This window comes from Xenia sp. Carnegie-2017, unplaced genomic scaffold, assembly GCF_021976095.1.
Source record: "Xenia sp. Carnegie-2017 unplaced genomic scaffold, XeniaSp_v1 HiC_scaffold_6, whole genome shotgun sequence".
In the NCBI taxonomy this organism is placed as follows: Eukaryota; Metazoa; Cnidaria; class Anthozoa; order Malacalcyonacea; family Xeniidae; genus Xenia; species Xenia sp. Carnegie-2017.
Window position 1 is genome coordinate 21364477 of NW_025813526.1, and position 70814 is coordinate 21435290.

The 70814-nt window shown below is 34.1% G+C and overlaps 5 protein-coding genes, 8 long non-coding RNA genes and 1 pseudogene across 15 annotated transcripts in view; 5 read left to right on the plus strand and 9 right to left on the minus strand.

Annotated features, from left to right (window-relative positions):
• Positions 1-9545: 9545 nt before the first annotated feature.
• On the minus strand, positions 9546-11922 carry LOC124457443 (beta-1,4-N-acetylgalactosaminyltransferase 3-like). Of its 2 annotated transcripts, none has more exons than XM_047007704.1 (2): positions 11800-11922; positions 9546-9943 (listed from the first exon to the last, which is right to left on the minus strand). In XM_047007704.1, the coding sequence occupies exons 1-2, from the start codon at positions 11904-11906 to the stop codon at positions 9766-9768; spliced, it is 285 nt and encodes a 94-aa protein (XP_046863660.1). In that variant the 5' UTR covers positions 11907-11922; the 3' UTR covers positions 9546-9765. The 2 variants fall into 2 exon arrangements, 1 of the variants encoding a protein (XP_046863660.1); XR_006952587.1 differs by lacking the exon at positions 9546-9943 and adding an exon at positions 10755-11079 and having other exon boundaries at positions 11800-11825.
• Positions 11923-12330: 408 nt separating this feature from the next.
• On the minus strand, positions 12331-14174 carry LOC124457446. 2 transcript variants are annotated; one of them, XR_006952591.1, is made up of 5 exons: positions 13797-14174; positions 13556-13686; positions 12740-12999; positions 12511-12652; positions 12331-12430 (listed from the first exon to the last, which is right to left on the minus strand). It is a non-coding gene; the product is annotated as an uncharacterized LOC124457446 (long non-coding RNA). The 2 variants fall into 2 exon arrangements; XR_006952590.1 differs by lacking the exon at positions 13797-14174 and having other exon boundaries at positions 13556-13763.
• A 31-nt stretch (positions 14175-14205) lies between these two features.
• Positions 14206-15528, minus strand: LOC124457325. Its single transcript, XM_047007597.1, has 6 exons — positions 15314-15528; positions 15121-15223; positions 14733-14994; positions 14501-14604; positions 14350-14435; positions 14206-14266 (listed from the first exon to the last, which is right to left on the minus strand). Exons 3-6 carry the CDS (start codon positions 14809-14811, stop codon positions 14206-14208), a joined length of 330 nt encoding a protein of 109 aa, XP_046863553.1. The 5' UTR covers positions 14812-14994; positions 15121-15223; positions 15314-15528.
• A 1180-nt stretch (positions 15529-16708) lies between these two features.
• LOC124457444 lies at positions 16709-17201 on the plus strand. Its single transcript, XR_006952588.1, has 2 exons — positions 16709-16871; positions 17052-17201. It is a non-coding gene; the product is annotated as an uncharacterized LOC124457444 (long non-coding RNA).
• Positions 16828-17330, minus strand: LOC124457445. Its single transcript, XR_006952589.1, has 3 exons — positions 17299-17330; positions 17074-17193; positions 16828-16978 (listed from the first exon to the last, which is right to left on the minus strand). It is a non-coding gene; the product is annotated as an uncharacterized LOC124457445 (long non-coding RNA).
• A 282-nt stretch (positions 17331-17612) lies between these two features.
• Positions 17613-20457, minus strand: LOC124457326. Its single transcript, XM_047007598.1, has 9 exons — positions 20429-20457; positions 20155-20214; positions 20014-20079; positions 19757-19834; positions 19409-19531; positions 19155-19296; positions 18539-18603; positions 17804-18113; positions 17613-17683 (listed from the first exon to the last, which is right to left on the minus strand). The coding sequence occupies exons 5-9, from the start codon at positions 19409-19411 to the stop codon at positions 17613-17615; spliced, it is 591 nt and encodes a 196-aa protein (XP_046863554.1). The 5' UTR covers positions 19412-19531; positions 19757-19834; positions 20014-20079; positions 20155-20214; positions 20429-20457.
• A 576-nt stretch (positions 20458-21033) lies between these two features.
• LOC124457447 lies at positions 21034-24796 on the plus strand. Its single transcript, XR_006952592.1, has 2 exons — positions 21034-21345; positions 24593-24796. It is a non-coding gene; the product is annotated as an uncharacterized LOC124457447 (long non-coding RNA).
• Positions 24797-28260: 3464 nt separating this feature from the next.
• LOC124457327 lies at positions 28261-28986 on the minus strand (annotated as a pseudogene).
• Positions 28987-33693: 4707 nt separating this feature from the next.
• Positions 33694-36627, minus strand: LOC124457328. Its single transcript, XM_047007599.1, has 6 exons — positions 36219-36627; positions 35256-35270; positions 34361-34558; positions 34207-34269; positions 33854-33940; positions 33694-33734 (listed from the first exon to the last, which is right to left on the minus strand). Exons 1-6 carry the CDS (start codon positions 36559-36561, stop codon positions 33694-33696), a joined length of 747 nt encoding a protein of 248 aa, XP_046863555.1. The 5' UTR covers positions 36562-36627.
• A 22570-nt stretch (positions 36628-59197) lies between these two features.
• On the plus strand, positions 59198-59689 carry LOC124458510. The gene is made up of 3 exons (XR_006953238.1): positions 59198-59229; positions 59452-59543; positions 59635-59689. It is a non-coding gene; the product is annotated as an uncharacterized LOC124458510 (long non-coding RNA).
• Positions 59690-60690: 1001 nt separating this feature from the next.
• On the plus strand, positions 60691-61323 carry LOC124458030. Its single transcript, XM_047008143.1, has 2 exons — positions 60691-61103; positions 61217-61323. Exons 1-2 carry the CDS (start codon positions 60853-60855, stop codon positions 61281-61283), a joined length of 318 nt encoding a protein of 105 aa, XP_046864099.1. The 5' UTR covers positions 60691-60852; the 3' UTR covers positions 61284-61323.
• A 444-nt stretch (positions 61324-61767) lies between these two features.
• Positions 61768-62428, minus strand: LOC124458032. The gene is made up of 3 exons (XR_006952954.1): positions 62176-62428; positions 61921-62111; positions 61768-61841 (listed from the first exon to the last, which is right to left on the minus strand). It is a non-coding gene; the product is annotated as an uncharacterized LOC124458032 (long non-coding RNA).
• Positions 62144-62551, plus strand: LOC124458033. The gene is made up of 2 exons (XR_006952955.1): positions 62144-62233; positions 62371-62551. It is a non-coding gene; the product is annotated as an uncharacterized LOC124458033 (long non-coding RNA).
• Positions 62552-69844: 7293 nt separating this feature from the next.
• The window catches only part of LOC124458198, a 9780-nt gene continuing 8810 nt past the window's right edge, over positions 69845-70814 (minus strand). Inside the window, exon 3 of the long non-coding RNA XR_006953069.1 lies at positions 69845-69987. This is a non-coding gene — a long non-coding RNA (uncharacterized LOC124458198). The remainder of the gene's footprint in view (positions 69988-70814) is intronic.

Sequence of the window (70814 nt, forward strand, 5' to 3'; positions counted from 1 at the left end):
CTCTTTAATACCAAAAATAATTGAGAGTTATATGTTTACTATAGTTATACGTTTAGAATAGTTAGTATAGTTGTACGTAACGTTGTAAAGGAAGCTCATTTAAACTTATATAAATTTTTAATGAGCCTGCTCGGACGCAATGATAAAATTCCAAATTTTTTTGGCCATTCCGATTTAAAAGAATTCTTAGCTGGTCACGTACTAATGCATAGCATATTAGGTGAGACTTACCCCGATTCTTAGATTCAAGTTATGTTCATGAATACAAAATACGATTGAATAATTATCATAGTTATGATATATAATTACTTATTTCACTTGTTAATGGTAACTGAACACAGTGTTTGATTAACCAAACAAACAGAATTGTATGGTAAGAATAAAGATTCTAAACATAACGACAAGTACGTTTCACTACTCATGAACTTTGAAAATTAAAATAATGTTCAAACGCATTTTTGAAAAAATTGTCAAATCGGGAATAAGATTCACAGAAATCAGTGGTGTAGCTAGCGGCCCGCTACTCCCGCCCGGCGGGAGTAGAAATTTCCCCCAAAAATAATAAATATTCCATTTGACATAAGATATACATTATTTCACGAACAATTTGTAATATTATGTTTTATTCGTTCATATTTACGCTTTTATTAGGTGGTTCGTAATCGTAATACAGCAAAATCTCAAGATTTGTTATGTAACCTAGCAACCGCCTTTTCTCGCACATTGCATACTCGCGCGATTCTCCACGTATTCCGCCTATCTTCAGAGGGCGGAACATACAATATAATTCTATATAAGAAGTTTTGAATTCTGTTTGGCTAAGGGACTTGACGCATGCTCAAATCTGCTGTTTTTATAATCGAACTCCCGCTATTTTAAATTGGCGGAGGTTGTAATTATTCGACCTTTTAATACGAGTACAATGATTAGTGATTATCAAATTACGTGTCATTGTCGGTATTAATTTTCCATTGTGTTTACTCTCAAATTGCTATTTTGTATTTGTGTATTACACAAAGGCTTCAAGTGCGACTGCGATTTGCTCAACTGATGTTGATTTAGTAAATAGCTTATTAGCTAAACCGTTCTCTGCTCGATCGTCGGTCGAACAGAATGTTATCGTTCATGAACGGCCTACTCCTGATTTAACTATCCAAAATAAGGGAAGAGCATTTCAGAGAGATTGGTATGAGGCGAAGGACTGGCTGTGTGGCAGTACAACCTTGCAGAAAGTGTTTTGTTGGCCATGTCTAATGTTTTCCCAAAACATCGCCATCGTGGACTAAGAATGGCTACAACGATATGCGGAGTATTATGTCTGATGCTAAGAAGCATGAAAAATCTAAATCGCATTTGACTGCATTTAAGACATGGAAAACGTATGGAGCTAGTGAACGAATTGATTGTCTTATGTCCCTCGCTAGAAGAAATGAGATTCAGCGTCACAATGAGGAGGTAAGACAAAATCGAGAAATTTTAAAACTGTTACTGAGGCCGTGCTGTATTTGTCAAAGCAAGAGTTGCCATTTAGAGGTCACAATGAGTCCGAAGGTAGCTTGAACAAAGGTAATTATAGAGAGTTGCTCGAATGTTTTGCTAAGTTTGATTCTGTATTTGAGCGTCGACTGCACAGTAGACTAGCAGAATCTGATATAGTTGGTGACAGAAGATTTACTGGAGTCTCCCAGAAATTCAAAATGGTCTTATCAGCTGTCTTGATTCAATTATTGAAGATGAAATCAGAAAGGAAATAAATGATTGCACATTTATGAGTATTCAGGTTGATGAAGCATCTGATGTCTCCACCAAAGAGCAGCTAAGTGTTATTGCTCGGTTTGACAAAGCAAGTGAAATTATGGAGAGGCAATTAGGATTTGTGGATGTAAGTATGAACAGAAATGCCACAGCAATATCACAAGTTGTCAAAGATAAACTTGGTGAGTATTCTAATATAAAAGAAAAACTGGTTTTACAAACATATGATGGTGCTTCTGTCATGTCTGGCCATATCAATGGTGTTCAAGCATTGGTTCGACAAGAGTATCCTTTTGCTCATTTTGTTCATTGTGCAGCTCATAGATTGAACCTGGTCCTATGCCAGTCAGCCTCATCAATTTCTCCTGTTAAAATCTTTTTATTAATATAGCTACATTCAGCACATTTACAAGCAATGCCCCAAAAGAAAAGCTTTTCTCACATCTAACAACCTTGAGTTTCCTGCCCTGGTGAAACAAGATGGTATTATCGCTCTAGATTAATCAATGTATTGCACAAAACTATGAAAAACTTTTAGATATTTTTGAGGGGTACTTGAACAACCAGCTGGGTGGGATGATGAGTCATTAAGTAAAATAAGTGGCTTACTGCATTATCTTGATAGCTTTCTCTTTTGTTTTCTAGTGTGTGTTTTTTACAGGATTTTAGAACAGTCCACAATTTTGTATTCCATTCTTCAAAATAGGAAACCCATTTTAACTATGGCATAAGCAAGATTGACAATTTCAAGCAGTTTATTGTGTCACTTCGCACAGATCAAGCTTTCACCGAGTTTTACCAAACTGCACTAGAAAAGTAGGCCCACCAGCAACCAGAGCAGATAGTAGATACAATTACAAACAGCTTTATTTTGAGATTATTGATTCCATTAAAGGCATGTTAAGTGAACGATTTCAAGATATTAATCAGTTCGAGTTTTAGACCTTGTAAATCCTAAACTATTTACTACATGGAAGGGCATAGTTCCACAGGAGAAGATCAATCTTCTCAAAGATAAGTATAGTCCTCTTTTGACATCCAAACTTTGGAGAGTCAACTTTCCTTCATTTACAACGACAAGGACTTTCACAAAGAGTGCAGTAATGAGGTTCTTAAATACATCTTCAAATTTAATCTCCAGTCGAGTTTAGGTCAAGTGGTAAATTTGTTAAAATTGAATGGTGTGTTGGCAGTGGCAAGTGCTTCAGTAGAGAGTCGTTTTCTTGCTTAAAAGGGTAAAAGCTATTTAAGAAATAGAATGGGTCAAGGTCGGCTTAGCTCTTTGTGTAGAATATCTATTCACAAAGATATCATTGAAAAGAAAGAGGAATCAGAGGTGTTGCATAACGAGGTGGTTGAAAATTTGTAGAAAAACCAGGAGGCTGGCCTTTCTTTATAAATGATGAGTATAGTATGTGTTTTGATATTTGTTCGTATAATACATGGTACTTCATTGAGAAAATTAAGCATAACTTTAAAGAATAAAGCCATCCCTGTCTACTTGCCCCAATCTAAACAAGTTTAAACTAACAAGTAGAATGCTAAGAAAATCTCTCTCTATGCACTTTAGAAGTTTCGTATACTATATTATTTTTGTGCTAATACAAATTTCTTCTGTTTATGCAGGGGCAGTGATGAGTAAATTATGTTTTAGGGGACAATTATCTCCTGCGTAACGTTTCTCTGAGCCACCTTTAGTACCTTTTTAACTAGTTGCAGTTTCAACGATTGCCACATTAAGAATGCAGCTAACAAAAACGGGTTTTTATAAATTATTGTACAACAAATAATTCGCCCTCGAAATCGCAGGAAATGCTGTTTCCAAGGCTCTGGATTTCAAAATTTTCCGGGGGAGCATGCCCCCAGACCCCCCTAGTGGGGTCACGCCTCGGCGCGAGATGGATTGGCGGGAGTGACTATTTTTCCTAGCTACGCCACTGGCTGTATACGTACAGATTTTCTGAAATTAATAAAGAATGACATTCATATTATCAAACATTATGGGATTTATATTGTCTGCTAATATTTGATGTATTTTTCACATTGCTCGTGTTAAAACAAGAAAATTTGCAGTTCACGATGGAATACTTTGTACGAACACTAACGCTAACACGACACTAAAGAAACGCGACAAAACTCAATGAAAAAAAGAAATTAATAAAGGGTGAAGGACGTGCATTTTCAGGAGATATTCCTTATGGAAGCACTTACATTAAAGTATACATTGATGTACGTAAGTTTTCAAAGTCAATACTTACATCACGTGAAGTCATTACTTACGTCACGCGAAGTCAATATTACGTCACGTGAAGTACATTACGACTTTGGTAGATGAAGCTCTAAGCCTGGATTGTATATGTCCAAAGAAGGACTGTAAATGGGTATTATGAACATAATCAAAAATTGAAGGCAAGCATCAATAGTCATATCTATAGATTCTTTGAAAAACAAAAAATTTAATGAAGCTTTTTTTGATATTTTTATCTCATGTTTACAAAAAATATATAGGTTTTAATTCTTTTCGTACACTAAAGCCACTTTCATCAGATTTGTAAAGAAAGAAATTCATGAGACATTTGCCAAGAATACAAATTTTCTCTCTGTTAAAGACTTCTTCTGAGTAAATGAATTTTGAAGATATTAGTTTTCTAATCAGACCACGTGTATTTGTCAAGAAAATTATATCTTTGAAATGAAATTATTTTATATATATTGCCCTGAATACGCTTTCCTCTATTATACTAATGTAGATATTGAACGTTCAATTCTTTAACATAAAAAAGAATAAAGATGTTACTTATTTTTATACAAAAAACAGTGCATTGGGAATCGAACCCAAAGACTAAATTGTACCACTCTTTGAAAATACCGGATCTAGGCTGTTTTCCACGTATAGTTCAGAAAATTTTGGCTATGAACATATTATGGATGTTTTATAGTTCCAAAATGATCTTTGTGGAGTTATGAGGCTCAAAGTTGCTAAGTTATTTCTTAGTAGTAAAAAAACAGGTGAAGAGTTTCTTAATGTCGTTAAAAACATTGATGCTTTCTTCGCACTACACTTCACTATATAACGTCACAAACAAAAATAACCAGCCTTTCTATACTGCCGGTTCAACGTTACAATGCTTAAATCTCCAACTTTGAGCCCCCGACTACACGCAAATAAAACTTTCATATTTACATTATGTGTTAAAAACAAATATGCCAAATACTGTAACTTAAATTACGCAAACTGTTCAAAAAGCGGAATAGCTTAAACATGACGCTAGTTTTTTAACGAAAGTGAAGATGGCTGTAAATTTTAGCTGATAGATTTTAGGCTCGCTTAGCTAAGTGTTTATAAGCTTCAAATTGTATTTCTTTAGGCTGCGTTTACACTATAGCGGATTCGCTCCTCACAACATCTTCATTTGCTTTAAAGGGTTAACTGTTCGGAGTAAAAGCTTACTAAGCTGATAGATTTAGTCTATTTGATTGTGTTTCTGACGTTGAACAATTTCATTGCTTTTTCATACAAAGAATATTCAACCTGCTACGATAGCAATCCGGTATGGTTTAAACAGGGCCTTAGGTCCATTGTTGGATATGATAACGTAGTACAAGCTTAGTCCCACACCAAGAACACTGTTTTTTTTGAAGACCTAACCGAAATATAAAATCCCTAATGGAAAAACCTGAACGGTATAAACCAAGACCGAACACGAAGTAGTAAGAACTTGGAGAATACTGAACAGGAAAAAAACCGCTAGGGATTTTAGCCGAAGTCCGCATCCCAGGGGCCCTTACAAACAATAAACTTTACTTACTTTGCAACGATTCAAAAAGCCAAGAAGAAAAAAACCGCAAAATTTTCACATACCATTTCAAGCCTAACAATTTGTTAGTTTTTTAAAGGTATTTTTGTTTTTTTTTGAAGATTTTCGCCATTATATTTTAACGTACAAATAACGAATCAAAGCTGCCATATTTCAGTTTAACTACACGTAAATCGATCACCGAACCGGACAATTTTCTACTTTGAACGAGAAAATTGTGTAAATGAGGGGAATTTCATTAAACGTGTGTTTTTCTTATCCAATCCACATCCAGCCAGTCGCACCTAAGCGCCACTCAAGCGCCCTATTTTGCACCTTTAAATTCAGTGCTTTGCGCGCCCGGTGCCACTAACGCCTAAAATTGGAGCGCTGGCTGTATGACATGGATTAGATTATGTAATACTTCAAGTTAGTTTTACGATCAGACGAAATTCATTGTTTTGAAACCACTTGAAGAAGCACACGTTAAAAGTTTGGTTATCAAATAAGTGGTGATAGTTTAACAAACAACAGGCAGCGCTTTATTTAAATTATGTTTTACTTTGACAATTATCACATACATGACTTTCATAGAAACGCGACTGGTGAACATGGAAACCTTCGTGTAACTTTTAAGTTAAATATGACAACGTCTGCGGTTTGTCTTCATAGTAACCATTATATAAAAAGCAAAACAATGTACTTTAATTAAAACCGTGTTTTCTTTTAGGTTATTATGAAGGCATACCGCATACTTAGACCTGGTGTACTAATTTATTTTATGCTCACTTTCGCTGTGGCTTGCAGCATCGAAATTCCAAGGAAGTTTTCTTAAGAAACAACATATTCTTTTACATTTACAGCTTCACGCCGCCCCTAAACTGTAAATGTCTTAACAAATTAAATACTTTTTAAGTATATATTTGTCAATTTAGGAATGAGAGAAAAGATTGAAAGTTTTTTTCCAAACATTTAAAATTCACTCATTTATCTTGATAGTGAGGTTCATTCTTGAAAGGTACAAACCTCACGTTCGTTACCTGAGCGTAGCAACTACCCGCCGCAACTACAGCGCATGCCTAAGCTATCTAAACTTCCTGCCTGCGCATGACACCGGAATTCCGCCCTGAAAAGGAATGCCCCTTGAAGGAGGTAACCCATCATGCCCTTAACTTAACCTAACCTAGTGCATTTTGCACCTACGGGTGACCTCCAACCGGGGTGGGTTGAACTACTCATGCATTATAGGGGATCCAGGAGTGCCTTAATAGTCACTGTAGAAAGCCGTTCATGAAATTGGCCAACTACAACGACTGCATGCTTTTACCGTACTAGGGGAGAGATATATTGTCTTTTCAGCTAAACCATCATCTTTCCTTTGTCTTCAATAGGTCTTGCTCGCTTGATCCAGTCTTCAAAGGTCTTCTTACAGATGCTATTTGCATCCTCTACGCTAAGGTACCATTTGTACCCACTAACCCCAAGTTGAAGTTGCCTTCCTTTGGCCAAACTTCACTTGCATTTCCGATTCTAAGCTAAATGGTACTGTCTATTCTTCTGCGAGGCAACAACCGCTGCGATCATGCGTAGCTCCCTAAATCAGTATATTCACACAGAGGTTTTTCGAAGGTAAAATATATAGAACAAACACAATTGCACGTCAGTCACAGACTTAACACATTTGATACAACTACATGATTACTAATATACAAATTTTTAATATAATTAATGCAGCACCAAAAAACACAATTAGATTATTTCAACTGAAAGAACATTTTTAGCACCTCTTAATCAAGACTATTTTGAAAATGCAGATGTTAATTTCTTTAGATGTTTCTTGAAATTGCATTCCTGCATTAAAAAATAGCCTCATGTGGAATATACTGAACACCAGGATTTGTTGTGGCTACTGTACAAAATATATTAGAGATTTGACCTGTTAACAGGCCTAACTAAGTAAAAGGTTTATTATTATTACACTCACGGTTTTCGACGAATCCTCGGCAGTTTGACGAAAGACTACGACTAACGACGAATCATTTGCCAACTATGAAGATGAAGTGATCGGATGCTGAGCAAGGACAGCCACAAAAAAGGCCCAAAACAATTTTTTGAAAAATTCAGAACGTTGATGGTGAAACCATCGTATCCAATTTTCAGGCTAACTGACAAACATCCCCGCTTTTATGTCGACGACGGCAAGCACAGAAGCAAGATTGGCCATGTCTTGCAATTGTGCATGTCGTCTACGGCATTAAATCGGAAATATCGACAGCCAGTCGGAAAATTAGGATTTTTAGGTTTTGTATTTTCACGTCAAAGAAATTCCATGTTTTTTTACGAAGAATTTTGAATTAAATAATGTTGAAATTTGGGCGTTCGATAGTGGCGTGGTTTTATTCATCATTGCGATTGTTTGACCAGTCATGATCTTAGCAGGAAAATGTCCACGAATAATGTTTTTGAAAAGGTTATAATATTGACTCTTCCATGGAAACAGGCGTTAGGTTGATGGATGCACCACTCATCAATAGTGTTTAGTGTTTGCATTCTTGGTAGAGATAGCCTTTAGGAGAATAGAAGACACGTGTTTTTCAATCTCATCAAAGTTTGTTGTTCATTCTTGATCATTGTTCAGAGGACTTCATTGAAGTGTATTGTCCAATCTTGATCATTGCTCAGAAGTTCATCAAGGTATATTGTTCATTCTTGATCATTGTTCGGAAGACTTCATTAAAGTATACTGCCTATTCTTGATCACTGTTCAGAAGACCTCATTAAAATATATTGTTCATTCTTGATCATTGTTCGGAAGACTTCATTAAAGTATACTGCCTATTCTTGATCACTGTTCAGAAGACCTCATTAAAGTATATTGTTCATTCTTGATCGTTGTTCAGAGGACTTCATTAAAGTATATTGTTCATTCTTGATCGTTGTTCAGAGGACTTCATTAAAGTATATTGTTCATTCTTTATCGTTGTTCAGAGGACTTCATTAAAGTATATTGTTCATTCTTCATCGTTGTTCAGAGGGCTTCATTAAAGTATCTTGTTCATTCTTGATCATTGTTCAAAGGTCACCATCAATGTATATTGTTCATTCTCGAGAAAATGTTCTACAACAGCCACAATTCTCTTCCATCGCTGTGAACAACAACCATTTTCTTTAATTGCCGAGTGAATACATCAACATTAGTTTGTTGTTTCTTAATCTCAACTGATGGACATTTGTCCTTTAACAGAAGAATGTTCATATCTAAAATCAAAGACAGAAGAAAAGTTACAAGGACGAACACTTTAAGGAAAAGCCATACCGCACTTTGCTTAAACGAACATCACATGCGCGTCTCAATTCAATCCGTACTCAGTGTAGTACACTTATACTCAGAACAAGAAACAACACATTTACCTTAAAATGTTTTCAAAGAACTCCAAGAGATATTTCACAAACGACTAATTTCGACTTTGTCCATTATTCTTGGTGCGACTACCGACTTTTGCGTTCACGTTCACTTTCACGTTCAAATGGCATGCTCTTTCGTAGTCTTAGAGTACATAGCTGAAGTTTCACAAACTATTGTGTTCTGATTGGTCATTGACTAGGTGTGTCGTAAACGTGGTGTGTTCTGATTGGTCAGATACTAGGTGTGTCGTAAACGTGGTGTGTTCTGAGTGGTTAGTTACTAGGTGGTGTGTCGTCAATGGTACATTGTGGCCCTACAAAGTGTCTTAAAAACTGCTCATCTTTGAAATCAGCCAAGTTTTAGAATTTGCATGATTCATCAATTAGAAGTAATTAATCCCCATAGAGCAGTAAATAAAATTCTATACTTGCACATAAAAAGCTTTTGTGCTTGCATCAACGATATTTACAAAAATTTAATCATCTGTGGGATTAACATAGTAACAGCATTGAAATTATAGTGTTGACAAATTTATAGGAGAGGCTTTGCGTCATTTGCGCCAATGAAGAAGAAAAAAGGATCGCATATCACTTTAAAATCTCGGTCAAATTCATTTTCTTTAGTAATACCACAGAATAGATACATACAGAAGCGATACTCAGCGAAAAATGTGTCCCCTACTTGTACCCAGTTCTTAAGTGCGCATCTTTTGCGTCAGTATTTTTTTTAATTTTATTATTCAAATTACAGCCGGCATTATATGTTGTCCCTTTAAAAAATTTTCAATCTCCATGCGACAATAAATTTTCATGGCAACTTTTGTTCCGAATCTTTCCACATTCCTTTTTTTGTGTGATAAAAATGAAAAAATGTAAGCACCTTCAAGCGTTCGATTTTCAGGCCGTCTGCCAAAATTTTAACTACTGGGTCCCAGTCTTCGCCACCGTAGGAAGGCCTAAATCGTTCCACGTCCATGCCACCAATTCTAAAAGGAGATAATACTCTAGAGTAATGATATAAGTCTCTTTTTAACCCAGAAGATTAATAGATTTTTAATGGAAAAATTATTTTCCATGTTTGATATTTTAAATTCATTGTTTTGAGTATCAATGTAGTCTTTTGGCAAAGTAACAAAATTACACATCATACAATAAAAGTTTCCCTGTAAAAAAGGGCGAGGTTTTCCTTCTGGTGGCTTAAATGCCAAGATTTGATTTTATTTTGATTATTGATACCTTACTGAAGATTTGATTATTGACAAATGTAAATCACAACCAAATACAATATCATTTGGATTTGTCACCATAGTCATAGCATAGTGTAACCAATTGATTTATGAAATTTAGACGTCATGTGGAGCAATACAAATCGCTTATTCGAGTCCTTTCCAAAGCATGTTTGATATCGATATCTTTAGTGTGAAAATGCATAATGATAACCTTTAGGAATTCATCTTTGGTTTCTTGATATATCTCTTCAAGATTATTAATAAAATGTTGCACCCATTGTCCCTGCCAACCGCCGACTGTCAGCACAATATTTACAGTAGCATTATAGCCCACTTATCTAAGTTTTTGTCTACTTGTCTACTTTTTTGTCGACATTTTTGTGTCTAACATAGTGAAGCATCACTAAGTAAACAAATTAACTAGAACACGAAGAATGCTATTTGAAAAATTACAAGCAAATATGTGTTATTATTATTTAGAGCAGTTTAATGTATGTTTTTCTTGACGTCAACACGTTAACTAAAATTACTATAAAATGACATTTATAAAACAAATTTCGTGAAAAACTAAATATTATTAATACTACTATGTAGAAATTGATATTTATATTATTATTACAGAATGCATCGAGTCTCACAGTCTCAATCAAAGACATCACGCAAAAGATTCTCTAAGATTTGGGCTTCTTTAAATATCTCTCCTTTATTCACTCATCCGTCTTTAATTAATCAACGTTACTGTTACGGCAAAACAACAGCAACAGCACCTTTCCTTGGATCATATTTTGCGAATAGGTATCCCGATTTAGTTCTATAAATTCCTTGAACAACAGAGAATCATCGTGATCCTTTCATTTTGTGTCCCAGATCCTTCAAGCCAATGAAAACAGGCTCTAGAATATTGTCATGAATATAATTTTTCTCAATGTAAACTGTATTAGGAAACAGTTGATGATGCAAGCGACCTCTTTCGATGGACTCCTCAAGACTCAAACCAAACCAAAGCTTATTTAACAAAAGTTAAAAAAGTATCGTTTCCATGAACTTTCGAATGATTTGATTCACAAATAACAAACTCAGAAATAAAAAATGTAATAATATCCATAATGATATGTACTGCTTATCGCTTGTAAAATTAACTATTACTGTCATATGGAGTTGAGTGGGATGGGGTGCTCTGGGGGTAGAAATATCGTGTATTTGCAAGAACGGATACTTTTTCATATTGCTCGACCAAGGAGTTTCCAGTTACAGCGGGCTAACCACGTGACACGTTCAGTGAAGGATAAAATAGAGCACAAGATACAATCATTTAAAACAGAATATGTTTTAAATGCAAACATATACATATATCACTGTATATGTTTGTGTTTCGCTGTCTACATATATTTTGAAATCTTTTATCTTAGACAAACTTCCTTTGAGGTAAAATGCACAAACATTTCGAGCCGATGTCGACACATCGTGGTCGTTATCTACTAGAAAGTCGTCATGTTCTGCAAGAACGTCGTCAATAACATAAAATTATAAAATTGTCTTCAATTTGGTAATGCTATATAGCTTAGTTTTGATAAATGTAAACAAATATTGCTAACTATAACTATAATATTCACCTCTTGCCTTCGTCTCTTCTCAAATGCAGTTCTAACATTTGTTGGCTGCTTCCTTTAGATGCTACACTTGTGGGTTCCAAAGAGTATTCAAAATCGTGGTACAGCATCCTTCTTAAGGCGAAGCCGTCCTGCTGTCCATTTTATGTTATAGGAAAGATGCTCAAAATGAGAGAAAATACATAGTGTTTGATAGTTGCCAGAGACAGTTAGTGAGTCAATGCCCATGTTGTGGTGAAAGCTGTTCCACTGTGACCAAAACGACTGGTAGTATGGTTAACGTACTAGCAAAATGTCATTGTGGCTATGTTCGAGAATGGAATAGCCAACCTCTGCATGGGCAAATGCCTTTGGGTAATTTGGTCTTTGCTGCCAGCATTTTGTTTAGTGGTAGTAGCCCAGCAAAGTTCTTCAATTCCTTCGTCACTCAGGCATACAATTTCTGTCATAGCGTACATATAGCTATATTCAAACAGCGTATTTGATACCCAGTGTTTCAAATGTTTGGCATATGAACTAAAATCCTTTCTAGAATCAATCAGAGAAAGGAACATTAACCTTGGAAGAGATGGAAGATGTGATTCGCCTGGATATTGTGCCAAGTATGGGTCATATAGCTGCATGGATTTGGAATCTAACAATATTTTAGACACACAACTTGTTCAGGTAACAATTCTTCAACAACTGTACATAAAACATGGTTAGAATACTTACATAATTATGTTAAACAGTCCAATGAAGTGTCCAACTCTGGAGCAATGGAACTTGAGGGATTAAAAAGATGTCTGGCAAAGTTTGATGAAAGTGGGATGAAGGTGAAGTCAATGACCACAGACAGACATGCTCAAATCAAATCCTGCATGTCAAAACAACGACCAAAAATCGAGCACTACTTTGATGTATGGCATGTAGCAAAAGGTATAGATTGTAATAACAAACCAACCCTTTACACATTTCATCAATAATCAAAATCCAACAGGAATCAAAAAGAAAATTTTGGCAGCATCAAGAAAAAGTGGTTGCAAATTATTGTCAGATTGGGCCCAATCAATTTCCAACCATGTATACTGGTGTGCTGCTTCCAGCAATGGTGATGAAGAGCTTGTCAAGACAAAGTGGTTGTCAGTTCTCAACCATATATGTGACATCCACGAGGGACACAGTGATGTATTCCCAAAATGTGAACATGATATGTTAGAGAGCCTAGAATGTGGATAAAAAAAGGTATTGTAAGCGAATAAATTTCAAAGTAACATCAACATTTTTGTATTTTTTTTTTGTTAACTAACTTCTGATCTTAGGTTCAAAAGCTTATGTTGAGCTGTCTTTGATTGTTGAGTCCAAGTATCTCATGAGAGATATTGGAAAACTCAGTTATCAGAAGCAGACTTCATTCATCGAAGGTTTCCACCGAGTGGTGATTCTTTTTGCACCAAAACATACTCATTTTTTCTACAGATCAATGGAAGCAAGGTAATATAATTATGACTTGTGTATGATTACTTAAAAAAGTCATCCTTGCAAAAGCAATAAGTTGCAATAGTTGTAAACATAAACTTGACATTCATTTGTTGATTGTTTATTGCCGTTCTTCATTTCAATGAGAATGGAAATAAAGCTCAGAAAACGAAAAATGGTGGGGAAACAGAAGAGGCATTGATTTGGTGAGTGGCTTACTCAATGTCAAAGGAAGGACAAGGGGTCATCAAACCAGTGAAAGTTTACAGCACTTATGGTTAGCACAGAAAAATAAAATTACCTTTTCTCAAAGTGAAATGCAAAGCCAACATAAATAAATGATTTGCTTTTCAGGATATGTTAAGGACTTGATGAAAGAAGTTTTGTACTGCAGACGAATTAATCCAACACTGTCCAAAACTCTTGATGTCGCTGGAGTGAAAGAAATACCTGTCCCATTGACTCGCCACAAATCAAAAATCAGCAAAGCTGAAGCCATTAAGCAACATAAATCTCGTTTTGATAAATAAAATGCAACTAACCATTTAACATTTCCATTTCCATAACCATTTAGTGCGGAATTATTTACACTAAAGCAATATTTCCGCACTAAACTTGGATGATGTACGACTCAGTTGTGACAATTCGTTAAAATAACAATACACATAACAATAAAGCAAAAGAAGTTAGTGAAGTCAAAATTACGAATGTGCTGAAGTTGCTGTTATCAAACGAAATATATCAAATCAAAAAAGACAAAAATATGTACCGAGGAATTGAAATGTCATGAATTGAAATGATGTTGAAAAGTCATGGTGAAAATATACCTGAGTTTCAGAATGCACATCCTGTATCTTATCATTAAAATTCACTAAGAATTCACTAAAATTCAGCCCAAACTGCCAAGAGATCATTATCTGAATATGAAGAGTCCTCCAGAATTTACTTAAATTAAGCTATAGATAGCTGAATTTTAGTGAATTCTGGAGGACTTCTTTCATCACTTGCATATCTTAAAACGATTAGTGAATGCACATAACATTAAAAATAATGACAATAATGTCTGAAGGTGAAAAATCTCTTGCGTAAAATTACTTGTTTGGTATTTGATCAGGTGCCTTTACACCATCTAGAACCTCGTTGATTTTCGTTAATAACTCATAACGCCTCTGACCATGTACCTTTTATAAAAAGTAAAATACCTTCGTGGTGATAATCATTTCACATAATCTCCAATTGTTCTCACCTTCAGATAAAACGTCTCATCGGAACTTGAAGATGAATCAGGCGCACATTCTTGGCTCAACTTCCCTCTCTTCACAACAAATCCATCGCTCACATAAGGATTTACTGGAAAATAATGTCGATTAAAAATCACGTGCTTATTCATGAATACAAAATTTTCAAAAAAATACATATCTCATATCATAGCACATAGGAAGAAACTTTCTATGAATTCTTTAATACGTAAAACTTACGTCGTTTACGAGGTTGTTGTCCTTGCGTGATAGAGAACTGGAAAGGTTTGGGTGAGCTGGAGTCTTTAACAGTTGACATGAGTACACTCTGTCGAAGGGGGTATAATGTTGTTGTGGATGATGTCACGTCTGTCGTTGAACTGGGTTCGTTGTCCTGGTGTTTGTTTAGCTTTGAATTAGATCCCAGTCCTTTTCAATGCTATCCCTTCCAGGTGAAGCACATATACGTAGCTCAACCACAGCTATACCTTCAACCCTAGAACTGACAGAGAAGAAAGTATGAGCCTTTGACACACATTTATATCACATACAATACATGTATGTACCATCTCATTCTTTATAATCCCTCAAATGCATACTATAAAATAAAAGTAATTAAATAACGTACCCACATTCCAGTCGAAAGGATAAATGTGTTGGTCGTCTGTTCATTCCTCCAATGCAAGAGTTAAAGCATGTAAATCCAAACAATTCCTTGCGATATCCGCTATCTGCAAAATAATTTACAGCAAAATTACTAAATACCTGTGTATGTAAAGAAATTAAAGTGCTAAAATAAAATACAAGAGCAGTACATATACCATCTGGTTTCACAGCATTCAGCGGTATGAACATAGACAAACGTTTTGTCTTTGGGCAACTTTCGTATCTTGTTTGTGGATTATCACATCTCCTTACATGCTCAGGATACTCTTTTAAACTCATATAAAAAGTCGTATTAAAAGTCGTTAAAAGTCATAATAAAAGTCGTTTCATTCTCAAGTTTATTGATTAGAAGGCTTTCATGAATGGAGAGTTCATATGTATCGTTGGAAGAGGAGATTATTTTAAAGTCGTCTAAGTTGGGGGTGTGTCCAGTTGCGTTAATGTGAGCAAGAATGCTTGATGATGAAGGGTGGGAAACTTGGTTGCCTGTATGGGGATATTCCCAAGTCTGAAAATCTGGTGTGTAGATGACGTGTGAATTGACCCACATACGACGCGTTGCAGCTTCGACACTTGAATAAATAGACTACACCAGATCTCAGGGGTTTGGGAATTTGTCATTAAAGGAAGAAAGAGATACGTTGAGAAGGGCGGAAAACAAATTTAATGGATATATGGGAGGCTGCAGCACAAAGGCTATTGCTTTGTGTGCGAATTTGAAGGAGTGTATTCCGGTGAAAGGAAGACAGAAATAGATGGGCATTTTGTGAGCAGTCGAGACAGGTGGTTTAGGGCAAAGGTGTTGTTAAGGAAGCGACCTGTGATTTGGTAAATTATACGTGAAGGAAAACCGTTTTTGGTGAGTGACTTTCTGGTAAATCTGAGTTGTGTATGAAAATTTTCGTAAGTAGAACAAAGATTGAAGATGCGGTGTAAGCAGGAGACTAGTGAAAGTTTGTGGTAAGTGGGATGAAGCTGTGGAAGTTGGTGAAGAAGTTGGTGACTTCCGTCTACCGCAAACCTACTTTCACTGGCCTCTAATCTATTTTATGGCTCTAATCAGAACTTTATGTTGGGCATTAATTTTATCACACGAAGTCGAAGGACTGTCTTTGGATTGGCTTCATCAGACATAATAATCAAGAGGTCCAAAACTTCTTCTTTGGGGGGCACAATTGCGCATACTGGTTTGTCAGAAGCCAATGCTGCCAATAACCTTCTGCACGAGTTTGGATAACTAGTGATAAATCCTTGTTTCTCTAACCATTCAAGTAGAGTCCTAAGCCCTTCGGAGATATCTATAAATACGAGAAATTGTAGTATAAAATCAGCTCTGGAGTGGTCATACAAAATTTTGTACTCGTGGGTAATAAATTCTTCTTACTTCAAATTTTAATTTTGAAATTCGTCCCAACTTAGCTTTGAATCACTGTACTTCTTCAATAAAGCTCGCACATTTCTCCTGTTGATGAAATTGCGCATTTCAAACCTAGTATTGGACAAAAGAAAACAGGTTGTTATTTTTATAACTATAAGCTGTGTACAAAACAAAGTGAGAGAAGTCACCATCATGCATAAAATGCTTTCTGATACGTAGATGAACACTCGTATTTACTAATTAGCAGACCTGTATATACTATATATTACAGATAAACTTCAAAAATACTTATCTTCCATCTAGCAATCCAGTATCAGACTCTCTTAAATTATTTGGTAAGAAAGTTTTCTGTATTCCAAGAGTTGTTCCATCCATCACCACCTTTGGGGAATTCTTCCACATAATTCACAAAAACCCATTGTCAAAATCAATATCAAGCAACCTTAATAAGAGAAAATTCAATAACTTAATAAAACAAGCGATCACTATCTCAATGGAATATTCATATTTTACAGCTGAAAATGAAATGATGCTTACCGTATCATGGCAATGATAGCGAGACGAAACTTGGCGTAAGTTATTTCCTTTGGGAAATTAAAATTACCCGAAGACACTTGCCTTTGTACATACGCAACATAATATTTGTACATAGGTAAACTGAACAAGAATAAAAAAAAAAACATTCAAAAGAGATAGGGCGAGAAAATTAAATAATGGACAAACGTAGCTACTAATGCTTCGGCAAATTTTCATTAAAATTACCTCGACGTTATGAAAAGCCGAATGTAATCTTTAGAACGGCATGAGATATTGCATATGATCCAAACCATACAATCCTGTTTTCAATGCCATCATAATGCTTTTTCGTAGCACAAGAGGAGCAAGGTCTACAATACACTAAATAATTTATTTAAGTCAAATAATTATGAAGCAAAGCGTAACCTATAACAAATCAGAACTTACCCTTCACATCATGGATTGAATAAAAGTACGCAACTGAACACACGTCTACGTACAACCATTCATCTTGAATAGAACGTTTATCCCACTCTGCACCACAAGAACAAATACCACTTTCAGATGGCCAAAATTTTATGACCATTTTTTTCAGGAAGATCAGTAAAATCGCTTGCATCATTCTCATTGCCTAAAATAATTAAATTGTAATATTTACAAAATGCTAGAAAGTGCTAAATACCATACCGATAAAGGAAATAGTATATGTAAAGCTAAAAGGATGTTCACCATTGCAGATTATCTTGCATACCTGTTTCAAATAAAGAAACCTTTTCTTTGCTAAGTGTAGCCAATTCAAAATAGTCTCGCATCTCTGGTGTAATTCCAAAGGAACACTTAAAAAGTGCCAATGGAGAATCCATTTCATCCTCTTCAACGATTTGCATGGCTTTTGCAAGGGTTGTCACATGAATGCAATGATATGACGAACAGCTGCAACATTTTAACTCGGGCTGGGGCGGCGTTACTTTTGAATACACAAAAGTACAAACCCCCCATGGACTATTCACTGGTTTTACAGCAATCCACTGAACCTCTCTGCACACTGCACTAAACAAGTCCTAAAATATGTAAAATCATTTATCTTAAGGTTGTATTATGTGTGTGTATGTATGTGTGTGTATGTGTATGCAGATTAATAATTATGATTATGACTTCACAAAATCCTTAGAAAGTGCTTAATATATATATCAGGCACGTAAAGCAAATGGTGAATATGACTTTACTATTTTTATCATACATTTAGTTTATACTACTTAATGTATGTACTGTAGGTATGTGGCTATGTATGTATTTGAGTATGAGTGTGTATACCTCAATAGTCATAAATAAATTCAATTTGCCCTGTTGGCTATCACCCTAATACCTTTATAGAAGCTCCTGAACTTAGGCACAGGATGTATGGTAACAAATTGTGGGGTATTAGAAGGTTGAGAAAATATACGTGTATTTGTACAAAAAGTTATTTTCACATAAAAAAATATACTTCTTCAGGTCGCATCTCATGGTAGGAATGATCACTGAAAACAGACTGCATCATGGATGTGGATTCTGCATTCATAAAAGAAATTGGATGAGATAAATATGTTGTGTAAATAATCATTCACAAGTTTTAACAATATTTTGCTTGTAAAGCTATGCTAGTTAACGTCCACATGTAATAAGAACAATGTCAAACAAGGGTCTTGTAAAAACACAGAAGGATGACTTCACAAGGGTTTGAAATGTACAATAAACTGATATTTAAGGATGAAGACATTTCCTCCCATACAACATGAAGAACTTTACATTGAAAAAATAAGCCAAATACGAATTTGAGACATTCACTTCATGCAATGTCAGATTAATACAAATAGTATGTAAGTGTAAGTCAAAATTTGGTGAAGCTGTTCAGACACCTTATATCCTGAAAGAGTAACACACAACACTTACTTTTTTCAATAAAATCTTTGGCTTCAATACCAAACTTTCTATCATACACAACCAGATATTTTTACATTGCTAATATGTGTATGCAACTGGGATATGGTATATCTGACAAGTACAAAATGTTGTTTGGCCTGTTTTAATAATTTCATTTCAGTAACATCTATTTTACATACCTTTTTGAGGATCTAATTGTATATTATTAGGTAGGGCTTCAACAAATTGCTTTCTATTTGCATCACATGAGCAGCACAATATCCAACCGTAGCCATCAAGCAATAGGTGGGGATATCGATGTACAAATACAAATGAATTATGCTGAAGAAAAAAATACATGCAGATTATAGCACCAAAAAAAGAGTATTGAGTAATATCATTTAGTTGGGTATATACCCAACATTGAAATTATGGAAATAAAATTTGACATCACCATAATTGTTCTTTTGTTTGCATTATAATCATGAACAACAAAGGATTGCTGACGTGATACATTTGATGCAAAGTCAAACTGTAACAATAGCCCAGTATAGTGGCCAGTGGGTGACAAATGACTCTGAAAGAGCAAGTATACAGTAATTATTAATGTTCACTGTTTCAAAAATATCTATTGTAATATATTTTTATGTTTGTTGAGCACATTTCTACGAGATGTTAATAAAGTTTTGCTACACAGTGTCTCATGCATAAGCAATCAACAAGCATATTGTCAATTTATAACACATTAAAAACATGACTAGTGGTAAACAGTATAAAGTATAACTGTATAAGTGAGAACTACTTGACTATGTTGACATGGTTGTTTAGATTCCTCTGTAATAATAGAGATAGATTGCTTGGTAAAAATATCTTCAGAATCCTACAAATAAAGACCATTATTTAATTTAAAATGTGTACAGACTTTTAATAAGTGTTGAAATAATGCATGCCTTCTTTAAATTACTTCAAAATTTTTAGTTTTTCTAGTGAAAGCAGTCCTACATATAACCATTTCCAATGACTTTTCATGAGAAACAATATCAATATGTACATTAAAACCTGTGTTTTGGTGGTTAACTCTTGGTGCTTGTCATAATTTTCAGCAATATCTTCACTTTGTTCATTCTACATATAAATGAAAAACCCATAAACATAGCGTATTTTTATATCTACATAGTTTTACAATATATGTAAACTTACTAAATCCCCAAATTCATTTTCTTGTTCAAAAAATTGAGATTCATATGACACACTGCTATTCTATTAACATATATGACATTGTGATTAAAGGATGTAGAGAATCCAGACTTGAAATTGGAAAATGTGCTCAGAATAATCGTTTTTCCTTACACAACATTGTGGGCATAAATAAATTTGTACACATACTTTTGTTAATATAACTGTAGTAATAAATATAAATTAATATGAAATTGTGCAACCAGAAACAATAAAAGAACACTTTAAAAATTCCTACCGCATCATCTTTTGTGTGTTTCCTTTCCTCTCCACGTTATTGTAAAAAAGTCATTTGAGCGTCTGAATTTCTTCCTGAATTGATACATTTTGCAAGTGTACCCAAAAATAATACCCCGATTTATAAAACCAGTACTGCACTTGTTCTTGGATTGACAAAGTTAGCCTAGAATTATTCTAAGTACCATTCTCCCAGCCAGACTTCTCCGATAGATATTTAAAAAAGTACTAAGCATAGTACTGAGTGACTGAGCCCTGTTGATCGATTGCCTTGCTTCGAACTTTTGATGTTGCAAACTCCTAAAAAATATGAATACACGAAGAAATATTGTTCTCATACATGAACTTTGAAACATGTAGTAAATGGAAGCCTTGAAATTTCTTTTTTTAACTGCACCAGTCGGATGGTTGTATTTGTGGTTGTATATGCCATTTTCCGGCAGCGAAACATACCACAATTCGTTCAAACGCCATATTGAATATTGACTAGTTTGCATGTTTCCATCAGTCAAAGGTAGAAACGTCATCATTGTTTGTGACCGACGACCATACCGACGACCCGATGACAATTAATACCAATTTTTCGGAAATCAGTTTACGGCATTGTTTTACTGAGAAAGCAAACGATTGCCTCAAAGCTGCTTAAATATTGTAGTTTCTAACGATAAAATGAAACTTTGTAAGAAGAAGTTGTCCTATTTTTCATCAAATTTCAACGTATATTGAACAGTGATACTGTCGTCACAGAATAGATAACTTAATCTATTCTGTGTCTTTGTTTTACATAACAATAAAGGCCCAAAATTATTTGCCCCGTATCCACTCAAGCGACGCAGACATTTGACGCTTAACACTTCAGAACGTTGAATTTATCTGAAAGATTGAATGTTCAAAGCTCCAACCGTCGACCAGCAAAAGGTTTGTAAGACAAAAGATAAAGAATTATCATGTGTGTTTACGATGTATAAATGTGACCTTAAATACAAAATGTTTGTCATATTTAATTAATATATTTTTACTAAATATTAGTCACACCTTAGTACTGTGAAATATACATCATAGATACCCGTAGCAATTTGTAATCCTGTAATTGTATACCAATCAAACGAAGTTGCAAATACAAACAATTTACTTACGAAAAATAATTACTGCCATCGAAAGGAAGGCTTGTTTATCGTGATGTGTTTGTTTGCCAAGAAATTCAAATTGCTTGCTAGCATGCAATTATATTTATCTTTGGGTCCGGACGGTATATTTATAAAATATGTGTTATTTCATTATACTTGTGATGTTATGAAGTGACATTTATACATTTATGAATCAGGAGGAGAATTAAGTTTGAAATTGCAAATGGACTCATGCATGCCATCATTGATATTTTAAATATTTAGTCGGATTTTTTTAAACATTTAGTCGTTTTGAAACGTTGCAATTATCTTTTGTCGAGCTGTTGACGCTAAGGTGATACATGCAAATTCATCATTGAATAGTTTAGATATTTAAGTCGTTTTAGAAGTAGAAATATTGATCAGGAAGTGGGTTTATCTTTGTCATAAACTATAGCATCGCTTGTTCAATTTTGTAAGTCAACATTTTAAATGGGCCAAAGAATTTTGCTTATCTTTGTGACGTTGCAATTGTCTTTCGTCGATGCTTAGCTGTTGACGCTAATGTTGATATGTGCAAATTCATCGCATTAAATAATACAATACTGAAGATCTCTGATTTCCTATCAACTTGATAACCTTATAAGTACAGCTGGGCAATCAAACAATTCTGCACATCTGTGTAAAAGAAAGCATGCATATGTGACGTCATTCGTGTCACGTGTCCTAAGACATGAATATTACAACATATTAATTCCTTTTAACACTTCCACTTAATAGTTATATTAACAAAACTAACAAATCTTCATGACACAAAATTAAAACTTATCATTGTTCTTTGACTTCAACTACTCCCAATAGCTTTGAAAAGTTTTGATAGTAAACTTTTGAGAGTCTTTTGGTCATTAAATCACCAATCATGTCTTCTGTTTGGCAACACTTGAAAGAAATGATGTTATTTTTGACGTGTTGTCACACATAGTGATACGACACATCTACAGTGGTTGGCCAAAAAAAAATGTCCCCGTAATGAAATATGAGTTTTGTTTATAAAATTCATGAATTAATAAAAACAACATTTCTAGTAAACGACAATACTTAAGCAGTAATTTACAAAAAAAGTGCATGTGCAGAAATGTCGACGGTCCTGCAACACTGAAATAATTCGTCATGTTTATATATTGCAACAAAAATCAACACAAACATGAAGCAATTTTTAAAACCAACGCAACGTATACATGAAAATAAAGAAGTTGAATTGTTAAGAGTGACGAACAAGACGCCGTCTACAGATATATCAGAATAAAAAAGGCGAAGGGATCGTGAAATTCGATATATGCTAAATGCTGGAGTCAGTGTTTGTGATTAGGAAGTTGCAAAGAAGTTTCTACTAAGTTACTGTGAAGTAAAATACAGAGTTCAAAGTTGAGGTTAACTTGAGATTGTAATCACACCTCCTAGTGGTAGAAAAAAACAATAGACCACTGAGAGAAGGAATATCTTTATTGCTAAAACCTTAAAGTTAGGTACCCTATCAAAGATTTCTTTTTAAATCTTATAGTTCCAGACTTCAAATGCAGCCTTTAGATAATCTTTGTAGCTTTGCAAATGTCTTTTGTTGATGCTAAGGTTTATTTATGCAAGTTTCGTCGTATTGAATAATTAAAAACTGAAATTCTGTGATTTCCTCATCAATCTGATATTGAACATTTTTATAACTTCATCAATACAGTTAGGCAATCAAATAATTCTGGACATCACGTGATACATCAGTGAAAACACAAACTGTGCAACAGCCGTTTCTTACGTCACTTCTAGCATTCAAGACAAAGACAAAACATAAATTTCCATATGACTTTGGAAACTCTCTATAGTTGTCTTTATTCAAACTAAAGCTTGATTTGTTATGTTCTATGAATGCCAGCTCCTTTTGTAAATATTTGTCTTCCTTTTTGTCTTTTTATCCTCATTATGACGTTTCACAGCCTCTCTTCTTGTCTTTCAGAATAAAACTTCCTCGTTAACATCGCTGTCCTTAATGTTTAACACTTGCAAATATGAAAAAAGTTATTTCATTTTTTATGATTCTCGAAAACGTCGCAAAATGATGCTTTTTATCTATAGCCAATGCTGTTCACAGCTGAACACAATCACAAGAAAGTATCTTTAATTTCTCCCTTATCGAAACTGTTAGAATCTGCTCTCTCAGTTTTCTTTTCAGTCGGTGCGTACCATAGAGACGTGTTATAAATTACGAACATTCTGATCTATAATATTTTGCGAACTAAAAGGTCTTTGTAAAAGCTCATAGAAATTATATCTGAAAACTTTTATCGTATTTGTAGATACACGTTCTAAAAAAGTCACGACCAATAGGCAATATTCAACATTCGAGTTTACGTTAATGATTCCCTCAAAACGCGTTAGTTTATCAACATAGATTAAAAATTCTCATTTCATATTAAAATTTAATCAAAATAGTAGTTCATGGTCTTAAAATTGATAAAGAATTTTACCATTGCCAATCAATTGTCGTACATAGGCAAAGAAAAACAAGATCTTGTGTTACAACATGTTGTAAAACATATATATTTATAAAATCAAGTTTCAATTAATGCGTTAGAGTCAATGAAATTAAATAAACATCAACCTTAGTAAATTTAAAAAACACCATCAGCTACAACATTATAACATATTCTTAGATACAGAGGCATGACATTCACAAATGACTATGCAAATTATTGAAGAATATATTCATATGTCTGTTTTGTAACGTAAACTTTAAGGTAAAATATCACGTTTTTTAAATTTTTCTAAAGGTCGTTTGACAGGATACTGCAGTTGGTAAAAGCTGTAGCATACATGCTCTCTGTCATTATTAGTTTTTAGGTTCTTTTGTAATTTTAAGACGATTTTTGGTGAAATTAAATCAATTTAAAAATAAGTTTGATTTCGTCATCATGTAAATTCGGACTTCAATGGAACCTAATAAGGGTTGTATAATATTTTTTTATTTGCTTGATTTTTGTCTTGTTGATATATACCAAATTTTTTTACAGATGGAATCGTCAGGAATAAGAAATCTGTCTTACATTCAGCAAATAATTAACGTGGTGCAAAAGGAACTTGCTCAGTTTTTCATTAAACAATGGAACTCTTGTTACAAATCAACTTATGGAGAATGGGATGATACACACAACAGTGGTAACAAATTTTACAATTTAGAATCAAGAAGAAAGTTAGACCAAAAAACTCGACAAAAATATCAAGATGGAGATACCAGTAAGTGGGACTGTACGATATTATTTGATGCAATAATTTTTTCAAATTCAATTGGAAAGCACCTTGACAAAAACAAATGATGCTGTTCATGCACTTCGTGGTGAAAGAAACAAGTACGCACATTGGTATGAAGGGGAATGCTCAGATGATGATTTTGATGATATAGTCAACATCATTGAAAAATCCTTTCAAGATTTGAAATTTTCTCTTGATGCAATCAATGAAATAAAAAATCATCGAAAGTGTTTTAATTCGTTCCAAGTTCTTCCTTCAAAATCTAATCATTTTTTTGTTGAACGCACTGAATTACGAGATAAAATTATAAACGATCTTGAAAAATTAAGCAATGATAACAATGATAAACTGACATATTTTACATCACTGGTAATCCTGGCAGTGGTAAATCACAACTTGCAAGACAGGTTTGTGAAAAATATCGTGTGATTGGAAAAATAGAACTTCGTTTGTAATGACTCTCGATGGAAAAATGAGGAATCTCTTTTAAAACTTACTGTGAACTTGGATACCGTTTAAACTGTGACAAGTATATGATTAAAAATTTGAAGATGAAAATTGTTCCATCGCAGACAAAGTGAAGAATTTGCGATCGTTAGTATCTACACGATTAAAATTCTGGCAAAATTGGTTGATCATTTTAGACAACGTGGTACAGCTCAGCAAAATTTCTTCGTTACTCCCCCAAGTTGGTGATCCCATGTGGATAAATGGACAAATCATAGTAACTATCCAGAACACAGATGCCGTACCTCAAGACGATAAGTTTAACAAACATATTTCTATCAGAAGTGGAATGAATGATAAAGAATGTTGTCAACTGTTGGAATATTACACTAAAGATGATAATACTGATGATCAATTGTTGAATGAAGTATCCCTCGCATTAGATCGTCAACCGCTGGCTTTGGCTACCGCTGGTTGTTATGTCAGTCGTGTAAACAAAGCAAACTGCTCATTCACTTGGAGACAATATTTAAAGAAAATATCTTCAGAAGAACAAGAAAACATGGACGCCTCTTTTGTTAAATTTAACTCGGTATATCCTAGAAGTATGCTACAAGCTTCACTTTTAGCTGTCAGACAAAATGCTGAAGAATCCTCAATATTGGCAAATGTTATTAACTTTTTTTCCGTGATATCGTTTGATCCTATACCACGAGACATTATTATTTGTTATGTTCAAAAAATAGATCCCAAACACTCAAAGGAAGATATATGTCTTTGTTTAAAGGACTGCTCATTGTTCTTGCATTCAGAAAATAATGACATTAGTCTACATCGCATTGTTCACAAAGCAATTATTGTTTATCAATCTGAACATTCAAATGAAGAACATGAAATGGAAACTAACGTTGATCAAATATCTAAAGCACTTTACATGTTTAAAGAGAGAGACGACGAAATCAAATTAATGCCACATCTTGAAAAAATTGTTCAATTATTAAAGACCAACAAGACAAAAATCAACATGAACACTTTACAAGTTTTCCAATATTTTGTTGACAGACTAAGACATTTTGGAAAGTACGATCTTGCTCTCGAACTATTGGGTAAATATAAATACGAAGAATCTAATTATGACAAAGCTTGGTATTTTAACATCCTTGGTCTTTTGTACTATAATACCGGGAAGTATAACAAAGCTAAAAATCATCACGAAAAAGCTCTGGAAATTCGAAAACAATCGTTAGGTCCAAATCATGTTGATGTTGCTAGTTCTTTAAACAGTCTTGGTACGGTTTTACATAAAACTGGAAACTACGACAAAGCTATAGAGCTTTATGAAAAGCTCTGGAAATTCAAAAACAATCGTTAGGTCCAAATCATGTTGATGTCGCTATGTCTTTAAACAATCTTGGTAATGTACTTGATAAAACTGGAAACTACGACAAAGCATAGAGTTTCACGAAAAGCTCTGGAAATTCAAAACAATCGTTAGGTCCAAATCATGTTGATGTCGCTGCGTCTTTAAACAATCTTGGTATGGTGTTTAAAAACTGGAAACTACGACAAAGCTATAGAGTTTTATGAAAAGCTCTGGAAATTCGAAAACAATCGTTAGGTCCAAATCATGTTGATGTCGCTACGTCTTTAAACAATCTTGGTATGGTGTTATATGAAACTGGAAACTACGACAAAGCTATAGAGTTTTACGAAAAGCTCTGAAATTCGAAAACAATCGTTAGATCCAAATCATGTTGATGTCGCTATGTCTTTAAACAATCTTGGTGTGGTGTTTTATAAAACTGGAAACTACGACAAAGCTATAGAGTTTTATGAAAAAGCTCTGGAAATTCAAAAACAATCGTTAGGTCCAAATCATGTTGATGTCGCTGGGTCTTTAAACAATCTTGGTAATGTGTTATTTGAAACTGGAAACTACGACAAAGCTATAGAGTTTTACGAAAAGCTCTGGAAATTCGAAAACAATCTTTAGGTCCAAATCATGTTGATGTCGCTTCGTCTTTAAACAATCTTGGTGTGGTGTTATATGAAACTGGAAACTACGACAAAGCTATAGAGTTTTACGAAAAAGCTCTGGAAATTCGAAAACAATCGTTAGGTCCAAATCATGTTGATGTTGCTGCGTCTTTAAACAATCTTGGTAATGTGTATAATGATACTGGAAACTACGACAAAGCAATAGAATTTCATGAAAAGCTCTGGAAATTCAAAACAATCGTTAGGTCCAAATCATGTTGATGTCGCTATGTCTTTAAACAATCTTGGTATAATGTTTGATGAAACTGGAAACTACGACAAAGCTATAGAGTTTTACGAAAAAGCTCTGGAAATTCAAAAACAATCGTTAGGTCCAAATCATGTTGATGTCGCTATGTCTTTAAACAATCTTGGTAATGTGTATTCTAAAACTGGAAACTACGACAAAGCTATAGAGTTTCACGAAAAAGCTCTGGAAATTCGAAAACAATCGTTAGGTCCAAATCATGTTGATGTCGCTACGTCTTTAAACAATCTTGGTGTGGTGTTTTATGAAACTGGAAACTACGACAAAGCTATAGAGTTTCATGAAAAGCTCTGGAAATTCGAAAACAATCGTTAGGGACTTTAAAAATCTAAGTGTGTTGTATTATGAAACTCGGGAATATGACAAAGCTTTACAGTTGAACTTTGGTAGCTACGTGTTTCAAAGAAAATTGTGCCTTCTAAATGATGTTAAGCCTATTTTTAACACATAGACCGTAGGAGCAAGGCTTCCACCTGCCAAGTCGTCTCCCTCTCCCTCCAAAGGTATTTTGGTAGTGAATAAAACGTTTGCAATTTGCATTTTGTGAGGTAAAATGAACCTAAAGATGTAATGATCCTTGTCTATATATAGTTTCACTGATATCTAGTCAATAAACTTACTCTACAGCCGGAATCATCCTAAGTAGAACTTAGAACTGCCCATGCCCTGAATCTGACATTCTTTAGACTTTATTTCTAAAGTAATTTGCCTTTATGTTATAACCAAGTAGTACTTTTTATTGTATGATTTACAAACATACTAAAGTATACTGGGATGACAGAATTTTGTTAAATAAATACTATCCTGTTAGTTGTTCATATTCTTTGATACATTCAGTAATTTTTTACCCAGCTCCATAAGCCTATGACCATATTCCAGGTTCCTATAATTTCCAAGGGTACACCTTTCATATCATACATACCAACCCACCATGCACCATACATCTACCCCACCATGCTGCAGCCAATATTCCTGTACTGTCACTATCTCCACCATGAAACATAGAACAAGAACACAATTGAAACCAGGAATCTTTTGCCATCATCAAAGCATCGTAAGCAATCATTGGTGCATCATGACCACTGGACCCACCCCAACCTGCATAACTGACAGATTTATAAAAAGCATCACGTTCAGGTATGTTATATGTCACTGGAAACTTTGGTTCACTGGTTCCATTCATTAATCCCCGTAGTTCAAGATATGACTCCCAACTATTTTAAAGTAGCCCCAAGATTTCTTGTTTTCTTCTACATCACGACCAACCTTCTCAATGTATTCCCAAACTTTGGGTAAAACACTTAAAAGTCCTGCTCCCCATTTTTTTGGAGCCATCTTCTGTATAGCATAGGCTGTAAATAAAGCTGCAGTAACAGCCCCAAGATAACCTATAATTAAAATCATTATCTTTAAAGATTGCTAATTTTAGGTCACATTATGATGACCCTATTTACATAATAGCGGCATTTTGATATGGATCATGGATTGAATGGCTGTAGTAGTGAAGATATTAAAGCAAAACAGCAATGGAAATTCAAACAGTTTTTAGAAGACAGAAATTTGAAAATGTGGAAAAGCGATAAAAGGGATGGATCAAAGATATGGTCATTTAAAGTGAGCAATGTTAGAAGGATGGAGGCATTTGAGATGTGGTTCTAGAAAATGATGGATTGCATAGACTTATGCAAACCTAAGGTCAACCTTCTTTTATTTCATTTATAAATTGATATTAGATAAAAGGATATGAAACATTCATGGTAATGGCTTGATCAAGTAAGTAATCGAAGGAAGAGTTGAAGATAAAACATCTAAGAAAACAAAAGGATTGAAAAGCTAAATTACTATAAAGGTTTGTCAAAATGAAAAGCAATGCAGATAACAGGAAAACCTAGCAAACTTTATACAAAGCAACACTTGTCGATAGACAAAACACTAGACATTAGTGACTTGATAATTGATACATGATCTGAAATCGTTGCTTTATTATGAAAGGTGAATACCTGTGGGTGATTATGAGTCATCCTTCCACTTTCAACAGCAATTTCAATTAACATTTCAATTTGATCTTCACAAGGAAACATCAAACCTATACACATGGATCTCATAGCTGCACCACATCCGCCACCTGTTCATTAAATGGTATAATGTAACCTTTTTCCTCAAGAGGTCGTAACATGAAACATACCTTTGTTGTGGTCTGCCCTGGAGCTCTTTCTCACATATCCTCAGCACATGTCTTCTTGTACTTTGTAGCCATAATGCTCAATAACTCTTCCGTTGTTGCCCATTCAGAAACCAACGCTTCTGCTGTAGCAATGTGTAGTACAGTGTCGTCACTAACCCTCCATCCTTTAATGTCAATTTTATCAAGTCCTCCGAGTTTTTCTAGTTCTTCATGAATTTGAGTACCACTGTAACAGAATTCCCACAAACCATTCTTATAACCTAGAGCATCCCCACTCCACTGAGAACCATAACTGCTTCGTATTTCTCGGATAATTGTATTTTCAAGAGCCATTTTAATATGTTTACTTTACCGTAGTTTAATGAATTTTTTTGAAACACGGGGAAAGTACTAAGCTTCCCTCAACTTAGTCAACTAATAAAAACGTAAAATCTTTTCTTTGCTTTGTTTTAACCGTTATTTTCAGTTGCACAAAGTTAGAAAATGATGCACCAGATACAAGAGGAGAGATTACGGTTTTTGGTAGAATATTTAAGAAAAGTGTTAAAGCATTATTTTGTTGTTACATGGCTATTTACCGTTAAGATCAAGGTAATCAATAACAGCTTCGCTTTTCTTTCCTTTGCCTTCTTCAAGTTTTACAGGATGTGCACTGTCTGAAAAATGTTTGCAACGGCAATATACAGAATTCAAAACATACATGCATTAAGTACAATAAATGAAGAGGAAAACTAGAGTGAAAATAACAAATATAGTGTCATTGACCCTAATTTATAGCTTGGCTATCGAAAATGGAAATTCATTTCTGTGTCTTATCTGCAAAATGTTCCTTTAGAACAGGTCTTAACTTCCAGTCACTCAATCTTATGGTTCCGTGAACTAGAAGAGGCAGTTCCATAAAAGTCGAAGAAAATACTCTTGATAGTTTCCAACACATGATGACAGTTGTGGACGAGGTTTATCATGCCAACGCTGGCGAACGTTTCGTAAAAATCTTAGGCAACCTAACCATGTAGAGTCGGATACTTTATTGAAATGATTAAAGAATTCAGGATCGATACGGTCCATCCAACCTACTGAAAGATTCAACAGCTCACGAAGATTTGAGGGAAGAGAATGTGGAGATGATTTCTTTATTTCTGGTTCATTCCCAACATCACACAGCAAATCAAAATTCTCCTAATCGGTTTGTAGATAAGGGTGTTTTAACGCCTCATTGGCAGATGGCCTGTCTTCAGGTATTAACTGTAGCATCCACGATAAAAGGTCTTTGAACGTGGCATCCTTGATTTCGTTCAAGCCAACTGGGTTTGCTTTCAAAATGTTGTCCAGTCTATGCCGTTCAATTCCAAAAGGATGTTTCCCCTTTGTTGCAACATAATAAGCCACCATTCCGGCATTCTATTTTCAATAAAAAATGGAGTTAATTTATTTGTTAGTTGCAAAAAATACAAGTTCAGTTCGAGAAAAATCAGAATAATGTTCTCCAATTATAAATTGTAGCCATAAATTTTTTAGAGCAATCTAAATGAGAGACATACAATCGTAAAACCAATAAGGCAATAACAACAATAAATTTATTATCATACATATTTTTATATTTTATACAGTACAATTTGTATTTCGCAACTATATGACTGTACAATGGAGGTAAACAAAATTTTATTTAAAAGTGATAATGATATCAGTGGCAGTGATAATGATATCCCTACCAAATACAACATTCAAATGCAAACACAACATTGACCTGTAGTTGGACCTCTAGTTTTACTTCAAGAACTTACCATAATGTCAGACTCTTTTTTGTAACGAACTTTATCAATTGATGCATTTGATTTGTCATATGACTCTGGAGCTATCCAATATTTAGCTCTCTTTGTATGCTCCGATGTGTCGAAGTTTCATCAGATAACATATGACTTGTACCAAAGTCAGCGATTAAAAAATTTCCATCCACATCTCGAAGAACGTTCGAGGGTTTTAAATTCCTGTGAAGAATAGGACACGGACCACTGTGAAGATCAGCTAAACCTTTTAAAATCTGCTTAAGAATTGTAGGAAGTGCTTTTTGAAGATCTTGCAAAGTAGAAGATTTAACAAAACTTTCTAACGATTCTTCACACAAATCTAATATCAAATACAAATAATCTGTGCCTGGTTGTTCTTCAAGATACCAATAATTCACAACATAATTTGAACGCTTGGCATTCAACTCATTCAAAATATCTTTTTTTCGTTTGGCTAACTCCGCACAGTTATCTCGAAGCAATCGTTTTACTGCTTTTCCGTAACCATCTTTTCCGAGTCCAAGGTAAACACGAGTTCCATCACTTCCCATACCAAGCAAAAACTCCTCAGAACAAATAACCTTTACACCATTTACAAGTTTAACTTTTCTTGGATTTTCATGCCCATATTCTTCCATCATTCTGAACTTTTGTTGGTGCATTATTGATTTATCATAACATTTCCATGGTTGAGACAGCAATTCTTCAATTAAAAGTAAAGTAGATTATTTAGAAAGGAATAAATGAATGTATCAAGAAGCAATTTAATTTTCTAATTATACGCACATTAAGAAAATGTGGCTATTAGACAAGATTTGAAATACCTACACCGCTTTGGCAGTTAAGGTGAACTGACTTTTATATTTAGCTACTAAATAATAACATAACAACATGTTTGCCTTGTTTTGAGTTTATTTGTATTAACAGCGTATTTCCCTGCTCCCAAACACACGGATGAAGGATATTTAGTTCAAAGGACGTTGAGAGACGTCAGGATCTTTTCACTTTAAATGCGGAAACATTGAGATTGAAAATCAAAGATGAAAGCATCTGTCGAGGTGAAAAGAGTTCGGAGAATTAAAGAACGTAATGTTTTAAGGTTACCTTCTGAAAAGCTTGTGTTCATCCAAAGTGTTCATCCAAATTATCATTTGCATCTAAACACATGATAAAGAAAAAACGTGTATATCACATGTTACACTACCCAGTTTTTGTAAAATATGAATCAAATGTCGGTCCACAAACAGATAAAAGACTAAAAAAATGTCGGTCCAACTAAAATTTTGGGATATTTGATCCAATAAAGACACAATAAAGTTGGTTCCGTGACGTAGAACACTCCCCCTCAAACCTTTCAGCGAGCCATAATTTATTTAGAATTTGCATTTACGTAACCATTTATTGTATGTTATTCGGTCTTGCAAATATTACATGCATGGTTATGCTAATACCGTGTGTTTGCAAAGAGGAGTTGAACCAGTGAGTTGAACTACCTTACTTTGTGGTTTCTAATCTTTGAGTGGAAAACGACAACGTGGGTTTTATTGCAAGTTTTTCGTAAAACTAATAATTTACTTTTCATAACACATCATAAATATCTCTTGAAACAGTTATTTGTCACAAAAAGTTAAAGGAAACCACCTAAACGCTAAGTGAAACTATGTATTCGTAAACATAATTATTGGCTTTTATTGACTATCAATAATCAAATAATATGTTTTAAAAGGATTTTTTCAACAATAATCTATTTAAGTTCATTTGTGTACGTGTAACGTATACATGTAACTGACACGTTGAACATGACGGTTTTCACTTTCTATACATACTGATTAAATTTCTATGTTTATAAAGTTTAAAATTTTTACATGATTTTGATCCACAACATTTGCATTATTTTTAAATGAAAAGATTTTAGTTGGCTACGTATAACGATACCTTTTAAAATTAATTTATTAGGTTATAAATTATTGTTTGTATTTAGCGTTGAAAAACATGGAAATGTTTGGGCAAATGTTTGTTAACAAAATTCTTTTGCTTACCAGGTTTTGATGTGGAAAGCGAAACACCAATGATGACGTCACTGTTATTATCATCTAATAGATAAATCAAATTAATATTTTGCAATGCAATTAAATAACATTACAGCATGATGACAAATTCTAAAACTCTCTCATCTGACCCTTTACAAACGTATAAAAAATACGCATGATATAACGACTCTTAATTGTTTGTGTTTGACTTTTAAAGGGAATGTAAAGATGTTTGTGCAAATGTTTGCTAACAAAATACAATTTCTTACGAAGTACTGCTGTAGAAGTAGTTTTGTCAATGTCGTCATAGTCGTTGTCACTCATGGGAGATGGCAAAGATATCTTTTCGTAAGAAGCTGGAAATTAATGTATTACATTACACAGTTAATACATCAGAGCAAGATAAAAGGAATACTTGCTGAGTTATTTCACTCTTCATTACATCTCATTTTTGACCGTTAACAAAAGTATGTGAATAAGGAAGATATAAACGAATCTCAATGGTTACATTGCATTCTTGTTTGTACTTAACATTTCAAAAGGCAATAAAGTTTACGTTTGTGTAAATATTTGCATATAAAATTCCATTACTTAGTAGGTCCTGATGTAGAAGACGTTATACCAATATCAGCATAACTGTCATTATCATTTAGAAGATATAGCAAAGATTTCTTTTCTTCAGAAGCTGAAGCAATGTAAATATGAAACATTTAAGAATGATAATATTATTAAAAAGTATTGCAACAAATGTAAGCTTTTATTTGGTTAAACATCACACAAAAAGAAAGTTCCCTTCTGGCTATTTAACTTTTTAACAGATTTTTGGGAGCTGTAAATGGTTGTTTGTTTACGAGTCAACGTTTGTTGATTTATTTTCTCAATAATAAAAAATCCCACTACATTAGATATACCTTTGAATGTTGATGCACTGCTTCTTGGTTCTTCAAGACAGGTATACGAAAATGAACTTGACTCTAAAACAAATGAAAGGTAGCGTAAAACACATAAACTCTTTATTTGATAAAATTTAAAACTGATAAAATTTGATACAATTTGTTTCGTGCAGACTACAAACTTTGATCGAGCAAATCATTAAACGACAGTTACGACGCGCACATCTGCATTCATATGTGGCCAACATATAGCTCGTTCGTCAATAGTTAAAAAAGGCATCCGTCGTAGAAGCTGACAACTGGCAACCACAGGAGACTCTCTTTTATGAAATTTATGTTTTTACAGTGATTTTCGTCATAAAATTGCTTGCCAAATATGCGAAAAACACATACTTTTTCCTCACTCTCTCAAGGGGAGAGAGAAATTGTGAGATTTTTGGAAAAGCAGTCAATGTCGGTAAATCTCAGCGGCAATGGAACAAATCCTCCATTTTTTTGGCGTCAGCCGCTAATTAAAGTCGCTAAATAAAGTTGGTCCCACGACGTAGAACACTCCCCCTTAAACCTTTTATATTTCATTGGATATAGACTGCCTTAAACAACCATAAATATCCATGTACTAAAACATAAGAACCAAGAAGGATAGAATCATATGAATATTTCAAACTAACTTTCGTTTTGTTGAGGGAAGAAAATTTATCTTAATATATTCCTTTTGTTATCGTGATATCTATAAAAATATTCGTCCTTACTTTATTGCATGAGCATAGCTACTAACCTCGATTGATTTCTCCTGCAATATAAAGAATAAAAATTGTTTTTTCATTTACATATGATACGTCAATACAGAGACAAAAAACTCGTAAAATATTAATTTTGATTGAACCGTTAGAGAACATAAGCAATAAAATGTAATACGATTAAAAACATATAAAAGTAACAAAACATATGTTCTTTGTTTGCACAAGACAGGTTCAATGAGTCATGTATAGATCTACATAACTTGCATTATGTTAGATCATCTGTGATCTTGGTTTTGAAAAAAATTGCAACATTTTTGAATAAGATATTAAAGTTTGTAAGGGGGGCCAAATTTCCGAAGTGGGACCATATTTACTAGGAAGTATTGCCCATGTGGAGACAAATTTCTTAGGAAATGTTCATTATCTATTGCCATGTACATTGCTGATATTGGAACATTCAAAACTTTATCAACAAGATAAATACTTTTTGTAGTGTGAGGGTCATACTTTGTCTGACTGTAAAAATCCTTACAGTTAAAATACAGGCTGGGAGAGCTTAAGCCCCCACTTTTTGCAAAAAATATATTTAGACTGAGCTGAAGTCGTTGTTTAGAGGGGTATTTTAAGACGCCATAGTAAAATTGAAGACTTAGCCCCACACTTCATAATGTTGCTTCGCCGTCACTGCAAACACTCACTCCTTGTTTATCTCCATATCAATATTAGTATATGTTAAAAATATATTTGCGTTTTAACCATTTTATACCGTCAAAGGGATGCCGGCGATAAATTGTTAAAATGATTAGCTTGTTCATGACAAACTTTGATGCACAGATAAACAAACATATCGCGACAAATAAATAGCAGAAAATTTACACTTCGACTGTATAATCGACTGTATAAACTGACTGACTAGGTTGCATTTTTACACTTAGAGATTTTTGAGATTGATTAGCTACATCATTGACGAAAAAGAAATAATTTAATAGTTAACTTACTAGCAAATTGTTCTCCCAGATCTGGAGTGGATTTCCTTTCGATATACCTTATGATTCTGTGCACCAGAAGTGGAAGCTCTGGAAAAACTTGCAGGAAATACTTTTTATAGTTGCTTTCACTTGGCGGCAGTTGTGGGTGAGGTTCATCTTGCCAATGCTCGCGAACGTTTTGTAAAAATTTTAAGCAACCTAACAATGTAGGGTCAAAGTCATTGAAATTGTTAAAAATTTCTCCGTCGATACGGTCCATCCAATTTTCTGGATCATTTAACTGCTTATGGACATCTGAGTGGAGAGGATCACTTATCTCTATCTCCAGTTGATTCACCACATCACACAACATATCAAAGTTCTCTTCAGCAGATTGCAGATATGGATGTTTTAATGCTTTTTTGGCAGATGGTCTGAGTTCGGGTGTTCGGGAGTTCCATGAAAGAAGATCTCTAAGTTTAAAGAAACCAATTTCTTCCAATCCAACAGGGTATCCATCTAACAAGTTTTTCAGTCTATACTCTCGAGGTCCAAAAGGATGTTTCCCTTTTGTTGCAACATAATAAGCCACCATTCCTGCATTCTAAAATATATAAAAGCATAACAGTGTCAACAAAACATTTCTAAAAATTTGGAAGTAATTTGCAAATGGTTATATTTTACACTCACCATTACATCAGACTCTGGTTTGTATCGTGCTTTATCAACTGACTCTTCTTTAACAACATACGATTCAGGAGCCATCCAATACTGAGTTCCCTTAGTAACATCGCTTTTATGTGTCTTACCTCCATTTTCAACATTCGACTAATACCAAAGTCAGCTATCAGATATTGTTCTTGTGCATCTCGAAGAACATTAGATGGTTTTAAATCACGATGAAGAATAGGATTTGGTTCGCTATGAAGATCAGCTAATCCTTTTAAAATTTGCTTGAGAATTTCGGGAAGAGATTTTTGAAGATCCTTCAAAGTAGAAGATTTTACAAAACCCTCCAGCGATTCTTCACATAGGTCAAGTATCAAATAGACATATTCAGGTCCGGTATCTTCTTCTAAGTGGTAATAATTCACAACATAACTCGACTTCTTAGCTTTGATTTCATTTAAAATTTTCATTTCGTTCTCTGCTTCTTTGGTACAGTTATTTCGACATACTCGTTTTACTGCTTTTCCATAACCATCCTTGCTCAGTCCAAGATAAACACGGGTTCCATCACATCCTTTGCCAATGCAAAATTCATCTGAGAAAATTACTAGAACATCGTTTAAAAGTTCAACTTTTACATTAGGATTATGCCTATACTCAATCATTTTTAACAAGAATTCTTTGTGTTTTGTTGACGGATCATTATATTTCCAATCTTGTAGTTGCAATTCTAAAATTGAAGGAAAAAAATTAAATTTAGAAATGAATGGGAATAATAAAATACATAAAAGTAGTTAAAGATAGACTATTACAATGAGAAATTGGATAGGGACTGTACAATCTGTTAAAAGTAACTAAAAGCAACCACTACATAATAAACCACCTGTTCAAAAAAACAGTTCTAGCAAGAGTGAAGGATAGTTGATAACAAAAATATAATGAATATAATACAACAGGACTATAGATTAAAAAAATAGATCAGCTAATCCTTTTAAAATCCCTTATACAGACACACACTGTCAACTTTTTACTAAAGCTGTGGAAATACTTTGATTTTCATTGGAACAACAGCAATTAAAACTGCTTTTGTAAAAATTGAAAAGTAATTCTTTTGAAATTTTGCATTTGCATTGAAAAATGAATGCATTTTCCACATCAAATAATTCTTGGGGAAAACAAGAATTAGGGACAAAATTTTATGTCTTAAGCTGAATTCATGTTCATTCTGTACCTTTGCACTTTTTTCTTTTATCAAGCTCTCGTAATCTCACTTTCATTGAATCCAAAAAGTAATCACGCCCTTCTTCTTCGAATATTCGTATTAGACATTCAATAGCATTTTGTTCTTCATTTATATCTTCATCTTCCGTGACTATCATCAGATATATTTCATAAATATACACTGCATCCCACCATTTTTCAAGTTTATCAAACAATTCTGCTAATTCCCAATAAACAACTAACACTCCATTCATGATTCCGAATGAGGTAACAAGAGACAAGTTATATGTTTGTAAATGATGATCGTCCAGGTTAATAAAGTCCTGAGAAGGACTGTTTTTGATGTTGTTGACTGACGTTTCGACAACCTTAGCGGTAGTCATCTTCAGAGTCAAATGAGGAGTAAACGTCAGGTTAGCCGTATTTGTTGTCTGGTTCTTACGTCAATGTATTGTGTGTACAGGAAATGTGCAGGAAACATCAAAAACAGTCCTTCTCAGGACTTTATTAACCTGGACGATCATCATTTACAAACATATAACGATACTCCCGGGTTCAAACCATTTACTTTAAGAGACAAGTTCTTCAAGTAATGGTCGCCAAAATCTTTACTAATGTTAATACCGCCAACTTTTTTTTGTCGTTGTGGTCGATGACACTGTTTATGTTGTTCTTGTTCTTGTAGATGTTCTTGATGGTCCCCTAGCTGCTTTTCCTCCAGTTGTAAATGTTGCATTTCTGCTTCTAGCTGTTGATTTTCAATCAGCGAGAATCCTTTTCTATAATGCTCCAAGGATTTTTCATAATTTTCAAGTAATTTATTCAATCCTCCCAATGCAACATGACAAAGACAGACTATTTCTTCTTTCTTTATACCATCCTGCAATCTTTTAGTGGTAGAATGGATACCCCCCAACCCGAGGTATATTTGATGTTGAAAATATTTAATTTCCAGTTGAGAAGAAAGATTTAAGCAATCATTAAAGCAGTTTATTGCTTCCTTCCCTTCATCAGAGAGCGTGTAAGCATTACCAAGGCCAAAATATGCAATCGTTTTCAAGCTATTTTCGTCGGTAGACTTCAAACATTTTTTGTAATGTTCAATAGCCGTTTCATAATCGCGACTATCCATGCTAACATTCCCTTCTCCCAAGAGCCGCATAGCTGCTGGTTGTGTGTTGTATGAACTTGATTTCTTTTCGTAAACACACAAGATTTGTCGTCGTTTACACTTTGTGTTTATGATGGTTTAGCCAGTAAAGCGGGGTTTGATATAACGGGCGATGATCGGAACGCGCCTATTAACTTCCTGGTCAGCGGCAAAAGCCTTGACATAATAATCGCTATAAGTACAATATGTTTCTTGTATAAAATTTCATAACACAATCAACACTAAGTATACAGCACAGCGCCCACATTGTGTTATATGTTCATTTGGCTTTTACAAAATATGAGGTTCATTGTCGACAATATGTTTAAAAGGTTAAATAGTTGGAATGTTATTAAACAAAAAGAATGATAGCACAACGCTATAACCAACAACTACAAACAATAACGACCTTATCTAACAACATTTGAGAAATTAACCTTCCACTCCTCTTCCTTGTAAACCAGACAAGTAGTTGTTGGTTATAGCGTTGTGCTATCATTCTTTTGTACAATATGTTTCCAGTGGCGTAGCTAGGTCCCTACTCGCCCGGCGGGAGTAAAAATTTCCCAAAAAAGTTTATTTGGTAATGCTATATAGCTTAGTTTTTGCTAAATGTAAACAAATATTGCTAACTATAACTATAATAATCACCTCTTGCCTTCGTCTCTTCTCAAATGCAGTTCTAACATTTGTTGGCTGCTTCCTTTTAGATGCTACACTTGTGGGTTCCACAGAGTATTAAAATATCGTGGATACAGCATCCTTCTTAAGGCGAAGCCGTCCTGCTGTCCATCCTACTGATTGCATCGCTTCAAAATTTTGCACGAAGCACGAACTCTCGAAATGTTGCGAGCACAATTTTAAGCTCTTTGTTGCGTCGGATTTTTTCAATCCAAATATCTCGCATGCGCTTGTTTTCGGGAAACGAAAAAAGAAACCTTTCGCTGCGTTTGATGGTTCTTAGAAGAACCGTTTTTACAATTAAATGCGGTACAATAAACCATATTTTCAATGCTAAATTGTCGTGTTGTTAAGAAGTTACCAATATATTTTGAACGTAGCGCGCAATTGACCGCGTTTAGCTAATGTCAACTATTACGTTACAACGACCTTTTTCCAATCGGTAGCCGTCGTTAGCTCGTTGGGCATTTTTAATACGTTATCAGTAAAGCATCAACTTTAAACCTCCATATCTTCAAAAATATTTATCCTTTGAGTCTCAAACTTTCGTGAACTATTAGTTGGAGCTATACCTTTATGTAAAAAATTTCTCACCGGAAGTTTGGATGTGGTTTCACAACAGGTATCTCATCCTTCACAATCCCACGTTCGTTTATACTCAATTCTCCATTCGGTTCCAGAAGACCATTTAAACGATCCAAAACAGATGCACTACAACAACATGAAAAACACCTTATTTTTCTCTGCATGGTTTATGGCAACTCTGATACAACTTGATCCCCAATTAAACCTCATAATACATATATGTACAGCATACTCACCTACAAAAGTTTACGATGTCGACCAAAGCCAATTTCCTTCTTTCAATGCTTTCACCAACTGACCATCGATCCATTGAAATTGACCACTAAGATGCGCGTTTCCCTTGCTTTTAATCAATTGAGAACGAAGCTTTGTAACAGCATTCATAAGATGTTGTGAAAATATATCCGTGATCAGTTAGTTAGAACCAAAGCGTTTAAAATACGATTGAAAAGAAAGTAGTGCGATCGCAAGTTTACAAAAATTTGATGAAAAAAGGAAGAAGGTGAAAAGGAAGAGCATTCTGTGAAAGTACAAAACACAGTTGAACGTTTCACATATTACGATGAGAAACTAAACATAGTCTTTATTACGTACCTTGTCTCCAACATATCCTAATTCTGCCTCATCACAAATGCTGAGCATATTTTTGATCTACAGTAGATGATAGATGATAGAACTTAAATACCACTACAAGACTACGTATATCTACTGAAAATGAACGCCTCTCATCAAATAAACGTTTCGCGTAACTAGCAACCCTCTGCCCACCTTAAAGCGTGAGCTTATTTTAGATACTTTTCTTTAATATATATCACTCTGCAATGAATATCAATATAATATAATAGTGAGACTTAGAAACAGTACATTTAGTCTTAGTTTTTCGCATAAAGATTTATAGAAATGATCTAAACGCTCTCTCTATTAAGCACTATCCTACAACCATTATAATTTATTATTAAACGTCCCAAGCGTTTATTTGATTATTCAAAGTATGCCTGTAAATGAATCTAACAAAACTTACACGTAACTCCGGATTTTTCAAAATTAACCGTACCAATGACAAGTGCAAAGGAGTCTTTAAGCAATGGACAAACACAAAACTGCTGCAAGCAATCTAACATCCTCGTCAACTTTGAGTTCGACTTATCTGTCCTGCAATGCAGAAAATTTAGATGCATAAACTCATTGTAACTTCAGTGCTGTCTGATGTCGTACTCTCCCATATCGTTGTAAACCGTACCCAGATTGCTGTACCTTGTCGCAATATAAACATGGTCAGGTCCAAATGTTTTCGTTTCAATTTCTATCGCTCGTTCATAAAAATCTTTTGCTTTTTCGTACTCTCCCATATTATCGTAAACCAAACCCAGATTGTTGTACCTTGTCGCAATATAAACATGGTCAGGTCCAAATGTTTTCGTTTCAATTTCTATCGCTCGTTCATAAAAATCTTTTGCTTTTTCGTACTTTCCCATATTATCGTAAACCAAACCCAGATTGTTCTACGTTGTCGCAATATTAACTTGGTAAGGTCCAAATGTTTTCGTTTTAATTCCTATTGCTCGTTCATAAAAATCTTTGCTTTTTTGTATACATCTTCGATACGCAACATGACGGTATATTTTGTGTATGACTGCAAGTTCGTCTTCACCTAACGGACTGTTTTCTTCAATATACTGCCAAGTATCTATTTCAAGGACGTTTGCCGATATGTTTTGATTGAAGGAAGCAAGTTCAATCACGCAGGACAAGCCTGCATCCTGTGCCGATTTAATTTTGCCATCATATTTGTCATATTTAACCGCTTTTTCATGACAGCAAAAGCATTCAATCGTTTTTGCCATCAACTCACAATGGCCGCATTTACACCAACTGAGTGATGTTTTACGCCAACTATACATAGCTTCAAACTCCTCGTCTATCTGATCATCTACTTCGCTCGACGAAGAACTTTCTGAGAATTCTCACTCTCTACAAATTCATCTGGCATTGGCTCAAACATATATAGCTGAACCATAGCATCTTTGTTAATATTTTCCATTTTCAGTGCTGTAACAGCAGTGAAAAGTCCCAAACTTTGCGTAATAAATGAGAATACTTGTCAATTTGCAATATAAACAATATTCATCAGCGAAAGTCTCCTGTTGTGACGTCACATATGAAATCTAAATAATTTGTCTGTTCATTTCAAGATGGTGGTGTCACAGTGAACTCCATATATATATATATCTGGAATGATAACGACAATACATTTTATAGATATAAAATTGAAGCTCTTGCGCGGTTTGTACGTCAGTTCCAGTCCTTCAAAGTCGAATAATCACGCGGTTTATACGTAAGTGTCATTTCCCTGAGTGCCAAACATACGCGGCCAATATAAATTTGAATACAAATTGCAAAAGCATAAACATATAGACAACATCACGACAAACAACACACGAGGCCAACTTTTCGCAAAAGGTTATTTTTTACAGCTGAAACTTTACTACAGGGAGTTCGTTGTTACTTACAACTTAAAACTAGGAAAAGCCAACTGAAAATTACACTGTATGCTAAAAAGACAATACAATAAGAAAATATGACGAGAAAATATTCGAGCAAAAATTTTTCTTACATCGGAAGGTAAATTTTCAAACGGTGTCAGACAGTGTTTGTCTTTTTTTATCATTTCAGTGCATTTAAAGATTTGTTTTTCCGAAGAAAAAAGAAACTTGAATATCCAGTTTCATAAAAAATATTGAGTCTATAACTTGCATTTTTACTTTTTACAGAGCCATTGTATTTTTCATCGATTTTGATAGTGCTTGAAATACTAAAAGGACATCTCGATATCAATAATTGAATATCCTTAAAGACTTTGATATGTTTTAAAGGAAAACCGCAGCGTATGAGCAGATCGACTAAGTTCACCTCACCTTGCTTCTCGATTTATCACTATCCGTGAACCTTTTCATTCCAAAAATTTCGTTATTTTTACGCTCTGATCAAGATCCGAACTCTACCATTACTAAGGTACAAATGATTTAAAAAATTAAAAGGAACACGCGAGAGACTCGAGCCTGACGTGTGATGACGAATAATGACGACAAATATTTTTTGGCTTCAATTTTTGGCTTCGGTTATCATTCCAGTTATTCAAATGTCGAGTTCACTGGGTTATCCCCAGTGAACTCTACAACAACTGGAAGGCTAACTCATTATAAACAAACCTAGACTTGTTTGAAGCCACTTTGAAGCTGATTTGCCGCTTCGCGTGTATCTCGCGTGGACTGTTTTATTTGCGTGACGGATTGTTTTGCGAAAACTGCTAACTTGGAAATAGAATGCTAGCCTAAATGCTTTATTTTTTTTCAAAACCGTTAGCAAAATTTGGTTATTAATGTGTTAAGATGCATTGTGGACGTTCCAAGACATGTTTTGTATACGTAACGCTGTATTATATAAAACATAAAAGGGAGAACTTGTTTCGAAATATGAATTTCTCGTTTGTCGTCGAAAGACCAAAAATTTAAGACAAAACTGATAACAGGTAGTCTGTATCTTTGAATGCTGTGCAAAATACACACAACCCACTTAATATAACATGTTTCATAACAATTTTATTGCTTTCAAAGTTAGACTTGCTTTGTAAGAATTTCACATGCTCTTTTTGTAATGTGTGAAAGTGATGATTTGAAATTTTGAATTGTGAGTGATTGTTGGCTCTTGTCATTTACTTCTCCCACTTCTTAAGAACGGGTGGAAGATTTGACATGCATCCATATTTGTTTATTGAGCATTTTAGCAGCAAGTTCATGCTTATTAATAAATAGCCAAGTGTACAACCTGACAAGTATTGCTAACATAACCTGCTCTGCATAAATGCCAAAAAGCAACCCTCGTCTTCAGTAGTTTGAACCAGGGTTTTAAAATGATTATAAAGCAATAAAAGCTATATCATTTATCAAAATTTTATAGTATATCATATTGAATATAAAATTAGTTTTTTCTTGTAATACATATAATGATAAATGTATATGTAATATATTAAATTTTAGGATGTGTGTTTAAAATGTTTGGTCATATTTGTGAAAATATATGATGATTCTATAATATTAGACAAATAATCTTTTTCATACTTGTATTACATTTCAACTTTTGCTTAAGTGTTTCAAAAGTTATGAATATGGAGTGTCAATTTTGTTTTGTCTTTTTTATAGTGGGTATTGACCCTTTTGACTCTTTAATGGTGCAATTAATAATAACACAATAATATGGCATAACAGATTTTTAAAACGAACTCAAAATATTTTTGCTAGCTTTTGAAATATTTTGCAAAGTGTTTTTCTTTTGTATACGCTCTGAACTTTCAAAAGGACTGGGACGAGCTTATTTTGCTCGGAAACACAAAATTACCGAAAACAGCGTTTTTGCCCTGACAGCTTCATTTCCAAAGATTCAAACAATATTATAAGGATAGACAAGTGTGTTTTACATCCTAATGAAAAAAAATGAGGGGTGTCAGTTTTGTATTCAAGTTATAAGGAATGTTTTCACGTGCCAAAACAAAGTTCGCCTTTCATCCTTCTAAAAAGAAGCTTAAACATGCACAAATGTCGTTCAAACTTGTTTTATATTAAATTCCAAACATTGTTTAAGGTTGTTAGACATTAAGCTGGCTCAAAGACCACAGTTTTTGCAAAAATCCGGCAAATCGAAGTGATGTATTTCGCCTCCGTACCCTCAATGGCGGCGATCATGCAGGCTTCAAAGATGGCGTCCAACTTAGCCTTCCAGTTCATTGAGCTTTATAAGACCTGGGGGGCAAAAGAGGCCTGGACCCCGTGGTCAAAAACATGGCGGTGATGGCGGATTTTGGAGGTAAAACTTCCACTTTAAAATTTTTTCAATATTCTATCCCTCCTGATTTCCAATACTGCTTATATGAACGATAACAAGTGAAAAAAACACGATACCGACAGCATCATGTGAAAATAATGCTTCAGCATTGCGTGAAAACAGTACACACACATGAAAATAAAGAAAATCGACGGTAGAGAAACGCATATTTTGGCTGTAACATTTAAGTTATTTTATGACATTTTAACCTTTTAAAAGTAAAATGGTCACATGTTGAAGACAGACTTTGCTTCTTTCACAAGGTTGCTTGACCATGAGCAAATTTAAATTTTTATTTACAATTTGTTTAAAGAATTCTTTTTATTGATTTCTACTAATTCTTCATAAGACACAAAGAATTTCTTTGCCATCTATTTTTGCTTCTTCTACATTCAATCTCATTGTAACCAATGCATCCGATGTGAATTTATGGATTTGATGAGATGAGACAATAATATGTTTAATTTTTCATGCATATTAATAATATAATCATAATATGCAGCAAATCTTAGCACATTGCTCAACACACTACTTTTATCTTGGTTTTGTAGTGTTTACTATAACAATAAATACTTAATTTACAGAAACGCTAAGTAGTACTTTAAAACTGTTGGCATAAATCCAACTTTCCAATCCCATTATAATTGTCTACACTATACAGTCAGTCAAATTGAGCAGGCAAACAGTTTAATAGTTATTTTTATTATACAACACATACCATAGTTCTCATTAACTTTGCATGGCACTACATTCAATTTCAACACAACTCTGTTGTAAACTTTCCCTTCATCTTTTCAAAAAAAAAACATGAACAAATTATGCCCCATTTTTGGGAGGTAAACTCAATTCAAATCAGGAGAGTTTAGCTTGATGCCTTGATCATGATACAAGATGGATGCAAAACTCGATGAATATTGACAGCTTCGACACGTCTGGCGAGCGATTAAGTGAAGAACAAACAAGACTGGACCAAAATAACTTTAAATTAAAACTTAGTAGTAGAAACACTCTTCAAGTATCGTCTTAAAACAAAATGGTAAAACTAATACTGTGCTACTTACCGGAGTCAAGAAATGTTCCCTTTTCTGTCGCTATTTCAGCATCCGCGAACCACAGAAGTTAGAAGTTTAATAAATAAAATTTTAAAAAGTGTTTATGTTAGGAAAATAAATAGTTTTGATATTTTCTATACTCGCAATTGTGATAGTCAAATCAGGGTGGGCGACAAAAATTTATTTCATGAGCCCGCGTCTCTCCGCTGACTTTGATAACAAAAATCCGCCATGTTTTTGACCACGCTGCCGCGCGCTGATAATTTATAGTAACTTTGTTGACGTTTCCCCTCCAGGTCTTATGGAACTCAATGTGCAAAAAACACGTCCCGAAATTTGATATGTTGTTTCCAGTACCCTGTCAATCATTACCATTGAGTTCTATAAAAACTGGAGCGGCTAACTTTACTGGGACGAGGACGCCAAAAAAATGGCGGCCAACGGACGTATTTCCGCTGAAATGATCGCTTTGCAGAAAAATAATATTCTCGACCTCCCCCTGATGTCTATAGTAAATTATAGATAATTTTTCAAAAACAAACACGATATCACAGAATACGGATATCGTTAGCTCCATATTTTGTGACGATAGCTTTTTTGGCATTTCATTATTTTATTTATATTGCCAACATTTCAATCGTTCAATTGTTGGATGTTGTAATTTCCACAAAAAGGAACATATCGCTTCTCACATGTGAGATAGTTGCTTGTTTTGTTAGTCCGTCAACGATTGAAAAGCAATTATACATGCACTTGAAAAGCCATAAAATACATATTAAAGATCGTATTTTTTAAGACTGACTAGAACGCCAAATATTTTGATGTTTTCCAGTTTTTGTTTATAAAACTCAGCATACTTTTCTGTCATTTGTTAATGCATGAAATCGTAAATTTACCCATCTATTTGCAAAATAGTTTCCCTAAAGCAAAAAGACCCTGCACACATTTTGCTCTGTGAGTAAGTATCAAAAAGAAATGATCAGCCCTAAAAGTACTCATGATTTGGAGCAGAGCTTGTTATGAAACTTTCAATGCAAGTGTAAGTAAGAGATGATGACATTTACATTCAATATATCTTCAACACTATAGACAAACACATATTACTTATATAAAACATGAAATTTCAAAACAAAATGAAAACAATAAAACTTTCTTAGATTAAAAAAACACACTTAAACTAAACAGTAATAACTCTGATTTCAAATAAGAAATAAGCGAAAGAAAGAAACAAAGGCATTTTGTTTTCGCCTGGGAGTGAGAAACCAAAGTTTAGATTAATTATGAAATACGAAAGCTTGAGTATGACTTAACCAAAGGCCGTGTCGAAGAGTTGAAAATCAACTTTTCGAAAATGGTGTGGTTATACGGCGTGGTCTTCTGAAAAGAACTACACCCACATGGTTATTCAACACAAATAAGATTTAGTTTTTTCACGCTTACGTACATGTTTAAACAAGCCTTATTTAGCCGAAACATTACTTGAGTGTGTCCCACGCCCGCACACCTGTCCTTCGTAACGGCCTGCGGTTAACTATAAATATAACTATTCACTAAACAAAATTTACGTACATTTTACATGCACATGCCTATATGGTTTGTTGTTGTGTTTTAATATCCACAACTTTACCAAACTGTACGAGAGCTTTAAAAGCTGTCAAGAAACTTAAAATTGATGTGGAAGTAGCTGTAACTAATTATGCAACATGGTTTTCAGATCTCTTACAGTGTGATCTTCGAACAAGACATTTCTATAACATTGCACAAAATTTAACGCAAATGTTCGAAAAGTATTTCGGTCCTTAGGTAACCTGCTGGATTGAAGCAGGGTAAGATTCGAAAGTAAATGCACAAATTATTTTTTTTAAGTTTTGGCAAAATCGGGTCACATTATTTTTCAGAACTTAGCTACGTTGCTGCGCTACTTATCATAGTATCATCAAAAACAACACAAAATTGCCGGATGTGTAGCGAGAATTAGTTTTTCTATTTCCTTCGAGTATGGGTGTGATAACATTATGAGAATCTTCAATTTATGAAATTTTTTCACATGGATAATGGCACGTCGATGTAGGCTTTAGCATTTAACGATAAAGCCAAACGTTCGGGATCGACGGAAAGTGCTGAAGACAGAAGACGATAAAGCCAAACGTTCGGGATCGACGGAAAGTGCTGAAGACAGAAGACGATACTTACTTTGTTAACTAAAGCAAATTTCTTGTACAATTTAAAAAGTTTTTCCTCATAGTCGCTTTAAAATTTTACATTCATTTACATTTAAACCATTTAACAGGGATAAAACAATGTACAAGATTGCTGTATATGAAATGGAACGTAATCAGTATTTTTCTTATGAAATCATTCTTACAGTTTACATACACCAAATCATATGTGTGTTAAACCTTTATGGAAAAATAAAAACAGTACAAGCATAAAATAAAAGTACTAAATTCAGTACTTATTGCGTAAAGAAACCAATCTCAAGAACGCCAATTAATTTCACTGGTAACTGCTAATGTAAGAAAAGTAGTTTAACGATTGCCTTACGCGCTGGGTGAAAAAAAAACGAATAAACAAAATCTGCCTGGTGATAGTTTTTTCAAAATAATTGATATAAGAACTTTCGATGTCAATTTGGTATGTTTATTGTTTAAAAGTTAAGAAATATTTTGAAATATTTTTCGTCCTGACTAACACTGCATTCTTTCAACAGGGTTATTCAAGAAACATGAAAAAGATGATAAATGAAAGGTAAAAGCAAACTAGATACTTCGCAAAATATTATGGGCTTTCAGTGAGGGAAAACCTTCTTGATAACAATGAAATGGTTAAGGCCATAGAAGCATCACTTTATCATGTTGCTTGAACTGATGAGAATCCACAGCATCATAATTGCCCCGGTGGAGAACACAGTTAATGTGGTTAGGAAAGAAATAAAGATAATTACAATCATAGTTCATCCAATGATTTCTCTCAATCTCCAGTGACTATTTTGTTCAATGCATATAACCTATTACTTTCAATCATAATTCAGAAGAAGGAGGAGGAGGTGATGAAGAGGAGGTAATTTTTTATTACTGATTTATCAAAGCAGCCTGCTTTCTATAGTAGAGAAATATAAGACGATTTAAATTTTCAATCGCTCAATTTAACTTTTGCGATAATGTAGGTCTTGTTATGATTTAATTTATATACGTATATATATCACAAGTCTTTTCTATGTTGGTATACGAATCAGTCATTTTCTTCCAAAACTGATATAAAAGTTTCATGTATAATATCATCATAAACTTTGTATGTCGTTGCAAAAAGAAAACATTCCACTATATGATAAAAGCAAAAAATGTAGAACTTTTACAAACAAATCGGTTTATAAAATAATAAGTGGAAAATATTTGCAAAAAGTGTCATGAAATTATTATTGTACGCGTAGTTTACTATATCTTTACAGGATCAACAAAAAATCGTTCGTGCAATAGATAATGTTTTAATTTTTTGTTTGTTCATAATCGATCTCGCAAGACCAAATGTATCTACTAATTTTCTTATTATTGAAGTTAAACGAGCATAGTTTTAAGTATTATTGCACAAATTGATGCATTAATTATTTTTATAGTTTTACGTAACAGGCCACAAATAATATGCGCCATGTGATGGACATGGACATGACGAATTGTGATGGTAAAAAATCTATTTTAATCATTTTCTCCATTTTTCTTGACAGGCTACAAATTATCAAATGGTCGATATGATCGAAACGTTTTATGTTCGTAGGAAGCTTAATATATGTGATGACTGGAACTAGACCAGATTTATGTTATATTGTTACAAAACTATCTCAGAAAATGTCTGAACCCACACAAGCAGATTTATCCACTGCCAAACATGTTTTAAGATATATAAAAGGGACACAAGAGGTTGGATTGGTCTTTCAAAAATAAGATTCACAACTTAAACGTACAGGTTTCGGTGGCTCAGAAAAGTAAGTATCAGTTTAGGAATAATAATAATAATAAAAGATAAAAATAAAAATGTAGGATGCTTAGAACATAAGAGCAAGTGGGTGTGTTAAGATATCCTCTCACATTCTTCCTGTCATTAGTAAATAATTAAGTCAAGTGTAGCTAAATGATTATTTTAAGAGATACTTATGTGCATGTTGTAAAAGTTTTATTAAATATTTATTATATCTTCTATATACTAACCTAAGGAGGTTTTACACAACACTGCTGGGGTTCAATGCAAAGGCTCCTTAAATAATGGGCATACTTATTTACATTTACATATATTTAAATTTCGTAATGAATTCTGTTCATTCACCCTAACATACATGAATGCATAACATACATGAACTTGAATGGTATCATTTATAAAAACCCAATTGCTTTATTGTTCCTTTTAACTCCTTCATGGTGAAAATTTCTTAAGTGTAAATTGATGACATCTATATGTCATCATAGTGCCGCTCATTACGATGAACAAAGTTCTATCAAGTATCACAGAGTTTCATCCTCGTATCATACGTACGCTTATCGTTCACGCATTATACGCTCATCATACGCGTATGTTTTTCGTATCATACGCGTATCGTTCTCGTATGATACGCGTATGATACGCGTAGCGTATGTTAACAAATACGCGAGCGGTACTGTAAGCAAGCAACTTCTTGCAGTGAATTTATAAGACTCTTGTTTTTCTCTGTACTACTCAATACATACACATCTTAGCCTTGTTTTTATGTATAACGAGGAAGTTCTTCAGAATTATCTATTTATGTACTATTTGAAAAATTATTTAATTTTATTTAAGAAATTTCAATAAGCAAAAATTTGTTTCTACAATAAATGATGATGCTAGGGATGATGATGATGACTCTAATGAAGACGATCTTTCTAGAGAAAATGTAGCAACCAAATTAGGTACGTTATGGCCAGTCATAAACTGACTGATGCCAAAGTTTATCTGGCGTATTTTTTATGTTTTCAGGATCAAAAAGAAAACGAGTTATGTGGACTTCAGAGGAAGAGGAGTTCATTAAAAAAGGCTACAATAAATATGGAAGACAATGGGCGAAAATTCGAGATGATTATGATTTTCAACCAAAGCATAAGAACGGTGTGTCCATAAAGGACAAGTTTCGGAACATGAGGAAAAAAGGGGACATATAAGTTAATATTACGAGAAAAAATTGACATTGGGTTTTGATAAATTATTCTGTTCCTCTATCAAGCAGTACATCGGCGGTTTTATCACGATAAAGCTTGGCAGTCAGTGATTTAACTCTTTTACGTTTATCGTCAACGGTGGAGTATCTTTGAATTATCTTTTTTGACAGAGCAGAAAGATAGTCTTCAGTCTCAACACACGAGATGTTTACATTTGATGTCAATAAAGAGGTATCGGTTAAAGAGGAGGTCAAAACGTACAATTCCTCTTCTTCGGCTAAATACGTGAAGAAGGAGCTTTCCATTTCTACAGAAACAGAAAAAATATGATATACTGCACAGTCGTATTAAATGTCACCATAGTGCTGCTCATTACGATGAACAAAGTTCTATCAAGTATCACAGCGTTTCATGACTTTCATCCTCGTATCATACGTACGCTTATCCTTTTCGTATCATACGCGTATGTTTTTCGTATGATACGCGTAGCGTATGTTAACAAATACGCGAGCGGTACTGTAAGCAAGCAACTTCTTGCTTTCCATTTCAAGTTGAAGTTAGATATACCTGTAATTGGTTTTAGCAGAATAGTGTTTTTAACATTTTTTACGTTTCTTGAACTCTTTCTTAGCTGTGTGTAATGTGCAAAATACGAAAGAAGAAGACTCTTTCGTTGAAACTCCTGGGTAAGTTTACAAGTTCTTTAAGTATCAAAGATGTAATTTTTTTATTATTCTAAAAAGTTGTTATTGTTACAGGAAAGTTGTCGAAAACGAAAATGAGAGAGAAAAGTAAGTGAATGTTTAATGTTTGAAAGAACATTTTTGTCTCGTGTCACTAGCTAACCATACAACCATTTCCTGAAAAAATTTCTTAAGATCTATATTCCATTCATTTGCTTATTTGGGGTAAACGTGACATTATATAGCTTGTGATAGCTCAGTGCTGTACAAAAATTATGCCTGTTGAGCCTGCATGTGCCCTGGCATGCATTTGTCGATAATCTTAACTCGCTAATCATGTATGATTAAACAATTTTATTTTTTTCTGAGCAACGAAGTTAGAGGAAAATAATAAAGCTTATAAATGTTGAAGATTGCAGTGAATTTATAAGACTCTTGTTTTTCTCTGTACTACTCAATACATACACATCTTAGCCTTGTTTTTATGTATAACGAGGAAGTTCTTCAGAATTATCTATTTATGTACTATTCGAAAAAATATTTAATTTTATTTAAGAAATTTCAATAAGCAAAAATTTGTTTCTACAATAAATGATGATGCTAGGGATGATGATGATGATGATGAAGACGATCTTTCTATGAAGAAAATCGTAGCAACCAAATTAGGTACGTTATGGCCAGTCATAAACTGACTGATGCCAAAGTTTACCTGGCGTATTTTTTATGTTTTCAGGATCAAAAAGAGAACGTGTAATGTGGTCTAAAGAGGAAGAGGAATTTATTAAAGAAGGATATAGTAAATATGGCAGAAATGTACAGTTAATTATATCATCAGAGTGCATGCAAAATACTAGTAGCAATTCAATATACCAGCAATAATTAAATATACCAATAATATTTTATAACCTTATATATCATTTACAGTATGCATCATCTTTAATAAGATGTATTATAAACTTTGAAAAACCAACAATATTTTCAATGTCATAAATTTCAAGAAATTAATATCTAATATATAACATATCTCCTTACTACAGCTTAAAAACTACTCTCATTGTCTGAGTACAAGGACTGAGAGTTCAAAAATTGTCCGCTATGTGCCGCTGGAGTGTTTAGCTGAGAAGCATGTTGTGTTTTGCTGTAGTTGAACATGCTGTAGTTTGCCTGGGGAGCAATGTACTGTGGCTGAATCACACCTGGTGCAGGACACATCATTTGCCTCAATAAAACAAATCCTTCAGATATTGAATCAGTGAGTTTTTCCATGTTACTAGAGAGCTTTTCCATTTGGTTGGAGTAAGCCTTGTCCATGTTATCCATTCTCTCTAGGAGTTGTTTCTTTATTTGAAGTTCTTCATGTGATATGTTAATGAGTTGTGCATCAACAGGCATTTTTCTTTTGAGTTTCTCACCCTTGTATCCTTGTAATCTTGCATTAAGGAGGTCCCTTCTCTCTTTGACTTGACCCTGGAAGATGAGCTACTGGAGGTTGAGACATTGTCTGTTGATATGTTAGCATCACTAGTTGCATCACCAGGGCTATTTTCATTTTCTAATTCAGGGCTGATAGTTCCATTAAGCATATAATATGGACTTTCTGGGTTCAAGCTGTGTTCGTCGTCGATTTCAGCGGTCTCGATTCCATCTGCTATCGTACTCGTGGCAGGAGAACCACCCCATATTTGCTCGCATAGTTCAAAGTATAGCAATACTACGCGGCCATGTCCACTTTTCCTACCTGAATCAACAGCTTCCTGAACTTCTTTCGAACCATTTTAATTTGGATGTCAACACTGATTTGGAAAGTTCTTCGTTTGGGTGGGGTAATCTTTCCCCATCATCAGGGCATTTTCCGACGAAGGATACTGCTCAATGAAACGTTTAAAATGTCATCATACTTGCTTCTGATCGATTCCCAATCGACATTCTCCATAGCGTTGGATGTTTTATCTTCTAATGTTACTTTTAGTAAGAGTTCGACCTCATCATCACTCCAAATAAAGGAGTCCGTCTTGCTTTTCTCATTTTTCTTCGATTTCTGATCAAATAATGACATGTTTAATCAGACAAAGCCGAAAAACCTTTAACACTGACCGAATTCACAATTGCTAACCAATTTATTGCCAAGTTATAAAATATGTGCGGGTAACTGATAGCGCTAAAAGTCATGGGAACTAGAGTAAATCCGGATAATATCCGTATACGTGTGGACGCAACAACATTTTTGTGCTACCTGATCCGCAACAAAAGTTGCAGATACGAAAATATCCGTATACGTGTGGACGGGGTCTAAATAATGGGCATACTTATTTACATTTACGTATATTTAAATTTCGTAATGAATTCTGTTCATTCACCCTAACAATAAAAAAAAACCTAAACATATATGTAGCTGAATTTGATATAACTGTCCTTAACTAACTCAAGGTAATAGAATGACTTTAATAAATGTTAGTTGATTCGTTCTGTTTAATTTTATTTTAATCATAAGTTAATCGATCTGGTGCTCTTCTTCTTCTTTCCGAACGTCGTAATTGCGACGACTGCTGTTCAACACTCTCATCATATGAATTTGTTCCTCTCACTTCTTCCGTTGGCGTAGATATCTCTATCTTTGCGTCTTCTGTGGGACGTATTGTAGTGTCTTGAACTTCTTTTGGAGGGGCAGAAGTTGTTATACCGTCTTGAAATCCTAAGTCTCCTTGAGGTGCTAAGTATTTTGTTGATACGGTATCCTCTCTTCCATCAGCGTGTCGAATGTGAGCATATTGAGGGTTTGCTTGTATTAGATGTACTTCGTCCACTAATGGTTCAAACTTTGAATTTCGCGCTTGACGTTTTAATAGAACCTTTCCTGGTGTAGCTAACCATGAAGGGACAGACACCCCGCTCGTTGACTTACGTTGAAAAGAAAATAATCGTTCATGAGGAGTAGCGTTTGTAGCCGTACATAACAAGGACCTAATCGAATGGAATGCATCCAGCATCACCTCTTGCCAGTGGTTAATGGGTAGATTTTTTGATCGTAAAGCGAGGCAAACTGTTTTCCACAACGTTCCATTGAATTTTTCTACTTGGCCATTTCCTGCAGGATTATAACTTGTTGTTCTACTACTTGAAATACCCTTCTGTATGAGAAAACTCTTTAGTTCAGCACTCATAAATCCTGACCCTCGATCAGAATGAATGTACGTAGGCATACCAAAAACCGAGAATAATTCTGATAGACAAGCAACAATAGTCCGAGCGCTAACATCTTCACATGGGAACGCAAATGGGAATCTAGAATACTCATCTATGATAGTCAATATATATCGTTTTTTGTCCGTACTAGGCAGCGGACCTTTAAAATCTAGATTCAGTCTTTCAAACGGCTGTGTTGCTTTTATCAGATGTGACTGTGCAGGTCGATAGTATTGGGGTTTACATTCTCGGCAGTCTCTACATGATTCGGTCATGCGCTTAATTTCTTCTATCAAAAATGGTAAATTTCGGCTTTTTACAAAGTGACTCATGCGAGATACTCCAGGATGGCACAGTGCTTTATGAAGTTCGAAAAGTTTATCCAGTGTAAGCGACATAACCTTCACTCTCGATAAGGTATCCGCTGGTGTATTTTCTTCTCCTGTTCTATATACTATGTCAAAATCATACATAGAAAGTTCCAATCTCCACCGCATTATTTTATCGTTCTTAATCTTACCATGACGTTTCAAATTGAACATATAAGCTACTGACCTCTGATCCGTTACTAGTTTGAAATGTTTACCTGTTAGATAATGTTTCCACCTACGAACGGCCTCCACGATAGCAGCTGCTTCCTTTTCTACTGACGAGTGTTTTAGTTCTAAACCATTTAGTGCTCTTGAGAAGAATGCTACTGGTCGTCCTTGTTGATTTAATGTCGCTGAAAGTGCAAATTCTGATGCATCGGTCTCTATTTGGAAAGTATAAGATTCATCAATTGATCCTACTACGGCATTCTCAATATCATTTTTCAGTAAATCAAACGCTTGCAACGCATCATTTGATAATGGAAAAGCTAAATTGTGAGACAAAGGTCTGATTTTAGTTGAAAAATCTTTAATCCATTGGGAGTAATATGAAAACAAACCGATGACACGCCTTTGAGCTTTTGCATCACGTGGGGCTGGCAGCTCCCGCAAAGGTTTTAGTCTCTCCGGATCTGGCTTAATCTCTCCTTGAGATACAACACTTCCGAGTATACTAATTGAAGTTACCGAAAAAACGCACTTGCTTTCATTAAAAGTTAGGTTACAAATTTTTATCATGATGCTCCTGATTGTAACCGCATATAGTAATATTGTCTAAATACGCGAAAGTATCTTCTAAAGCTTCTTCGGATATGAAAGTATCCATTGATCGTTGAAAGGCCGCCGCTCCATTAGTTACACCAAATGGGATTTTACGGAACTGATAAAGTCGATGGTTAGCTTCAAAAGCCGTGTACTTTCTCTCTTTATTTTTGATAGGTACTTGATGGTATGCACTTTTAAGATCTACAGTGCTAAAGACACTATATTGGGCAACTGCGTTTACTGTATCATCTATTCTTGGCATCGGATAAGCGTCCAACTGAGTAAACTTATTAATTGTTTCAGAGTAATCGATTACTAGTCTTTTCTTTTGTCTTTCGTGCTTGGTTACAACGACTTGGGCTCTCCAGGGAGAGTCACTTTCTTCAATAATCCCTTCTTCAAGCAATTTCGACACTTCAGTAGCGATGAACGCTCTGTCTTCGGCACTGTATCTTCGTGATTTTGCAGCTACCGGTCTACAATCTTCAGACAAAAATTGAAACAACGGCGGTGGCCCTATATTTATAGTTGATAAACCACATATCGTTAAAGAGGGCGATTTTCCCCATACTCAATAATTATGCTTTCATGTTTTTCCTGTCAATTTTGTCCTAATATCACGTTCGTACATAAATTTGTTAAGACAAACAGTTTTACTTTCGCATACTCTCGCTCTTTAATTATAATATCTGCAAGACAATAGCCTTGAATTTTAGAAGAAAACGAGGATGCAGCCATTGTTACTTTCTCTTGAGTTGTATAAACGTTCGATCCCAGATTACTTGCAACTTTGGGATGTATAAAATTATGACATCAGCCAAAAGTTTTGTGGTAGGTATTGACTTTGCAATTGCATCATTTGTATTTAGTATTTTGATTATTTTACTACTGCAATAAGATTCCGAATTCGGTTCAGTTTGGGAAACTTTTGTGCTGCGCTGTACTATTGCGATGTCAACCGAAGGTACCATGTGCTATTTTACCGCTATATTTTATTCCTCATCGTGCGAGTTCTAAATCCGTGACTTTTTAATATTCGATCGATCGTTGCTACTTGAAAACAAATTCTATATTTTGATATCAAAATTATACTTAGACGAGGGCATTGATGGCGATGCAATGTCCTGCTTGACGGAATATGCCTTAAAATCATTGGTTGTCAGGATTGGCCCCAGGATGAAGTTATTGAAAGCCATCAAACAAATGAACACTAGATGCTCGACTTCTACATCTGAGTCTGCTAGTGACTTATCTACATGTGATATGCTGGCGAAGTGGCAAGACTCCAATTCTCAAGGAAATGCATCAAATCCTGGTGGGCAATCTGGTGTGTGTGAATCACTATCAAGTGCAAGGTAATGAATTGTATTAAAAGACACTGAATTGTAAATATATCTGTCATGAGGATGCCTGTGTGTGTGTTTCATAACAGTGACAACTCAGTAGCAAAAGGCAGAAAACAATGGACATCGCCGTTTGTTCTTCCTGATTATTTCCCGCCTTTGGTTGAAGAAACACTTGCAAAGAAATTGAGAATGCCAAAGCAAGTTAGATGCAAGTTCATACAAACAATTTACGACAAAATTTTCCTATTTACTGTGTAAGTTCATTCCATCATTTATATTTTCAGCAACTTTCTCTTGATTTTATCCTGCTATGGTGTATTATGGCATATTTGTGTCATCGAGAATGGCTTTTGTTGTATAGTTCTCCCACTCCAGACCAAAGGCGAGATGTTTGTCGTGCAATAATTGCAAAATACCCTTTTCTTTCTGATGCAAGTGGTGGCTATGTAAGTCTTTTATTTATAATTGTATATAGTCTTTTCTTATTATCCATCATGTTTGTATAGTTATAATAAAGAAAAAGACATAACAAAAAACGCTGAAATCTGTATTGTTTGTCATAAACTTGCATACTGATGGCTTGAAGAAATTTATGACAGGTTTCATACAGGCAATTTTAGTGAATTACTCATATGTGATTACTTTTTTAGGAAATTTGGTATCCGTACCTTGGTGAGAAAGTTAAGAATGAATTAAGAAATGAAAGAGCAGACCCTGTTGTCCTATCTAGAAAAAGAAAAAATGTTGATGGCAGTCCAGCTGCAACTAAAATCAGAGCAGCTGTTCGACGAGGAATTGTGAACTGGGCACCTCCACCAATAGATGGCGAGGACGATGTCTGTTCCAAAGCACATGTTTCGTGGATGAAGAAGGAATTTAAAAGAAAACAACCCAACCTCACTTTGGTAAACAAAAAGATGGAATTGACATATTCCTTTAGGAGGCGTATGATAAATGAGGAAAAACATTTGCTGAAGGATATTATGGAACAATATCCTTTCCTGTTTAAAAAAGCCCATGTATGTATTATTCAATACAAATGCATGTTTTGTACATGTTGTTGTGTAATCCTCCTTTGATTTTTTTATAGCTAAAATCTGAGTACAGTCGTTTGATGGCAGATAGCTCGGCCGCTGATTGTATTCAAGGCAATTTGCTAGAAGTATCACCCAACATTATCAGAGTAGCAGAGCAAAGGAAATTTGTTTCAGAAGAAGCTAATAAGCTGCTGCTTTGTAAACCTACAAATGACTCTAGTTGTAATGATGAAGAGAATGAAAATATTTTATCTGCAGGTAAACATGTCTTACTATGTATGTATAGAACATGCTACATATGTACTGAGTTATTATTTAGTCATTTTGACTTGAAACATTTAAATAAATCATCTTTTGTTCCCATCTGGTAATGCTGTTTTCCCCTGAAAAAAAATTTGTCATGCCTTTGTTTTTCGTAAAGTGCAACTGATCAATTTAATATCTGTTTATTTTTAATGCATGTTTTATTACTTTACATAGAGAACAAAACTTTTGTTGCAATGTGTTTGTTGCCTCATTTACTGGAAAGGAAAACAAAAACTAATAAAAGTCCTGAGTCTTACTTTTACCAGGTTAGTATTGATTTCAGAATATGGATATTTGTATTGAAACTCAAATAATGCAGTGCCTAACTGCTTGATTAAATTTTTTGTCTATTTTCAGTTTGGTGAAGCAGAAGAAGTTGCCATGGCAGCAAGACCTGGAATGGCCCCATTTTGGTTATCAGTGGCTCAGTGGATGATCCCATCCGGATGATATAACTGTAGTTGCCGAAAACCACATTCTAACAAGGTCTGCAGGAATTCTGGATGCACTGGAGTCAATGCTTATATTGTATTACGTATGTAATATTCAATACCCTAAAGAATGTGTCAACACATTTCATTTCCTGCAAAGAAATATCATGAAAGTGTTTAACATCCAAAACGTGCCGACAAAGGTGTTGGTGTTAATGTCAGAGTTATTGCAACTATGAAACAGAATGTGAACAATAAAATATATGGTTATAGTACAGGATTTAATGATATAATGTAGTTTTATTTAAAGTTTTGTTAAGGTTTTAAATAGTTATGTAAGTGGGGGTTACATTTAATAACTTTGTAGTATTTATTATGCTGAAATTTACTTTCATGATACATTTATATGCTATTTTGCTCTTTGTTTTGTTTTTCGGAGCGTTGTCAATTCAATTTAAGAATGCACTGTCTAATGTATATGTTTACACTACTCTAACTATGCTTACACATTCGTAGTGTAAACATACACTAGAGATATTACACCATTAGAGTGTATTATTACATCCCATTTCTATATTTACCTTTGAGGTGTATATTTACACTCTCTTGATGTAAAAAATAAGGCAAGAGCAAATACACCCGATGGGTGTATTTTTACAATGTCAATTTACACCTCTTTGGTGTTCCTACAGAGGCAGAAATTTACACCATTTTTCGTGTTCACAGTACACTTCGAAATTTAGAGTGTACCAATTTTTTATGGTTAATTTGCTTAAGTGTTTTGTTTCTGTCCCCCAAAAATTATGGCATTCCAATAATTCTGTAATGATAAAATAAGCTTTTGGAAATGGCGAATTTTGCCTATCGAGGAGCCACCTTAAAGTGCTACTGAAGTGAAATTTTGGGTATCGATTTTTTTCTATAATCAAATAGCTCTATCTTTCCTGATCACTTTGGTATAATTTTTATGCATATTGAAGCACGGGATCATCAATAAATTTTTGCTCAAAGTTAGGTTACGCGTGCGAATTTTTACCACTGAAATATTATACGGATGTGACGTAATAAAAAGGACGGAAGTCGAAGTATGAGCATTGATTTACTAGTATTTTGTTAGATTTTTAACACATATACACAATAAAATATGAGTTCTTCAAGCAGTGAAAGCGAACGCAGTTCGGATACTGAAAACTCAGATATGGCAAATGAAAATTTACTTTCAAATTCCGGCGATGAGGATACAATTGTGGCTAATTCAGTGGTAAATCCTTACGAAAATGAACCTCTTGCGAACGCAGTCGGAGAGAATTTTGTGTCGGTCGAAGAAGACGCAGATGGCTTAGAACCTCGAACATTGGAAGCGAGGTTCGAAGGAACCTTTCAGTTAGATAAGTGGTAAGTTGATAAATGTTACTAGAACTCTAGAAGAAATTAAACCATGAATTAAACATGTTATTTTGTCCTTATGTCGTGGTGCATAAATATGATAACAAACCACTTTTTTATAGGTGTGCATGTAGCTTGGGTCGTACTCAACTGCTGACAGATGCCATTGAATACCGTTGTTGTCAATAGGTTGGGCCTACTTTACATAAACTGGTATTCGATGTTAGCATTGAAAAATTAGCTGTGTTACTCTTCACGAAGAGTACACGATTATGACACATGCTACAGTCTTGAAGAATGTTGGAAGAATGTTGGCTCACTTCTAAGAGACCAAGATGGAAGGTCATACAAGCGTATGACCAAGAATACATGAAAATGAGTTAGTACATTTTTGATTTCTAATTTTGTTTTGTAACGAATGATTAATATCTTGCCATGTATCTCTACTTTTACCTTTATGTGGTTCATTATTGTGCTGTGATGCTTCACAATTTTGTTGTGTGAAGTCAAAATAATTAATCAAATAAGAACATTTTTTGTAGCATAGTATATTATTTTATAACTAACTTTAAAGTTGGCCTGCTAAGAATATTTGTCAAGTAATTTTGTGGACAATGACCTTTGGATGTCCTTTCATTGGCTGTCCACAATTTTTGCATAAGCGCATTTTTTGGATCTGAAGGACCTGTTGAAGCAGCTTGTTTTTCTTTGTCTAAACCTTTGCTTGCAGTACATCTTGCTGTTGATCTATAAATAACAATTTAATTTGTTTACTTTTAGAATGCACTGGCCATACCTATTATACATGGTAGCATGAACAACTTACATGTGGGAAACAATGGTGTTGAAGATAGTTGTTTCCTATCCAAATGCCGTTGGATTGCCTCAGTTTTGGAAATTGATCCGAGAAAGTTTTGTTTAAGGCTTCTGGGACTTTTTCCTTATACTTCTTAAATATGTTGTCCATGGATTCCTCACAACTAAGAACCATGACATTTTTGATTTCATTAACATAGTCTGGAAAATGACAAGTGGTTAGATGTGTAAGTCAAGAGTACCAATGCATACATGCTAAACTTACAATATGATGGTGCTGAAGAAACAGTTCTTACTACTTCATCCCCTGATTTAAATTTTGGGTATGTCACAGAATAATATGGTGTTCCATTTTTTGTTTTTTTTGGCTGTCTGTGAAGGTTTTCATTGAAATGAAGTACTGCCAGTACGTGCCTAAACAGAACAAACCATTTATTATGTAATTTTTTTTCTTGACTAGGAACAAGTAAAAAAGGCTTGGCAGATAGAGAACAGTGATTACAAGTTACCTGCAATATGTACCAAGCCAAGAAAAGTGGGTCATCTTTGGATGCCAACCATTTAATGTTGAATGAAAACCTTCGAGACAACTAGTTTGTGCTTCTGAAGATAGTTTTTTAACATCTTTGAGAACAGATTTTTTCAACAGAATGGAGGAAAGTCGCTGATATGATTTAGTTCCTTAAAAAGAATACAATCCCATCTGAAAAGTGGTAAATAACATTTTAGACATTTTAACAATCTCAATTCTGTCTTGCTGCCTAAATGTGTGCATGCTCATAGCAACTTGAAGCCATAGACGTTCATCTAGCTCTCCATGAGTACATTTAGGAAACAACTCATCTGGATGGTTTTCATGGTTGTTTGTAATGTGCCTAGCAATGGATTTCCATTTCGCAATCGTCGTCTCATGTTTAGCGATTTTGCAACTGTTGCGTTCACGGTGAATGCAGAATCTGCGAAATGCATTGAACATAGCACAGAGTACTGCTGAGGAACGAATTTTGGCCTATGTCTCCTAACAAATTTCGTCCATTTATTCAGCCTCTCCTTGTCATTCATGGGGAAACGATGTACTGAGACACCCTCTGTGTGTTGACTGTTTGTACAACTTTTTCCGTTGGGCCAACCAGCAACACAATATTGTCCTCCTGGACGATTTTTTGCAGAATTTTGCCTACTCGCCATATTTTAACTTGCGGTGTATCGTTACGTTTGACTAACTTAATAAAAAATTATTCTCCTTATATTACGTGCGTTGTGATAATATTGCATGGGTTTTAAAACCACAGACTACGTCAAGGATGCGACACCCATCTGATAAGAATGATAAGTCTAATCCAGAAGCTTATAAAAGTAGTATACATTGGATGATTGGAAATAAGCGCGTTACAGTTAGTTTCTGATAACATTGCGTGAGTGTTAAAACCGCAGACTTCGTCAAGGATGCGACACCCATATGATAAGAATGATAAGTCTAATCCAGAAGTTTATAAAAGTAGTATACATTGGATGATTGAAAATAAGCGCGTTACAGTTAGTTTCTGATAACATTGCGTGTGTGTTAAAACCTCAGACTTCGTCAAGGATGCGGCACCCAGTTTATTGAGAAATATAAGTTAATTCAAGAAGTTTATAAAACTCTAATCGATTGTAAATGTTGCTTACCTATGCGTGTTGCTAATTTGTCACTAAATATACGCAATTTTTGCGAAGAGAAGTTATAAAATATGTAAAATTCCAGGTGGAAATATGCTTGTTCGTATATAATTTTTATATACTAAGAGCTTTAAAATTGAACTTCCGTCCTTTATATGACGTCACGCACTCAAAGTAAAATTCGCATCAAAACAAGCAAATATGCCATGTTTGAACACTAAGTTCGATGCGTTCCCATCGATTAAATTCAGTGGGCGATAGCTCAAAATGATCAGTAAAATACAGAGAAAACGTTTGTATCGAAAAACGAAATATGAAAATTTCACTTCAGTAGCACTTTAAAGAGGTATGCATAATAAATAACCTAATAATTATGGTTTGTCTTTTTCATGACATTTAATTTTTATTTCATATTGTAGATATGTTTTCAGTGTTGTAGAGTAGAGATGAACAACTGTGCTGTATATCACTGGAATGTCCTGTTATGTTTAAACTAGAGAAGTTAAAAACAAATATGGAATATGGAATGACATTAAGAGACTTTCAAAAAACAATTAAAGAAAGTTATGGTCAGTCAGAGGTAAACAATATAACCACCAAATGTTGATGGTATATTATCATCGTTGAAATCTTGATGAAATAGAGATTTCACATTTTTCACTAGAACATTTTCTTGGCGTAGCACATTTGTTATAGATTTAACTTTGTGAGGTGAACCAAGGCAGCCTAAAATCACTTTAATTGTATAAAATCGATAACTCGCCCATTCCATTGTAACAGACCGTGCCCCGAAAACTTTGTATTGATTAATTGTATCTATATTATATATTCATTTATGTATTTGTTTTTATTATTTATTAATATATTTTTTTACGTAAATATATAATATGGATACAATTAATCAATACAAAGTTTGCGGGGCGCGATCTGTTACGATGGAATGGGGCGAGTTATCGTTTGTTTATACAATTTAAATTATTTTTTGGGCCGCCCATGGTTAAACTCTGTTATTTAAACATTTATAGTTTTATAGCAAAATTCTAAAAGGTTTTGGAGTTCCAGTAATTTACAATGGATCATAATGGATCACCATTTCGCTATTCTGTCAAGGATTGCCATCTAATACAGGTATAAATGTACATAATCATCACAAGAAATATTTTTTGCTCAATTGACTTAACTTCTTTGGATGTACTAAACAATGTCATTTTTATTATTCATAAAATATTCTTTTGTTTTTGGACCACTAACATTGTTTCATTGTAGCTCATTATTTTCGATATCAACAGACACATAAAGGCAAGCAAAAGATTAATTAAGCATAGACAAACAAACAACGAAACATGCAACATAGATATCAAAATAAGCCGAATAACAAATAGTGACTTTCATGTTAGTAAAATATTTATTTCTTCAATTCATTTACCGTTTCACCAGGTTGGTTGCTGACGCATTCGACAATTGTTTGTTTAATGTGCTTATAACATTTTAAATTTTCCTTTTAATAATTATACAGGATGTATCATTGAAACATTCTTTATACAATGATAGTTTCTAAAAAATAGGCACTCCATTAGTACGTAAGGATTTGCTTTTTTATGATTGACAATTACAAAATACCAGTAGGATTGATATAATCTGACAAAAATGTGTGGGACTCAAAATGTCGGGTATCAAAACACAACACCATAACAAGGTTTTACCAACAAAACCACTGCAACTTTGTTGTTTACATTTTCTATGTTATGTATCTGCATAATGTCAAAAACATCTTGCTATTGCCTGCGTTTCACTAGTCTATCGAACATTGGTGTCTACTATCTAATCTCTGAACAAACAAACGTTTAAATTAATAAAATTTGGGAATGGTATATAGAAAAAATTGAAAAATAAATTACACTAGTAAATCTGGTAGTCTAAAATCTGGTAGTCGGACAGTTAAATGTGTCATTTTCACTTCTGTCAATGCTATAGCGATGATATCCTGCTTTTTCTTCTTCAGGTTATTTATAACTTTTGTTTTACATTGTCTTTATAGTTTGAACTATAAAAAAAGTATTATTGAATCAATCATTAAATAAAAATTTCATCAAAAGTAAAAAAAAACAAACATTGTCAAGACAATTATGGTGTTATTCCCCAAATCAAGTATGATTGAATGAAATAACAATAACTGCATGTCCATTTCAAACAACTACAATTCTCATAAATAAAAAGTATATTTTTTAAGTTATATGAATGAATAGAAATAAATATAGAAAAGACTGTATTCATACTTATATAGCAAAGCAAATCTTGTGAGCTTTTCAGCATTTCAAAAAGGGATGTTACATGATCATGGTTGCTGTAAGATCAGTATTTACTCTCATTATACAAGAAAACGACCCAACAACATTCATTTTAAGGAACTTCACAACTTCTGAATAGCTAGATATTGCAAACTAAACTCATAAATATACGTTGATAGTTCCATACAAGTTTCTTAATAAAAACTGTTCCAATAAATAAATGACAGTTGAAAACTTGAAAATACAAATGTTTGAATATTGTCAATAATATATTTATACCTTTTATAAATATATAACTGTTTTTATTTAAACCTTTGTTAAAAGAAAACTACAATACAACTCTTTCTAATCAGCTTTAGCATAAAGAAGACATACCTAAAATGAAAAGAGAAATTGATTTTCTTCTTCATTGAAAATGAGCTACAAATTCATTTCCTCTTCTTCTATCTTCTTGTACGTTTTCTCAAAGACAAGGTATTTTAGCTTCTAGCAAATAAAAGATAAATAGAAGTCCAAATGCTTCAGTTTCAATATCTATAATTTGTTTATAACCAAATGAAGATTGTTGTACATTATTGCAGTACATGTTCAGGACAAAATGCTTTTGTTTTAATTTTCATCGCTCGTTCATAAAAATCTTTTGCTTTTTCGTACTCTCCTATTTTACTGTAAACCAAACTCAGATTGCTGTACGTTGTCGCAATATTAACATGGTCTGGTCCAAATGATTTTTTTTGAATTTTTATCGCTTGTTCATAAAAATCTTTTGCTTTTTCGTACTCTCCCAAATCACTGTAAACCGAACCCAGATTATTGTACGTTGTCGCAATATTAACATGGTCAGGTCCAAATGTTTTTGTTTCAATTCGCATTGCTCGTTCATAAAAATCTTTTGCATTTTCGTACTCTCCTATTTTACTGTAAACCAAACTCAGATTGCTGTACGTTGTCGCAATTTTAACATGGTCAGGTCCAAATGATTTTGTTTGAATTTTTATCGCTTGTTCATAAAAATCCTTTGCTTTTTCGTACTCTCCCATATCTTTGTAAACCAATCCCAGATTGTTGTACGTTGTTGCAAAATTAACATGGTCAGGTTCTAATATTTTCGTTTGAATTTCTTTCGCTCGTTCATAAAAATCTTTTGCTTTTTCGTACTTTCCCATATCTCTGTGGACCAAACCCAGATTGTTGTACGTTGTCGCAATATTAACATGGTCAGGTCCAAATGATTTTGTTTGAATTTTTATAGCTTGTTCATAAAAATCTATTGCTTTTTCGTACTCTCCCATATCACTGTATACCGAACCCAGATTGTTGTACGTTGTCGCAAAATTAACATGGTCAGGTTCTAATATATTCGTTTGAATTTCTTTCGCTCGTTCATAAAAATCTTTTGCTTTTTCGTACTTTCCCATATCTCTGTGGACCAAACCCAGATTGTTGTAAGTTGTCGCAATATTAACATGGTCAGGTCCAAATGATTTTGTTTGAATTTTTATCGCTTGTTCATAAAAATCCATTGCTTTTTCGTACTCCCCCATATCACTGTAAACCGAACCCAGATTGTTGTACGTTGTCGCAAAATTAACATGGTCAGGTCCAAATGTTTTTGTTTCAATTCGCATTGCTCGTTCATAAAAATCTTTTGCTTTTTCGTGCTCTCCCATATCATTGTAAACCGAACCCAGATTGCTGTACGTTGTCGCAATATTAACATGGTCAAGTCCAAATGTTTTCGTTTCAATTTCTATCGCTCGTTCATAAAAATGTTTTGCTTTTCCGTACTCTCCCATATTTTTGTAAACCAAACCCAGATTGTTGTACGTTGTCGCAATATTAACATGATTAGGTCCAAGTGCTTTTGTTTGAATATCTATCGCTCGTTCATGAAAACCTTTTGCTTTTTCGTACTCTCTCATTTTACTGTAAACCGAACCCAGATTGCAGTACCTTGTCGCAATAGTAACATGGTCAGGTCCAAATGCTTTTGTTTGAATTTCTATCGCTCGTTCATAAAAATCTTTTGCTTTTTCGTTCTCTCCCATATCTTCGTAAACCAAACCCAGATTGTTGCACGCTGTCGCAATATTGATATGGTGAGGTCCAAATGTTTTCGTTTGAATTTTCATCGCTCGTTCATTAAAATGTTTAGCATTTTCATATTCTCCATTCTTCAAAAGCAAGACACCCAGCTCGCTGTACGAATATGAAACATCAATATGATCAACACCTAACACTTTAGTTTGAATTTCTGTTATTTCATAAAGTACTTTAGTTGCAAGTTTATAGTTGTAAAATCTTTCCAAAACATCTACAAAATATTTGGCAAATTTCCAATTTCTTTCATCAAGTTTTTGTTTTGATGATTTTACATCGATCAACTTATTTAGGAAATGTTGAAATGATGAATTTGTTATGAATTTTATTAGATGAGGAATTATTTTGATTTCATCTTCTCTGTCTTCAAAATGATTTAGAGCCCAAGCAACTTGACAGGCAAGATCAGCTGCAGACTTTTTACAATTATTTTCGTTTTGTTTACAGCCAAAGGTCTGCGATGAATAATTTATGATGGCTTCGTGTACAACGCTGTGCAGGCGGATGTCGTTGTTTTCCGTTTGAAGGAATAAAGAACAGTGCTTTAATTGAAGACCGACATCTTCTGCAGATTTTTGTGGATCAATGCTTTTAATAAATGGTATTATAACATCTTGTGGTAAGGGATCGAAAGATATTATTGAGAAAAGTTTAAAAACATGTTCCAACAAGATGGAATCTTCGGCATTTTTTTGTACTGCTAACATGACAGTTTTCATTCCTAAGTAAGCTGAGTTTATTTTTTGAAAATTGGTATCCATGTTCTGTCGCTCTCCTTCATTCAACTTATCAAAATACTTCTCCCACGTGAATGTCGGATTTACACTTTTTACTCTACCTACGTAGGAAGCAGCATTTGCCAGGAACAACGGTTGACGATCTAATTTGTCTGATAAATCCTTTAAAAATTTTTCATCTTTATTATGAATGTCAGAAAAGACAGATAGAAGTTCTTGACATTCTTCATAGTTTATACCATGACTAACTGAAATGTGCTTATTTAGATTTCCATCTGGTGGTATGGCATCTGTATTTTGAACAGTTACTATAATTTGACCATTTTTCCAGCTATGATCACCAACTTGAGGTAATAATGGATAAATTTTATGAAGTTCAACCACGTTATCTACAACAATCCACCATGTCTGCCATGATTTCAGTTGCTGTGTCAGCAATAATTGAAAATATTTGATTTTGTCTTCGCTGCTTTTTGCTTTATTGAAAATATTATCAATAAAAGTTTTATCATTGGTTAATCGTTGATAAAGTTCAGCATAAGTTTTCAAAAGAGAGTCGATATCTTTTCCTTCGAGTGTCATCACAAATGTCGTACTCTTTTCCCAGTCAAACGAGTTATACATTTCTTCACAAATTTGTCTAGCTAATTCAGATTTACCACTGCCAGGATTACCAGAAATATAGTAATATGTTAGTTCATTATTGTTAGTACTGCGCAAGTTATTGAGATCTGCTGTGATTTTATTAAGTAATTCTGTACGTTTAACCACATCGTGATTTGATTTGCAAGGAAGTTCTTGAAAAGAATTAAATCTGTTTCGTTGATATTTAATGTCATTAATTTCAGTGAATGAAAATGCTAGATCTTTAAATGACTTGTCAATATCACAAAGCATTTTGTCAAATTCGGCATCAGATTTTCTTCCTGGATTTACATGGGTGAAATCGTTTCTTACATCACGAAGTTTTTCCAAAGCAGCTTTAACTTTTGGATTAATTTTTGTTCCAATTGAGTGGGTACACAATATTGCTTTACATATTGTCATGCAATCCCACTTACTTGTGTCACCATCTTTAAGTTTTAACAATATTTTTTCATCACGAAATCGTTTTTTTGATCTTTCAATATTGAACAACTTCTGACCACTAACGTTTGTATTTTCCCATTCTCCGTGAGATTTTTTGTAATTAATGTTCCACTCTTGGATAAATAAATCAACAAGTTCCTTTGTAACAACATCTGAAAATATTTTCTGAATGTAGTAGTTATTCCTTTCTTCTCTTGATTCCATCTAAGGATTATAAAAGGATTAAGATAAATATGGATATAGTTTATCAACCATAATTTATGGACAACTAAAATTTGTTGAATATTATCATTTTGTAAATTTTCAGTTGTATATGAAAGTGGCTAATGAAGCTGGTAGCTAAAAACAACCCTGTGAATATTTGTGTTTAAATTTGTCCTGCATTTAGATATTTCTGTGGAAGTTAGAAAAGTTTTTAAAATCCTTCATAAATAATAATACATTGTATGCCCCCATAGTCATTCAACCGTGTCGTCAAAAAAAGTGAAGCAAGTTTAGGCGGAGAAAGAATATCGTCCCCCAACGCGGGAGTTTACTTGAGTAGACTTTTTGCTCAATATTGGGGCGTTGATTTCAAAGAACGATGTCATACGGGCAATTTTGGGGCTTGAAGCCTTCTTTCCATAAAAATTGTTATTTTAGCTTTATTTTCAACAGACATACACTTTGACATCGAAAGACGTTTAAATATATCAAAAGAACAAACAAATAGTAAAGAAGGCCCAGAAGAAAAATAGAAAAACTTTTACCTTGAGATTTGTCTAAATGTTTAATGCTTTTCGGTGAACGTCGTTTCCTGGCGTACGTCTGCAAAGAATTTTGAAACGACCTTACCAGAGGCGCCAGAGCCACGGGGGCAGATGGTTACCCTTTCCCATTTTGAACAAATGGTAGACGTATATCTTATTTCCCAATATTCAAGCTCCCCACTTACAGATTCTTCTGACTTTATCTGATTCGAAGTCTTGTTAGCTGGTGTCTTTAATTCAGCTGTAATTTAGAGCGTTTTTATAAAACATTTTGATTAATTT

What these genes read in the sequence shown, in the direction of transcription:
- LOC124457325 (XM_047007597.1), bottom strand. Translation starts at nt 14,811, where the DNA reads ATGTCAACTGTTAAAGACTCCAGCTCACCCAAACCTTTCCAGTTCTCT. An exon ending in ACAACAACCTCGTAAACGAC is followed by an intron (nt 14,605 to 14,732) that starts GTAAGTTTTACG and finishes ATTATTTTCCAG; the next exon opens with TAAATCCTTATGTGAGCGAT. An exon ending in CCTGATCAAATACCAAACAA is followed by an intron (nt 14,267 to 14,349) that starts GTAATTTTACGC and finishes AATCGTTTTAAG; the next exon opens with ATATGCAAGTGATGAAAGAA.
- LOC124457443 (XM_047007704.1), bottom strand. Translation starts at nt 11,906, where the DNA reads ATGCTGTACCACGATTTTGAATACTCTTTGGAACCCACAAGTGTAGCA. An exon ending in AGAAGAGACGAAGGCAAGAG is followed by an intron (nt 9,944 to 11,799) that starts GTGAATATTATA and finishes ATCTCCTTTTAG; the next exon opens with AATTGGTGGCATGGACGTGG.
- LOC124457328 (XM_047007599.1), bottom strand. Translation starts at nt 36,561, where the DNA reads ATGTTGTGTGATGTGGTGAATCAACTGGAGATAGAGATAAGTGATCCT. An exon ending in GAAGGGAACTTTCTTTTTGT is followed by an intron (nt 34,270 to 34,360) that starts GTGATGTTTAAC and finishes ACATTGCTTCAG; the next exon opens with CTTCTGAAGAAAAGAAATCT. An exon ending in TGACAGTTATGCTGATATTG is followed by an intron (nt 33,941 to 34,206) that starts GTATAACGTCTT and finishes ATTAATTTCCAG; the next exon opens with CTTCTTACGAAAAGATATCT.
- LOC124457326 (XM_047007598.1), bottom strand. An exon ending in ATGAGATGCGACCTGAAGAA is followed by an intron (nt 18,114 to 18,538) that starts GTATATTTTTTT and finishes TACATATTTTAG; the next exon opens with GACTTGTTTAGTGCAGTGTG. An exon ending in GGTTTCTTTATTTGAAACAG is followed by an intron (nt 17,684 to 17,803) that starts GTATGCAAGATA and finishes TAATTATTTTAG; the next exon opens with GCAATGAGAATGATGCAAGC.
- LOC124458030 (XM_047008143.1), top strand. Translation starts at nt 60,853, where the DNA reads ATGAGTTCTTCAAGCAGTGAAAGCGAACGCAGTTCGGATACTGAAAAC. An exon ending in ACCTTTCAGTTAGATAAGTG is followed by an intron (nt 61,104 to 61,216) that starts GTAAGTTGATAA and finishes ACTTTTTTATAG; the next exon opens with GTGTGCATGTAGCTTGGGTC.